Here is a 57248-nt window from a genome sequence, read left to right on the forward strand (position 1 = left end):
AGGGGAGAGATTTCAGGCAGGGAGTCTCTCCCAGCCCTACCTGGAGATGTCGGGGATTGAAGCTAGGACCTTCTGCATGGAAAACAGGTGTTCTACCATTGAGCTGCATCTCCTTTGCTTTAAAAGGGAGAAAACCGGCCCCCCGTTTTGACTCTGATCTCATCCTCCCATTTGCACAGATCCTGCCGCTTCTGTGATGGCCTGGCCCCATCCCTAAAGCCAGGCGGGTGTCTCAGATGCTGCTGGGAAACAAGCCCCGCTTCCAAAGAGCTCTCCGAGGAATAAGCAATTTTTTAAAAAGAATGGGGGGAGGGGGAGACAAACAGCAGAGATAATAATCATGGGAACAATTAAAAAAAAGCAGGAAGAGGCAACGGAAATGTACTGTCCATTTGTTGCAAAGCGCTCTCGGATGAGCTCCTGACAGAAAGATCAAATTGATGCAGGGAGAGGGGGAAGCGCTGATGGGGAGGCAGAGAGGAAATGTATCAATGATCCGTGCTTCCAGATGGGTAAAACACCCCCCCCACACATGCTTCAGTGCCCAGAGTGGGATCTGCTGAAGGATCGTTGAGGCCCCTACATAGGAGGCTGCCTTGCAATGGACCAAACTGATCCGTCCAACCTGATATTGCTCTGCCTGTGGGCAGGGAACCTGAATAGCAGATAGAAGATAGGTGGAGGTGTGCAAGTATATGAGGGACCCAAGGGCAACATTCTTGTTTGTTGCTCTGCCTACTTTTTGCCCCTAGACCTGCCCATCGCCGGCATGCGTGGCCCTCTGAAGGTTGCCCAGAAGGGAATGCGTCCTTCGGGATGAAGATGGTTCCCCACCCCTGACCCAGAGAAGTGGCATCTCCACACCAGAGCTGCCGTTTCCATCCTGCGGCTCCCCCACGGCCACTGTTCCCAAACTGTTTTCTCTTCCATCTTGGAAAGCAGCGTAGGAGCCACGGAAAAAGAGAGAGGCGGAAGAAGACAACGGGGAGGACACAGCACAGACGCAGCAAAGGGGCGTTTATTATTTCACTTGCAACAGAGGCATTAGCAGCCGGGCAATACCAAAGACAAGCAGAATCTTGAACGAGGGGATGCCGAACAGCAGGGAGGCGCATTCCCTACCTCCCAAATTTCATTCTGGAATGTATTGGTGGGTCGGGTTTTGACCCAACCGAATGAACTGTAAAACAAGAGGTGGCTGCCCCACAGCTCACTGCTGCCATCGCACACACCCCTGGGAATCGGAAGAGATCTGGAGGGCTACAGCACCCCCACCCCCGTCACTAGGGCCACATTCACATTGTACATTTATTCCACTAGTATTCCATTTTAAAGATTCATGGTTTCCCCCAAAGAATCCTGGGAAGTGTAGTTTGTGAAGGATACTGTTAGGAAAGCCATAGTCCCCTTCCAGGCTGGCAATTCCCAGAATTCTCTGGGGGAAAAGGGCTGACTGTTAAACTGCTCGGGGAATTGTAGCTGTGTGAGAATAAGGCTCTCCTAGCAACTCTCAGCACCCTTCACAAGCTACACTTCCCGGGATTCTTTGGGGGAAGCCATGACTGTTTAAAGTGGATTAACAGTGGAATAAATGTCCTGTGTGAAGGTGGCCTAGGATAGAGTGAGGGCTGACTGGAAAGAAAGGAAACCTTTGATCCCTTTCAGCAATGGAAACATGGAATTACCTGAAAATGATTTGTGTGAGGGCGTCGCAGTGACACGCTGCCTTTTCTCTCCCTCCCCCCTTTCAGCAGTGAAGAGTCCTCCTCATTGCCGCAAGGCCCCTTTGGAGAGTGCATGTGGTGAGGAATTAGGCTCCAGTGAGGAAGGCCAAAAGGCACACTTCCTCTGAGGCCAATTCCCCTCATTTAGACCCCAGCTCAAATCAGCCTCTCTAATTCCACATCCCTGTTGTCTACGGCCTGCGTTTGTCTCTCTGCTGCCAAAGGTATCTGTTGTGCACATCTGCTGCAGTGACGTTGACAACGGCTATCCTTGGCTAGGGTTTTTGGGGGGGACTGAGGTGGGCAGATGGGATTGTTCTGAATCTGCTGTGTTGGTCTTCAAGGGTCTCTCCTATCGTGCTTTCCCTCTCTCCTCGTCCCCCACCCGAGTATCAGGGTCCTGTTATATCCGCACACCCTCTTTAGAGCTGAAGGGGCATCTGTAATTCCGGCTTCACTTCCTCGGCAGCATCGCCTGGGCAGCTCCCACAGCTGCATCCACATCTTTCCCGTAGACCACAGGAAACGGGTAAGCCTTTTCCACTTCCTGCCGCATCACCTCGTTCTTGCCAAGCGCGCTCCCGCTGGCCAAGATCCGCGTGACCCCTGCCTCCTTCAGGTGTTCCGAAGACAACATAGAGTGAAGGTTCTGGACCACGCCGTGGCACAAGGCCCTGGTCACGTGGCCCAGGGAGAGATCAGAGGCCGCTATCCCTGTCACAGAGGCCAACCTCTCTGGGATGTGTCTCTCTCCAAAGACTGTTGGGCAAATGGTGAGGCCGGTGTCTGTTTGGGCCAAGGCAGCACCGATTATTCGTGGGTAGAGATCTGATTCTGGGACTTCGAGTCCTGCAAAAGGAAAAAAAAGATAAAAGGGGGGCAGGACTAAGTAGGTAGGCACCTTGCAACTGGAAAGGCAACTGATAAAAGATTTTTCAAACACCAACCCCTCTAAAAGTGAACTTGGGTGGCGAGTGCCAATCCCCTCTAGCAGCCAGCCCTCCAATTTGCAGCAGCGCAAAAGAAGCTTTCAAAACATACAGGCAGAGGAGGCAGCAGCATGGAATGTTGATAGTATTGGTTGAAAAAGCAAGCTGGAAACCAGATGTTGTTGGGACTACAACTCTCATCATCGCTCTTGCTGGGGCTGATGGGAGATGGGAGTCCAAGAACCTCTGGAAAGCCACAGTTCCCTACTCCTGTTTCAAATCTTTAAATGGGATAAACATGGTTTTGATAATACTAATTTCTTTCGACAGGCGTTTTCTGTATAACTCTTTCTGCTGTCTTAGATTGACTTTCATCTTTATTCCTTTTAGGGCATTCTGTTTTTCATTGGTATTGACACTGCATTGCTTTCATCTATTTTGCATTTCCCCTTCCCCCCAATGTAAGACACTCTGCACACTAGATGCTCTACGGGGAGAACAGCAGGAATAAATAGGAAATAAAGTAATCCATATGTGTTTTGGTATTTTTAACTCTCAGTTAAATGTCTCGACCACCTAGGAAGACGGACACATAAGCATCCTGCTCTCCATTCCAAGGAGCTGACAGTGACTCGTTTTCCTTTATTCTGTTTAAATTCTCGCAACAACCCTGTGAGGTAGGGCCAGGCAGAGGGACAGAGAGAGAAAGCAACTTCCTGCAGACAGAGCAAAGATTTGAACGCTAGCTCGCCAGCTTGGGTCTAGCGCTCTATCAGTATGGATGACTCACATTCAAGGATTTTACGGGAGGAAATATGATCTGTCCAAAGGACTGCCGGGAAAGGAGGCAGTTGCTTTTTGGGGAATGTGTCCTTTTCGGCATGTGGGTGGGACAGATAACAGTAAATGTGGCGGTGGGGAAGACTGATCAAATGACTCAATTCCACTCAAGCCTTAAAAGCACTTGAAATCCTACGACAGTTGGGAGGAAAAGTAGCAGCTGAGAGCATTGTTAAGGCACTCTTCCGAGGCTCTTTTAAAAGGCAGGCGAAGGGCCTGCTCTGTGGTTTGTGGAGGATGATAGATGCATTTTGCCTTCGAGAAAGGCTTTCAGACAGAGAGGAGTGGAAGACTCCCAACATAATTAGTCCCGATGCCCCCCCTTCTTCACTGCATATAATTAACAGTGGCTTTTGTGGAAAATGCCCACAACCCATATCCCAGGAGTGGGGAACTCTGGCTCAGGGGCCAAATGCACCACTCTTGGCCTTTCCATCTGGCCCTTGGGGTTCTCCCCAGGCCACACCCCCACTCTCCAAGCCACGCCCCTCACCAGCCCTGCTCTGCACCGTCCTTGAGTGTTTTGGCTTGGCGGGAATGCGCCTTTGAACTCTGATGATGCCGCTTGCTTGCATGGATGGGGAGACAATATGTCTAGAAACCTCTTGCCTTTTGCTTGCCTTTGTACAGTGGGAAGGATTGCAGCCACTGCTCTGCCTGCTTTTGCCTCTGGCCCTGCCTACCACCGCTAGCATGTGGCCCCTGAAAAGATGACCAAGAAGGAATGAGGCCCTCAGGCTGAAAAAAAATGCTCTGTCTTATCTATTCCCAGGATAACCATGTCGCCATCTTGAATTCCTTTACCCAGCTCTGCCATCCATTGAACGAGCATGTCCACGAACGTGGCCATCACGTTGCCGCCGTTCAGAGAGGCAGCCACCACCAGATAGCTATTGTCGAAATATGGGTAATAGGCGACGGGCGAGCGAGGGTCCGGAGAATCTCCAGGCTGGAACCCCGGAGGCATCAAGACAGTGAGTTGGGCAGATGTACTGATGTTGAGGACTACGAGGGAGGAAGAAGAAAATTGGAAAACGAGACACACACACTTGGGCACCACACCCTAGCTGAAATTGTCTGCAACACCGGCCTTCAACTGGCAAATTGGGACTCACACGTGATCCTTTTCCATGCCCTTGTGACCCCAGTGGCACCCTTGGTTGGTTAATACCACCACGAGGGGCCATCCCAATAGTGGCACCCAAATTCTAGAACTTCCCACCCAAGGGAAGCCTCCCTCGCTAACGCCTTTAGTGAAAACAGGTGATTGATTTTGTTTTTAAAAAGCCTCCCATGTTTTCAGCCCATCCGCAGGCTATTCCCCAGTAGCATTCTGGGAAGGGGAGGCAAGTTTCAAGAAACGTCAGAAGCATGGGGCTTCACAAAGCGGTGGGAGCTGCAGGGCTGGTTTTTACAACTCTTCTGGCTTTTGCACAAAATGTCCCAGCTGCGTTCATGCGTAACATAACAGTTAGATACAACATAGGCACATAGAAAGCCGTCTTATCCCGAATCAGACCACTGGCCAATCTGACTCAGTGTTGCCTACACTGACTGGCAGTAGCTCTCCAGGGTGCCAGGGAGGAGAGCCCTTCCCCAGCCCTACCCGGAGACTGAACCTTCTGCATGCAAGGCGGATGCTCTGCCACTGATTTAGCTTCGTCCCAGATGGGCTCGGGAGCGGGTGGGTTGTATCGTCTCATGCCCGTACCTGCATCAGTGCAGCCAGTCATACAGGAATACACCGAACACTGGAAGTCTCCCAGCGCAGCCCCGACTTCTGTCCCCTTTGGTATCCGGTGCCACGTGCAGGAGGTTCCCCCTGCCAGCTCTCCGGGCTGGACCACTTCAGGGAGAAAATGAACGGGGAAGTTCGATTCTTTAAGGCTGAAAGGGAGAGATGAAAGTGGAGCGGGCCATCTTGGGGAAAAAGGGCCCTGCTATCTGACATGCTCTGAAGCGGAAGGGAGGCCATCACAGCCATGCGGGTTACGGTTGCATCAAGTCATTGCTCAAACTATGGGGATGGGAGATGGTATTGCTAAATCCTAATCTAGGGAAGTTGGGAAACTCGGCCCCGGGGCCTGAATGCAGCCCTCCAGGCCCCTCTCCCTCTGGCCCTCAGGACTTCCCAAGCCACACCCCTCACTGGCCCTGTTTTTGCGTGGCTGGAAATGTATCCCTGAACTCTGATCGCGCCTCTGGCTTGCCTGGATGGAAGATGGAGAGGAGTGCAGGAGAGCGCCTAGAAATTAGCCTACGGCACAAAGGTAAACATTTACGTCCGTTGCCATGCTTGCTTTTGCCTCTCATTGCTCACCCCTGGCACGTGGCTCTCGAGAGGCTGCCCGGAAGGGAATGTGGCCCTCAGGCTGAGAGAGATTCACCACCCCCGGTCCCCCTCAATTTTCACCAAATCATGCCCTCCTTGCAAGCGGTCTTCCAAATATATTTTAAACATGCTTAATGTGATTTTTATGATTGCGTTTTTGCTTTGGTTGACCATCGCTTTGGAACTTTTTGTCTTGAGATGCAATACATAAATTTAATAAAGCAAACTGAACCTCCTCAGACCCGTCTAAAACTCAACAGGTAAAGGGGATGTCCCAAAAGGCGGCAAGGCTCCATCTGCCCCCACTCGCTGAACTGCATCGAAGTTGATTCCCGGCTGAATGTCCAGCATCCTGGATCTGCCCACCTGCAGAGCAGATGCTCTCTCTGAGCTACGGTCCTTCCCCTTAAAAAGTATGGCGCTGTGTGGACATGACACACTACTCCCCAGGTGTTAGTTCTTTGGAAAAAACCCACAAGCAGTTAATCTGACAAGCACCCCGTAGACAAACACCCCCTCTTCCCAGTAACAACACTCTGCTGTTACCACACAAGGTTAGCAATGAAAACACACACGACAGCCAGACCCCAAGTGTTCTGTCAACCCAGAAATAAGAACATAAGAACATAAGAAGAGCCTGCTGGATCAGGCCAGTGGCCCATCTAGTCCAGCATCCTGTTCTCACAGTGGCCAACCAGGTGCCTGGGGGAAGCCCGCAAGCAGGACCCGAGTGCAAGAACACTCTCCCCTCCTGAGGCTTCCGGCAACTGGTTTTCAGAAGCATGCTGCCTCTGACTAGGGTGGCAGAGCACAGCCATCATGGCTAGTAGCCATTGATAGCCCTGTCCTCCATGAATTTGTCTAATCTTCTTTTAAAGCCATCCAAGCTGGTGGCCATTACTGCATCTTGTGGGAGCAAATTCCATAGTTTAACTATGCGCTGAGTAAAGAAGTACTTCCTTTTGTCTGTCCTGAATCTTCCAACATTCAGCTTCTTTGAATGTCCACGAGTTCTAGTATTATGAGAGAGGGAGAAGAACTTTTTTCTATCCACTTTCTCAATGCCATGCATAATTTTATACACTTCTATCATGTCTCCTCTGACCCGCCTTTTCTCTAAACTAAAAAGCCCCAAATGCTGCAACCTTTCCTCGTAAGGGAGTCGCTCCATCCCCTTGATCATTCTGGTTGCCCTCTTCTGAACCTTTTCCAACTCTATAATATCCTTTTTGAGATGAGGCGACCAGAACTGTACACAGTATTCCAAATGCGGCCGCACCATAGATTTATACAACGGCATTATGATATCGGCTGTTTTATTTTCAATACCTTTCCTAATTATCGCTAGCATGGAATTTGCCTTTTTCACAGCTGCCACACACTGGGTCGACATTTTCATCGTGCTGTCCACTACAACCCCGAGGTCTCTCTCCTGGTCGGTCACCGCCAGTTCAGACCCCATGAGCGTATATGTGAAATTAAGATTTTTTGCTCCAATATGCATAATTTTACACTTGTTTATATTGAATTGCATTTGCCATTTTTCTGCCCATTCACTCAGTTTGGAGAGGTCTTTTTGGAGCTCTTCGCAATCCCTTTTTGTTTTAACAACCCTGAACAATTTAGTGTCATCAGCAAACTTGGCCACTTCACTGCTCACTCCTAATTCTAGGTCATTAATGAACAAGTTGAAAAGTACAGGTCCCAATACCGATCCTTGAGGGACTCCACTTTCTACAGCCCTCCATTGGGAGAACTGTCCGTTTATTCTGACTCTCTGCTTTCTGCTTCTTAACCAATTTCTTATCCACAAGAGGACCTCTCCTCTTATTCCATGACTGCTAAGCTTCCTCAGAAGCCTTTGGTGAGGTACCTTGTCAAACGCTTTTTGAAAGTCTAAGTACACTATGTCCACTGGATCACCTCTATCTATATGCTTGTTGACACTCTCAAAGAATTCTAATAGGTTACTGAGACAGGACTTTCCCTTGCAGAAGCCATGCTGGCTCTGCTTCAGCAAGGCTTGTTCTTCTATGTGCTTAGTTAATCTAGCTTTAATCATACTTTCTACCAGTTTTCCAGGGACAGAAGTTAAGCTAACTGGCCTGTAATTTCCGGGATCCCCTCTGGATCCCTTTTTGAAGATTGGCGTTACATTTGCCACTTTCCAGTCCTCAGGCACGGAGGAGGACCCAAGGGACAAGTTACATATTTTAGTTAGCAGATCAGCAATTTCACATTTGAGTTCTTTGAGAACTCTCGGGTGGATGCCATCCAGGCCCGGTGATTTGTCAGTTTTTATATTGTCCATTAAGCTTAGAACTTCCTCTCTCGTTACTACTATTTGTCTCAGTTCCTCAGAATCCCTTCCTGCAAATGTTAGTTCAGGTTCAGGGATCTGCCCTATATCTTCCACTGTGAAGACAGATGCAAAGAATTCATTGAGCTTCTCTGCAATCTCCTTATCGTTCTTTAGTACACCTTTGACTCCTTTATCATCCAAGGGTCCAATTGTCTCCCTAGATGGTCTCCTGCTTTGAATGTATTTATAGAATTTTTTGTTGTTGGTTTTTATGTTCTTAGCAATGTGCTCCTCAAATTCTTTTTTAGCATCCCTTATTGTCTAAACCCTTAAATGGGTTTAGCAAGCAGTTTGTTATCTTCCCTGCCTGGGTTGTGAGTGTGGGGATCTTCCCTTTGCAGAGTCCTGGCCAAGCCAGAGGCCTGGGACTCCTATTCCTGTAAAGAACAAACCAGCACGGTTCAAAATGACACTTAAGCTGATGGCTTTTGTTTTTTTGTAGGGAATGTAAGGTGTTTTAGTCCATCAAGCAGTTTGGGGAAAAAAGATCAAAATGCTTTTTCGATTTACTAAAACACTTGCTCCAATTTATTATTTTTTTCCAAAGTAGCTTAAAAAGCTTATTAAGTACATAGAAAACCTGCAAATGATGAGGGCTATTTAAGAAGAGGCATCCCCCCCCCGCAGTACATACACACTTCTCTCATACACATATATGCAGAATCTGAAAATAATACTTTTTCTTCTTCCTTCAAAAATGTGGTTTTATTCAGGGGCACATTTGAAACTGATTGACCGCTCTGGCGTCAGAATGTGGCATTCTTGGGCAGGTGACATGGTCCCCGGTGCGCAGCCCTCTGAACCGCGCCAGACAGCTGAGTCTAGGGCCTGTTCAAACTTCCCACCATGCCCCGGTGCGAGGCTACAACATTGTGGGAAATTAAAATGGAAGCTAGAGCCAGCTGGCTGGTGCAGCTTGAACCCCTGCCCATCGTTTGAGGGAGCTGTGAGCCAGCAATATCTGGAGGGTCAGAGGTTCCTCCTCATAGATGGCACTGTCGTCACTAAAATAAATTAAAACTGTCATTCAACGTCAGCATGTTAGAACTTCAGAATCCTCCACTGACGCACAGAACATGGAATGGATTTTGTGTGTGTTGATTTAGATCAAGGGTGAGGAATCTGCCGCCCTTCAGACGTTGCTGGATTACAACTCCCATCATCCCTGCCCAATGGCCCTGCTGTCTGGGACTGCTGGGAGTTGTAGTTCAGCAGAGTCTGGAGGACTGCTAGGTAAGATTCCATTGTGTAAGGCTTCCTCTTAGCCCACAGTCTTGACTTACATGTCTGTGTTCCAGCTTTTACTCGTGGTGTTGAAGTAGCCCCAGCTGGCCGCATTCTGGACAGACATCTGTGGCCTTTCCCGGCCACACAGCATGGCAACCACGTAGTCATGGATAGTGCCAGCTGCATCATAAGGCTTCAGGAAATCTGGGCTACCCAACAAATAATAAAAAAGTTGGATTAACCTGGGCATCCACCGGTTCATATATTTTCCATTTGCGATTGACTTGGTTGAAAAATCAGCTAATACATGACGAAAGAAACTTCTCTCTCTGGGTTTGTGTCCGCTGGTAGTCCGCCCTCTCTCCCTACAAGTGAGCTTTGTTCATCATACATACAACTGCGAATCGGTTACACAAGAGGGATCTGCAACAAAGTGCCGCAGCATTTCCTTGGCTCCCGTTCAGAGCACCAGCCAGCTCTCCCCTTCTCCAGGTTCCCATCAGCTGCGAGGGGCTCAAACACGGCATCCCACCCCACCCTGGCTCTCCTTTCCCAACCGACCTTCCACGGGCCTGTTTGGTACTTCTGCAAACCTCACACATGCTGACCCCTTTCTCTTGCTTTTCAGCGGTCCTGATTTGGCTCCAGTCCTGTCGGCACGACATTCGAGGGATGGGTAGCCGTTTACGGCCTGACCCCCTTGCGAGAATGAGGATCCGGTAGGTGATTGTTGGGCATGTCCCTTTTAGGTTTGGAGCCCCTCTCGGTTCTCCAGTGAGCAAACTGTTCCCATCACCCCCTCATTCGCCTGAGTAAGAAATAGATGCATTTTGCCTCCCCAAGGATGGAAGAACTCTTCATTCGCCTCGGGGGAAAGAGTGATTTCTTTTTAAAACTCGAAATGCATTAAGGCTAATACCACAATTGGGAGGGTTTTTAATGCATTATGAAACACATTTCTCAAAACCTTTTGGCTGCCTGTATGTTTCCGAGCTCGATTCAAAGTGCTGGTTTTAGCCTATAAAGCCTTACATGGCTTGGGACCACAGTACCTGATGGAACGCCTCTCCCGACACGAACCCACCCGTCCACTACACTCAACATCCAAGGCCCTCCTCTGGGTGCCTACTCCAAGGGAAGCTGGGAGGCTGGCAACAAGGGAGAGGGCCTTCTCAGTGGTGGCCCCCAAATTATGGAATGATCTTTCTGACGAGGTGCGCCTGGCGCCAACATTGTTATCTTCTCGGCGCCAGGTTAAGACTTTCCTCTTCTCCCAGGCATTTTAGCATGTGTTTTTAAATTATTTTTTTTTTAAATTGTTTTTAAATTTGTATATTTGTTTTTAATGTTTTAATTGCTGTAAACTGCCCAGACAGCTTTGGCTATGGGGCGGTATACAAATGTAATAAATAACTAAATCAACAGCATGGCTCCCACTTCTTCCTCTGCCTAGAGCAGGGGAACCTGTGGCCCTCCAGACAGTGGCCGCTGGTGGCACCCTTGTCAGTGGGGCAGTGGAATCCACTCCGGGTTCAAGGAGGTGTCCAAGGTGCATTCAGAACTTTGGAGAGCTCCTTGAACGTTTGGACTAAAACCTGGAGCGGATTCCACTGCCCCACTGACAAGGGAGCCACCAGCCGTCACAGCCTCCAGATGTCCTGTCGCTGGACTCCAAGGGAGCTAGAGTCCAGCCACACCTGGAGAGCCACAGAGGTTCCTCGCTCGTGAGCACGCAGCCACAGCCCTGATGAGAGACCGAGGCTGGGAAGCAGAGGAGACCCAGAAGAGGGGCGGCATTTTCCATCCCTCTTGCCACGACCTGTCAAAATGTGAGAGCCCTTTAGCTAGTTTTATTATTTTATTTACTTATTATTTAATTTATATCCTGCCCTTCCTCCCAGCAGGAGCCCAGGGAGGCACACAAAAGCACTAAAAACACTTTAAGTAAGTAAATGTGCTGCCTTCAAGTCGGTTCCGACTTACGGCGACCCTACGAAGAGGATTTTCATGAGGCTGAGAGGCAGTGACCGGCCCAAGGTCACCCAGGGAGCTTCATGGCTGTGTGGGGATTCGAACCCTGGTCTCCCAGGTCATAGTCCAACACCTTAACCACTACACCACACTGGCTCTAAAAACACTTTAAAACATCATAAAAACAGACCTTAAAATACATGAAAACAAAACAACTTTAAAAACATTATTTAAAAAAGCTTTAAAAACATCTTAAATGTTTATTTATTTACAAAAAGGGTTAAAAATATTTAGAAAAAAAATGTTTTTAAAAAAACCTATTAAAAGCAATTCCAACAGACACAGACTAGTTGAATAGGAATGAGGAGGAAGGTATTGGTGCACAACTTGGCAGTCTAGGCCCCCAGCTCGGATCTCAGAAGAGGGGCAGCGTTCAGCAGCAACGGCTTTCCGTTTCCCATGGCTCAGCACCTTGCGAAGCTCCGAGGGGCTTGGCGGGTTTTTCTTGGCTAGGCTGCCTTAAGCCATTTCAATGTTTCCTCCCCAGGCGACGCCCACTTCCTGTTTCCTCCTTAGCTCTCTTTCAATGACTGTGTCACACAAGGCCAAGGGGCGTGACTCCATTGGCTGGTCATGGGGCCAACGGGCTTCCACCGCCTCTCTAATTACTTGTTTTTAACTTTTCTCAAAACTTTTAATGTTTTTTTTTGTAAACAATCAAGGTATATAAATGTTGTTAAATACATAAATTGTTGTTGCTGTTAATATTACGAACATTTTGTTTCTATCCTTCCTGCAGGAAGCTCAAGGCATTTTTTCTCCCTTCTCTCTTTTGGATCCTCACAACAGCCCTGCAAGGTAGGTTAGGCCGAGAGAGGGAGAGGGAGAGACTGATTCAAGGTTACCTCATGAGCTTCATGGCTGAGTGAGGGACTGGCCTTTCCTAGCCCAACCTTACACCATTACTGATCCCACCAGGAAGGCTACCCTGACATTCAGCTCCTGGCCTTCAGCTGCGAAAAAAATAACAGAATCACAGGTGCCAGCACATCTGCCAGAGCATCCCAGGTGAAGCGTGAAGGGAGGGCAGTACCTGTTTTTCAAGTACCAGTAGATTGTGGCACAGCCAAATCCCGTGGCCACGCTGAGGTGCGATTGCGGCTGAGGGAGCGAGGACAGGAAGTGGCTGCTGCAGCGGCCATCTTGCCAGGTGATCAGGTGACTGACCTCTTGGGGCTCAAAGCGCCAACCATGCCCACTCTCGGTCCACTTGCAACCTGGAAGAGGAAAGGGAGTCAAGAAGGGCCTGGTGCCATTCAGTCAAAGAGACCCAAACCGCCCTGTGCCACGTTATCCACCAAAGCCCCATCCAAACGCTCAGTAGGGCTCTCCATGCAGACACAGAACTCCCCCTTCTTTTCAATGGCATGGGGGGGGCAGGGAATCTGAAGCCTCTCAACCGCCCCCAAGTTAGCAGAGTTGTTCCCTATGTTCCTACCCCAGACAACACTGTCCCGATAAACTTTCCCATTCCACCAATTCCCAGCACTGAAGCTGGCAAAGCCGGTTGCTGGAATGCAGCAATCTGTGCCCAACCTCTCAGTCTCTCAAGAGGGGCGAGTGAGAAGCAGGGCCCCCATCAGCTCTGCTGAGACACCAGCTCTGTTGGACTCCTCCAGCTATCACCAGATAGTGTGTATTCTACCATAATGCAGCAGAGAAGGGAAGCAGAGCCACTCCCAACGACTCATCCGAGAGACCAGATCCATCAGGCTCCTCCCTCCATTGGCTGTGGCGCAGCTCTTCCATCAGGCTGCAGCGGAGGTAGATGGGAAGCAGGACCACTCCATCAGCTCTGCTGAGAGACCGGTTTCTTCAGGCTCCTCCCTCTATTGACTAACACACCTCTTCCATGAGGTTACAGCAGACACAGATGGGAAGCAGGACTGCTCTGTCGGCTCAGCAGAGAGTTATTCTTCCCTCAACTGCAACACGCCTGTTCTTTCAGGCTGCAGCAGAGGTAGATGGGAAGCAGGACCACTCCATCGGCTCAGCAGAGAGACCAGCTCCATTTGATTCCTTCTCCCCTTCCCGAGCAGTGTCCATTCCAGCTGAGCACTGGCAGAAGCTTGTAACTTTCAGAACTGGTGCCTGAGTGTGTGCTTGCTTTCCCGTACAACTAGGACACTGGTTCCAGTGAGGATATTCATCAGCAATGGGCAAAGGATTGCCTGTAGGGTGAAAGCTTTCTGGCCCGAGCACACACGGGAGAACATATGCGTGGAAACCATCCCCTGGGTATAATGGTGTTAAGGGCAATCCCCTTTCATGGAACTGCATTGCCTGCAATATTGGAAGAGGCCTGGCTCTTCAAACAGTAAATAAATGAAGATTAAAACCACAGAAAAATAAGCAAAAAAAATCTGCTTCATTTCTTCCTCTTACCTTTATTTATTTAAAAACAAAAACAGCTTTCACCCATGCTGGAAGAGTTTTTCATTCCATTTATCACTCCCTAGCACGAAAATGGCTCTTTGAAAGGACATTAACAGAGAGCCCTTAAAAGACAAAAATCCACTTAACAAAAAAAAGGCTAAGCAAATAAATAAAAAGCATCATGTACAACAAAGAGCCCACAATTTTGGCTAATCTACTCAGGAGGAGGGGGAGAGAGCGAGCATCTGTTTACATGTGGGCAGAGGTCATCACCAAAAACCCTACACACGGCTTTGGAAATGTAAAAATGAGCTCCTTTGCCTCATAAGCGCAGTGTACGTCTATGGAAACGGTGATCTCGAGATTTTATTTTTATTTTATCCTGCGCCTGCCGCCCACAGGCCATCTGGGAAGCAGAGCAAGTGGGTCTATTGCTCTAACAGCCATTTTTGATTCCTTCAGCACTCAAAGAATAAAATCGTACAGGAACCTCACAAGGCCACTGTGGACCACAGTCCTCTCCGATAGGGACCACCAATTCTTTCAGGAAACGAGTCCTTTCAGCTTCCCCTAGGCTACAGGTGGGTATGGGGAATCTTTTCCTGCCCAAGGGCCGCACTTCCTTCTGGGCAACCATGGTGGGTGGGGCCAGAAGAAGTGGTTTGGCCTGGCCTGACCAGACAGAGAGGCCTGAAGGGCCAGAGAGGCCTGATGACTACAATGTAGCCATTGTGACCAGTAGCCCTTGACTAATATAGGTTGCATGGTTATTGTGCATGCTAAAATTATATATATATATATATATATGAAATATATATATGAAAAACGCTTAGGGCCAAAGTAGAATTGAACGCTAAATCCATTTTTGCATTCAAAGTGAAGATTTCTTCAAACTGCAAATTGCATCAGCCCTGGTGCGGTCTTGAAGAAAATCCATCCAAAACGAGAGATTTCTCCTACTCAAAAGCAAATATTGTGGGCTGAGCTACACTTGATATCTGCCTGGTATTTGCTTTGTGGGGAAATCTCCCATTGGGGCCAATGGGGAAATGCTAGGTCCCTAGGACCGCAGCAGGGGAGGAAAGAGTTAAATGTCCCCTTCCATGCATGCTGGGATCCAGTAGCGCTGTCAAGCTAAGACTTCAGGACAAAAGTCCGGGGCCCTACTCAGCAGAAGGGCCCCCAGATGCAAGAGGGCCAGCTTATGACATTTTGAAGTAACACATACTCAGGGCAGTGGGACGTGCAAGACCACTAAAATTACCCAACTGCACCACTGATCATCTCTCTCCTCAGCTAATGAAAAATGCAGTTAAAAAAATAAAAGTTAAATGCAAAGACCAATTTAAATTGGACGCAATTTTGACCCGGAGGAAATTTTTTATAACTTAGCACACAGATTGATAAACTCAAGACGTTGTTTTAATCTTGCAGAACTTGACAGCTTGTAGGCAAGGGGACTTTCTCTTTAGGTAGTCGCTCCCAATCTTTACGGAGATCCTTGCGGGATCAATCCAAGGGAACATCTGCTTTAGCTTCCTAGTCTAGCCAGCCAGGGCATGATGGCAATGGCCCTGATTGGTTGTTTGCCCCAAGCACCTGGCATTGAGAAGTAGAGTGCCTCTAGAACTGGAAGTTCCATTTATGACAGAGATGAGGAATGTTTTTCAGCCTGAGGGCCACATTCCTTTCTGGGCAACCTTCTGGGGGCCACATGCCAGTGGTGGGCGGGGCCAGAGGCAAAAGCGGATGGAGCAACAAAAGGAATTTTTTACCTTTGTACGTGAGTTTCTATACAGTCTCTCTCTTGCTTTCCAGGAAAACAAGAGGCATGAGCAGAGTTCAAGGACACATTTCCAGCCAGGGAAAAACACTCTTATGAAGGGCGCAATATTTGAATTATAAACTGTCTGTATTTTGATTCATTTTTTAAAAAAAATGTTTGCACTTTTAAATAGGTTGCTGCCGCAGAAGGTGTTAAGGAAGAAGGAGAGGTACTAACTTTGGAGCAGAAGCTTCTAAAAAGCAGTTCTCACCTCGACCCATCTTCCAAAACACGACCCCGTGCATTTGTCCAGAAACACCAATACGGCACACCCGTTCGAGAAGTTGCTGGGGGAGGCCGGCAAGGCAGTCGTTCAAGGCAGTGATGATTTTGTGGACATCTTGCTCGTTCTCCTGTGAGAGCAAAACCACAGAGAGGGAGAGAGAGAGAGACAGTCAGTGACCACAGAGGTGGCCTGGAAGTGGTCTTATCTGTTTTTGGCAATTCTGCAATACCTAAGAAGGCCCCATATCAGCATCTGTATGCCAGGAAAAAAACCAACCCTCTGTCAGTTGGATTTCTGCCTGTGAATCGACTACTGTAAAATGCACAGGAGCCCTAGTAAGAAATAAAATGGCAACCTCAATCCACTGCCTCCTCCAAGGCCCAGCAGACTTGGGAAAGGGCCGTGGCTTAGAACTGGCTTTGCATGCAAGAGATCCCGGGTTCAATCCCCCAAGGCATCTCCAGGTAGGGCTGGGAACGTCCCTTGCCTGAAATCCTGGAGAGCCGCTGCCAGTCAGCGCGGACAGTAGTGAACAAAGATGGTGCCAATGATCTGGCTCAGTAATAAAGCAGCCTTCTCCATTCCTAAGAAAGAGCCTTGCTGGACCAGATGAAAGGTCAATTTAGCCTCCCCTCCTGTGTTCCACCATGGCCAACCAGATGCCTCAGGGAAGCCAATAAGCAAAGCACAAATTCAGCAGCCTTGCCTGTTGCTACTCAACGGGCAGCTGGTATTCAAAGATAGACTGCCCCTGCACCTGCAGGTTCCATCTATCCCTCGTGACAACTAACCACTGATGGCTCTTCATGAGTTTACCCTGTCCTCTTTCGCCTGTGGTCCAGCAGCGTGGCTCTCCACCCGGGCCTGCGTGTCCCTGCTGCAGCTTGCAATCACAGTTGGCCCCTGGGCCGTCTCTTCCAGCAAGATCGCTTTCACCGACGAGGTGCCCAAGTCAACCCCCAGGACGCAGGCAGATGGTCTTGGTGGCATGGCAGCATTTGAACCCTTGTCCTGAACTTTGGGTGGCATTTGCCTTACCAGCAAACTAGGTCACTGCAGGGAAGGAAGAGGAGTGCGTTGATCCTGGGAAGCAGATCTGATGTACAAATTTGATAATCTCAGAGAGAGATTGACTGGTTCCAAGGGTGGAATCCTAACTCAAATAGGAAAGCAACTCCCCACAGATGACATCAAAAGTGAATTTCTAACATTTTCTATCGTTTTCTGTGAGCTCCGTGGTGGCGAACTCTTTTCAGCACAGGGGCCACATTCCCTCGTGTTCAACTTTCCAGGGGCCGCTTACTACAGGTGGGTGAAGCATTATCACAGTTCAGTGACACCTTTTCAAGGTAAGATCTCTAGGGCAGAGCAGAGCTGCTAAGGAGTGTGGGTTACAGGGGTGTGGCCTGGGCAGAGCCCAGAGAAGAGGAGCAAAGGGCCACATTTGGCCCTGGGGCCAGAGGGTTCCCCACCCTTTTGTTAGCCTAAAACAGGTAAAAGTAAAATAACTAGTCATGCTACCCTCTTCCTAAATGTCATCCCAAGGAAGCCCCACTGAACTCAGTGGGACTTACTCCTTAGTAGATATAGATAGGAGCACGCTACAAGACTGCAGCATAAACCCAATTACCTGAAAGTAAGCCCCATTGAAGTCAATGCAGTTTTCTTCTGAGTAGACCTGTACAGGATGGTGCTGCAAGACTGAAAATATGTATCTGCTTAACCTGGGAGTAAGCCCCATGGAAGCCAGTGCAGCTTACATCTGAGGAGGCCTTCACAAGATGGTGCTGCAAGACTGCAAATCTATATCCGTTTACCTGGGAATAAGCCCCACTGAAGTCAATGCAGCTTGCTCCAGAGCAGACCTTTACAGGATGGTGCCTTCAGTTATTCAAAAGGGCACCCATTAGCGCAGAGAGGTAAGCGGTGGTAACGCAGCCGAAGGTCTGCTCACGGCCAGAGTTCGATTCCAACGGAAGGAGGAAGTCGAATCTCCAGTAAAAGGGGTCGACATCCACTCAGCCTTCCATCCAGTAGCCCATATGCTGGGGGGTAAAGAAAGGCCGGGGAAGGAACTGGCAATCCCACCCCATATGAGTCGGAAACAACTCGCACTACAAGTGCGGGGACACCTTTACCTTTTAAGTAACTGATATCCCACCTTTCTCAGCAGAGGCAGCTTGCAACGAAGGCAATAAAAGAACAGAACAACAATGAAATAAATTAAAACCCAATTTAAAGGGAGGGGAGAAGAGGAGCCACGTAGGCCAAGCCAGACAAAAGAGGGCTAGGGCTAAGGTCTTGGCGCTGCTAACAACCCTTTTGGCCCCAGATGGGCAGAGTTAAGGTGGCGGGGCTAAGATCTGGAGTGAGAAAAGCAGATCGAGGAGGAGAATCGGTTTGAAGAAACGAACTTTGGACCGGTGTCTCTTTGAGGGGCGCACGCCACACCCAAGATGGCGGCTTCGGGCTGCGGCCGCCATGTTGGGTGGGTCGGGCCCTTTTCTTTGGAGCGCCGTCCGGTTACGGCTTCCTGAAAGGAGCGCGACGCGCCCAAGATGGAGGGCAGAAGCCCCCGTCCGCCATGTTGGGCGTGTCATCTTCCCTCAAACTCGCCGCCTGGCTGCCTCGGCGACCTTTCCCGACCTTACCTCACTTACAGGCGTCGTTAAGCGACGCTCTCACCTGGGGGAGCAACCCAGCGAGGTGGTCTCCAGCCGGGAGGGGAGGGCTACACCCAAGATGGCCGAGCGAGGGGAGGCCGGGCGTTATATAGGGCCGGTCTCCTTGGTGACGACGTGGGAGGCCTAAGCGGGAGCACAGGGGGAAGCGGCATTCATGCAAGGAGCGGCTGGAGAGGAGACTCCGGCAGCCCCGCTCGTCGGGTGAGTGATAAAGGCCCCTCATAAGCCTATACAGCGTAGCCAAGTTTGTGTTAGAAGAACTTACAGAGGAGGTGGGAACTTCAGTTCCCAGTGTGCACCGCGGCGCCCGCCCGTAGCCTTTGGGACCCTCGGGTGCAGTGATGCATGACGGGGCTTGTAGTCTTGAAAGATCGTCCTTTTTCCCCGTTCTAGATTCTATCTTTAAAATGTGGGGAGGAGGTCCCCCTTTCTTCCCTCATTCCCCCAGCCCCCCATTTCCCCCGCAGCATCCTATGCCCAGAGGGGATGTTGCTCCCCACCCAAGGGTGCCCCCCTCACAGTGCCCTAGAGACCCCAAACTTCACTCCCAAACTTAAAACTCTTATCCCCTCACACACAGATTGCCTCTGCTCTGTTTTGAACCAGTGAAGAAAGATGCCAAGGGGGTCTCTGAACATGTGCAGAGTTTCCCCCCTCCAGAGTCAACAGCGGGCCTCTGCCTTCAACTTTTCTAATCCTGCCTGCCATCGCTGGATTGTAAATCCTCGCTGGTATTTTTAAAATGCTGAAAGAAATCTGTACTGATTGGGCTTCTAGTACAGCCTCTGGACACCGAGGCGGCTGGGCTCCTTTTAATAACAAAAATGCCAGTAACCAAATAAAAATTATTGTCTCTCTCCTGCTTTCTGCACGCTGAGTGGCTTGCAATGCAAATAAGGAAGCAAAATCAAGCAAAGTAATTGATGCAATTCCAAATGTTGCTAGATCAGTCAAATGTTGTACTGGTTTTAAGATAAGGACTCTGACCACAAGTCAGTCTGTTCTTTTTCTTTCCTTTTAACTTTGAGGGGTTATATATAGGAAATATTGCATGGTTGCAAGCAAGCTGCCCATCCTGGAATATTTTCAGTGTCTTTAACAGTGCAGTCCCATACATGTCTCCTCATAAGTAAGCCCCGTTGAGTTCAGTGGGTATTATTTCAAGGTAAGTAGTAGAAGATTGCAGCCTCAATTTGATGCTGTGCATAAGCTTGGTGTTGTACAAATGTGCCGTCCTGGCTGTATTTGATGATTGATAGGCAATGCAAGGGTTGGCTTTCAGTGTGTGTATTGCCCAATTTTATTTTCCTGAACTTCCGATTTTGTAAAATTGGTATGTTCCTTGACAAAATGATTTTTCTTGCTTCCACCCTACCATTCCACACACATGCACACAAGGCGCTTCCAGACTGTTGCTAGTTTGGGTGGAATTCAGTTGCATACTAGCAACTTCAGGTTGCACAGTTAAAAGTTGATTTGGCACTCTTGATCTACAAGCCCACGTCCCATCATCCCCTAAAAAAAACCCTGACTTTTAGCGATAAGCAAAATTACTGGGAAGTGTGAGATGATGCTTGCACGAGCCAGTGTCTTGTAACCACCCTGTAAACAAATTACGATGAACGCTCAACCAAAGGCTCGTTTGGAAGTGACCGTAATTTTTATCCTCCTGAGAACCATACACGGTAGACCACTGAGAGACATATGGCGGTTGGCTAAAGCTTATCGAGTAAGCTTTGTAGCTGAGTGTCGATTTTAACCAAAGACTCCCTGCTTTTTAAGATTGACACTGTCTCTTGACTTGGATAAGAAATCCATAGGTTTTTTTCTACAAAAAGAAATGCATCGTTTTATCTTGATACATTAGTCTTGCACCTCTCCCCTCGCTACTTCCCTCCCATCCAAGACTTCCTCTTTGCTTTGCAGCCATCAGCTGTTTGGTACAATGGTGAAAAGAATCGCCCTCTTCCATCTGCTGTGGTTGTCCCTCGTGCCACTGGGAGCCTGCGGTGAGTTATTGCCCATCCTTCAAAGCATGGCCTCCAGATAATGCTCCTTGCTACATCAGTGAGTGCTGTCTTGTCATGAGGCTCAAGAGCCAACAATGCCCTTTCTTTTCTTTTCTTTTTTAAAAAATCATTTCCTGGGTCAAAGTTGGAATTGCTGCTTTAAAACCAGAGTGGCGAATCCCCCCGTTCAGAGTCCTAATTGCCCCCTCCCAGCAAGTATTTCTGCACACATATACCCAAGATCCCCACCAATTTTGGTGGCAGCAAAAAAAAGGGGGGGATCAAAAGTACTGATGCTGGTGTGTGATGATCCTGACCCTGTTTTAACACTTACCTGGCCCCAAGCTGTGAATATAGTACAATACTGGTCTCTATTTAAAATCTTCAAATAATACCCTCTCAGTACAAAGCTGGGGGTGGGGAGCCTTTTTCAGCTTGAGAGCCACATTCTTTTCTAGGCAACCTTTCGGGGGCCCCAAGCAAAGGGGTGGGCAGGACCTGAAGCGGAAGGGGACGGAACAGCAAATGTAAATATTTACAGCAGGCTAGTTTCTACACATACTCAGACAACCCATGTTTTACAACACCTGCTTTGGTTGCCATTCATTGCCAGGCTCAATTCAAGGTGTGCACGTTAGCGTTTAGCCCTAAACAACCTGGGTCCCAGATATCTGAAAGACTGCCTCGTTCCCTACAGACCCTCTTGGGTAATGAGATCAGCAGAGGGGGTGCTTTTGGTAGTTCCGCCACCTTCAGAAGCTTGTGGCGTGGTAGCCTGGGAGAAAGCATTCTCTGTGGCAACCCCTAAGTTGTGGAACGCCCTCCCCACCGAGGTGCGCCTGGCAACTTCAGTGTACAGCTTTCAGTGAATGCTGAAGACGCACCTCTTTACCCTAACCCTTTGACACCGGAGATGTATATTTTTAGGACACAGCCTGTTTTCCGTGACGTTGTTCTTCACTGTTTTAATTATGTGTTTTGAAATTGTTGGAACCTGCCCTGGGACCTCTGGTGAAGGGTGGGTAATCATCATCATCATCATCCTCTTTATCCTCCATCCAGGCAAAAGAGGCATGAGCAGAGTTCAGGCACACATTTCCAGCTGGGCAAAAACTTTCCAAGAGGGTGTGAAGCAGGGCCAGTAAGGAGCGTGGCCTGGGAGAGTCCCAAGGGCCAAACAGGGAGATATCGAAGCCACATTCGGCCCCTGGACCTGGTGTAAAGACACTTAAAATAGAGACAAAATCTGGTATCAGATACACCAGTTGGACAATCAGATCTATTTGCTAAAAATAGCTGCAGCACAAGGGGACTGAAGAAGACCTGCCTTGGGAGTGAGTATCTGAGCATCTGGACGCTTGCTGCTTGCTCCTTTGGGTTGCTGTCCCTTGAGACAGTTGAAGTCCCTCATAAGTGCTGTAAGGGCTGGGACCCCCTGCCTGGCTCTGGCTCCAGAGAGAGGCTGCAGTTAATTTTGCAGCCTCTTGCATCAGCTGCTGGCTGGGGAAGGAGGCATCAAAGCCCAGCTGTCCTTGGGTGGCAGGTCTGCCACTGACAGGGTCGCCACCAAAGGGGCAACACCAAATGGCATTGTCGCTGTTGGGGAGCCCCTTAGGGAGTCCCAAGGGCAAGGGCGCTACCCCCTTCTGTTACCTTTTTTTTTTCTTTTTAATTTGTTTTCTGTTAAACCAAACTAGAGGAGATTGGTGGTGGGGAGGGCATGTGGTGCATGTGTAGTTCTGCACAGGGTGAGAGCCTGTGCAGTGAACTGAATGATAGGAGAAAGTCGCCAGATGCCTTCAGAGTGAGAGTCTGTAACTGGCAGAAGGCTGGCCCTCCCTGGGTGTGAGACAGAGGGGGAGTAGATGTGCTCTGTGTGAAAAATATTGAGTGGGTCTTACTGTTCCTAATTCTCGAAAAGGCCTACTGGGATAATTGTCTCAGGTAGGTCTTGTTGGTGGGCTCTTGTTGGGTCCATATCAGGTGTTTAGGAGGAGTCTTAGTATGGAGGAACATGGGTGATGCCACCCCAATTTCGGTGATCATAGGTAGAGGGAAGTATAGCCATAGGGAGGTGGTGAATTACTATAGAAGACGAGGGCAAGGCTATCTATGTCTTGTTCCTTGCTGCCACTCCTCTCATGGAGGGGTTCCTCGTTGCTCATCTGCTGTGCCACTGGCCTGTGTGTGTTTTTGTTTAACGCCAGATCGGTACACAATAAGACCACTCTCATCCATGATTTGATCGTGGATGAAGGTGCTGATTTGTTGTGCATTACCGAGACCTGGGTGGGTGAGCTGGGAGGAGTTGATCTGACCCAGCTTTGCCCACCTGGATACTTGGTGCAAAACCAGCACAGGCTGCAGTGATTGGGGGGGGAGTTGCTGTGGTCTACTGAACTTCCATCTCTGTCACCAGGAAACCACTCTGTCTTGGAGCTGGCTCTGAGGGCCTGCACCTGGTGTCAGGCCGAGAAGACAGTAAACTAGGGTTGCTGCTGGTGTACTGTCCACCCTGCTGCCCGGCAATTTCTGTGACTGAGCTGGCAGAGGCCATCTCGGCTGTGGTGTTGGAGGAGCCCAGAACGATAGTGCTGGGTGATTTCAATGTCCGTGCGGAAGCTGCCTCTAGTGTTCCGGCTCGGGACTTCATGGCCTCCATGACAACCATGGGGCTGTCTCAAGTTGTCACTGGCCCGACACATAGGGCAGGGCACACCCTCAACTTGGTTTTTGCTCCAGGAGGAGGAAGGGGTGGTCTGGAGATGGGGGGGTGGATGTCACCCCATTGTCATGGTCAGATCACTTCCTGGTGACATTTAGACTTATGGCTCTAATCCTTCCCTGCAGGGGTGTGGTGGACAGATTAAGATGGTCCATTCCAGGAGCCTAATGGAATCCACAGTATTCCTGAATGCCCTGGAGGAGTTTCCAGTAGATAGAGCAGGTGACCCTGTTGCAGCCCTTGTCACGCTGTGGAATGTGTCGCGAGGCATGTTGGGATCTTGACATGGTTGCCCCCGAGCGACCTCTCCGGCATTTTGGAGCCCGGTTTGCACCTTGGTACACCAGTAAGCTACGGACAATGAAACAGGCTGGACGATGGCTAGAGCGCAAGTGGCGAAAGACATGCTGTGAGGCTGATCGGGCACAAGTAAAACATCATAACCATGTCCACTGTGTGGCGGTGCGGGCAGTGAAGAAGGCCCACTTCTCTGCCTCCATTGCATCCTCAAGCAGCCGTCTGGTGGAGCTTTTCCGTATTGTCAGGGGTCTGTTGACTTCAACGCCAGGAAATGGAGTCTTAGACCCTTCGGAGGCCCACTGTGAATTGTTTGCAAGGCACGTGAGGGTAAAGTTGCTCGCCTCCGTAGCAGTCTTGATGCCCCATCCACATCTACTGTAGTCCCCAACGAGGTGTCCAGTGCAACGTCTGCTGCAACTTCTTGGGAACGGTTTCAGTTGATGCGGCCTGATGACATAGACAAGGTGCTTGCTATGATGGCGGCCAGCAACATGTCCTCTCGACCCTAGCCCTTCTTGGCTTATTAAAATCTATATACAAATCTATGGTGCGGCCGCATTTGGAATACTGTGTACAGTTCTGGTCACCTCATCTCAAAAAGGATATTATAGAGTTGGAAAAGGTTCAGAAGAGGGCAACCAGAATGATCAAGGGGATGGAGCGACTCCCTTACGAGGAAAGGTTGCAGCATTTGGGGCTTTTTAGTTTAGAGAAAAGGCGGGTCAGAGGAGACATGATAGAAGTGTATAAAATTATGCATGGCATTGAGAAAGTGGATACAGAAAAGTTCTTCTCCCTCTCTCATAATACTAGAACTCGTGGACATTCAAAGAAGCTGAATGTTGGAAGATTCAGGACAGACAAAAGGAAGTACTTCTTTACTCAGCGCATAGTTAAACTATGGAATTTGCTCCCACAAGATGCAGTAATGGCCACCAGCTTGGATGGCTTTAAAAGAAGATTAAACAAATTCATGGAGGACAGGGCTATCAATGGCTACTAGCCATGATGGCTGTGCTCTGCCACCCTAGTCAGAGGCAGCATGCTTCTGAAAACCAGTTGCCGGAAGCCTCAGGAGGGGAGAGTGTTCTTGCACTCGGGTCCTGCTTGCGGGCTTCCCCCAGGCACCTGGTTGGCCACTGTGAGAACAGGATGCTGGACTGGATGGGCCGCTGGCCTGGTCCAGCAGGCTCTTCTTATGTTCTTAAAGCTGGCTGAGGGGGTCTGACCGAGTGGATCCAGGGTGTGGTCAACACAGCATAGTGGGAGGGAGTGGTTCCAGCCACCTTGAAAGAGGCGGTGATCTGACCACTCCTGAAAAAGCCCACCCTGGACCCATTGGTTTGTGACAACTACTGACCAGTTGCAAATAACCCCTTCTTAGGGAAGGTAATTGAGAGGGTTGTGGTGCAGCAACTGCAAGTACTCTTGGATGAAACAGATTATCTTGACCCATCCCAGTCTGGGTTCAGGCCTGGTTATGGGAATGAATCAGCCTTGGTCGCCCTGATGGATGACCTTTATTGGGAGAAGGACAGGGGGAGTGCAACCCGGTTATTCTTACTTGGTCTCTCAGCGGCTTTTGATACCATTGACCACGGTATCCTTCTGGGCCGACTTGGTGAGCTGGGTATTGGAGGCACTGTTTCACAGTGGTTCCGAGCCTATCTCCAGGGTGGCTGTCAGAGAATAGCATTGGGTGACTGTCTTTCGGCCCCCTGGCAGTTGTGCTGTGGGATGCCGCAGGGTGCCATCTTGTCCCCCATGCTGTTTAACATCTATATGAAGCCCTTGGGAGCAGTCATCAGGAGCTTTGGGGTGAGGTGTGAGCAGTATGCTGATGATACCCAGCTCTATTTCTCCATAACATCTGAATCGGGAGAGGCAGTGCAAGCCCTGGACCGCTGCCTGCACTTGGTGGTGGGCTGGATGAGTCTGTGTCTGAATCCTAGCAAGACGGAGGCACTGTGGTTTGGTGGTTCCCGAGTTTGGATAATTGGTCAGTTGCCTGCTTTGGATGGGGTCATACTCCCTCTGAAAGAGCAGGTCCATAGTCTGGGGGTGCTCCTGGATCCATTTTGTTGCTAGAGGCCCAGGTGACCTCCGTGGCTTAGGAGTGCCGTTTACCAGCTTCGGCTGATAAGACAGCTGCAGCCATTTCTGCACCAGGATAGCCTGACTACTGTTGTCCACGCACTGGTAACCTGCAGGCTGGATTACTGTAATGGGCTGTATGTGGGGCTGCCCTTGAGGTTGGTCCGGAAGCTGCAGCTGGTGCAAAATGCGGTGGCGAGACTCCTCACTGGGGCAGAGTATCGCTAACATGTCACCTGGCTGCTGAAAGAATTGCACTGGCTGCCCATTTGCTACCAAGTTCAAGGTTCTAGTTTTGGTGTACGAAGCCATATGCAGCTTGGGACCAGGATACCTGAAGGACTGACTTACCCCTCATATATTCAGTTGATCATTGAGCTCTGCAGGTGAGGGCCTCCTGCAGATACCATCTTATCAGGAGTTTCGTTCTGCACAATATAGGAAACAGACCCTTCGTGTGGCGGCACCTACCCTGTGGAATTCCCTCCCCTTGAATATTAGGCAGGCACCATCTCTGCTATCTTTACGGCGCCTTTTGAAGACTTTTAAGTTGAGACCTATCCCAGTCTGCGTATATATATATATATATAAAATATGTTTTTAACCTTGTTTAAAGATGTTTTTAAAGCTTTTTTTTTTAAAAAAATGTTTTTAAGGTTGTTTTGTTTTAAGGTTTGTTTTTATGGTGTTTTAAAGTGTTTTTAGCGCTTTTGTTTGCCACCCTGGGCTCCTGCTGGGAGGAAGGGTGGGATATAAATCAAATAATAAATAAATAAAAAAGAACTGGCCATTGCAAAAGTGGGTTGAGAGACCATCTCCGTGTCCGTGATCCCCAGCTCATTGTATGCAGTACGGTCTACTCAGAGTAGATCCACTGGAATTAATGAGTGGAAGTTTACTCTGAGTAGGGCTAGCATTGGCTCCAACCCTCTGTTTTCGCCTGATATGTTAGGCTGCTAGACTAAAAACAGAAACCTAACATATGGTCTGTTTAATTCCTGTCGGCCAATAAGTTACGGATTTTCTCCATAACTCTTCCGGGGGGGGGGGGGGGGGGGAGAAACTTGTCTCAAGAACCTCTTTCAAGAAATAGACAAGGAACTATGTCACGCATGTAAACAGTATCTTCCTCCTTAATCTAGCCACAAAGGCACAGATGACGCAGGCACTCCCGCAAATCTCCCTTCTGAATAGGCTAGACCGCATCAAAGGGGGATGGGGAGGATATCTGTGTTAATAAGTTGCTGTCTTTTGGCCCACCTTCAAGGGTTGGTAGAAAAGGAGCAGTTGACATTCCTTTTGGGATTTAGGGGAGATGTCTTGCCCAGAACAGAGCTAGTTTGCCTCGAGATGGAAACGCAGTAGAGAAAACCACCTTCTACCTCTCCCTCTCCTTCTTTTTGTAAAGATGGACCCCCCGTGCTCTCTGTTCCTGAAGAGGTTTTGCTGGAAAATGGTGGCGTGGCTGATGTCGCTGTGACTTTAAGGTGAGTTCTTAGAAGCCCCCATTCCTGGGGGAGGAGGGTGTTGATCTCTGCTCTTGAAGTAAAGACGAGAGGAGGGGGGAAACCTGGTAAGAAATAACACTGTTTCTTTGCTCGCTAATTGCTCGGTTCACATCACTTCTCTCTTTAACGAAACAGCAAAAATAGAGTGTCTCCTCTCTGCCCCGTGGACAGCGCTCACATCCACACCATGCATTAAAAGCACATAGCTTCCCCCAAAGAATTCTGGGAGCTGTAGTGTACAGCACATGACAGTTCCCGGGATTCTTTGGGGTGTAAAGTGGTAGGGTGATGCCTTGAATGGATGGTGCAGATGCAGAGGAGGCCTTAGCTTTGCTCTGCGGTTCTGTGGCCTTCACATCTCTTCCTGTTAATGTGTCTTTTCCAGCGCACCACTCAACAAGACACTGGCAATCACGTTTCACGTGACGTATTCCTCCAAGGCAAACAGCACCATTGTCAAGCTGCCCGATCAAGTAAGTCCCAGCACACGCATCAAGCTTTCGGGAAGGGCTGTAACTCAGTGGTAGGCCACCTGCTTTGCGCCCTGGGACAGCTCAGGAGAGCCGCTGCCAGTCGGTGTGAACCTGAACTAGGGGTGAGGGAACCTTTGTCAGCCTGAGTAACCTTCTGGGGGCCATGTGCCAATGGTGGGCAGGGCCGAAGTCCAAAAATAGGCAAACCCAACTGGTGCGACCCTTACCTTTGTGCAGCAGGTTACGAATGGTTGGTGAGGGGTGTGTGGTCTAGAGAGTCCTGAGGGCCAGAGAGAGAGACCAAGACAGCTGTCTTTGGCCCCCGGGCCTGAGGTTACCCATCCCTTAACAGTGCTGAGGTCGGTGGGCCCGTAGTCTGACTCTGTATCAGGCCGTGGTGGAGAATCTTTTTCAGCCCAACGGCTGCATTCTCTCCTGAGGAACCTTCCAGGGGCCACGTGCCAGTTGTGGGTGGGGCCAAAGATACAAATGGGTGGAATAATGCTACATTTCCAGTCACGCGAAAGACCTAAAGTCCACACACTCCTCTCCCCCTTGGCCATTAAGAGGCATCATTGCAGTTCAAGGACACATCCAGCCAGGCCAAATCTCTTGGAGGATGCAGCGTCACCAGTTAGGGGAAGGGGGTGCTGCAGAGGGAGTCTCGGGCCAAATAGAGAGCCACGGAGGGCCGCATTTATTGATTGATTTGTTTGTTACATTCATATACTGCCCCATAGCTGAAGCTCTCTGGGCGGTTTACAGCAATTAAAAACATTTGGGCCCCTGGGCCTGTTGTTCCCAGCCCCTGTCATCAAGGTAACTTCCGATGTCTGTTAGGGACTTCATACCAGTTAAGTCTCCGTGTCTATCAGGTAATCCTAGCAGCAGGTCTAAAGGAGGTGACCTTCCTAGCGCAAGCGAAAGAAGTTGGGCAGATTACTGTGTATCTTCAAGCAAACGCATCCAACCAAGCTGGGTAAGCTGCGGAATAAGCCTTTGCTGATTTGCTGTTTCCGTTAACAGATCCATAATACTCCTTGGAACGCCCGGGATTCTTACAAACAACAGGCCTGTTTTATCCTAATTTAAACTCTGCCCTGCTTCCCACTGGTGTCAAACAATAGATCAGGAATTTTCTGTTCCTGTCTCGTCGTCCTAGGTCCCAGGCTGCATGTCTGGGGAGGGGGGAATCCCAGCCTGGAGGCTTAATGAGGCTCACCAGGCTTGCGCATTTGGTGCCGTTCTCAGTTGGCGAAGTCTGTGAGGCCTGCTCTTTGTCGGCTTTGAAATGGGCACTAAAGGCTGCAACCCCTCTCAGACCACTTGCCTGAGGGTGTGAGCCCCATTGAACTTGTTGGGATTTAAACATTTTACATCCGGCGGTATAAAGGATTTTACTGTTAAAGACCCCTTTGGTGACCCCTCACCTTTCCCCTTTGAACAGGCAGAGAATCCGGTTCCTCGTGATCCACAGTAACGCAGTGAGGATTGTGGACCAGGTGATTGGGTGGATCTATTTCCTGGCCTGGTCGGTCTCCTTCTACCCTCAGGTGTTCGAGAACTGGAGGCGGAAAAGGTAAAAGGTGCCACCCGAGTGGCCAGCCTCATTGCAGGCTCTGGCTTCTGTTGTTTGGTCAAGGAAGAAGAGAACAGCCACCTCCGTAGAGCCTGATCAGGCCAAAGGGGGCCTGTTGAGGCCAGCATTCACTTCTCCCGGTGGCCAACCAGGTGCCCCCAATGGGAAGCCTGCAGTGGTTGGTAGTTCTTTGGCTAGTTTCTGTGAGACAATGGAACAGCGAGGGGGGGGCGGAGGGAGAGAGGCCTGTGAAATGTCTGAAAAGGGCTTGAAGGAGACAATTTAGCAGTGGCAGCCAGGTAGGTGATCCTCAGGAGGCTCTATTTGAAGCCAAGTTGAAATTTGGCCACCTCTGCTTCCTTTCCAGGGAAAGGAATACAAAATAACAATAAGAGTAGTTTTATTATAATTACTGTTACTTTTACACTACTGTTCCTATATTTTCTTCCTTTCTTCCAAGGAGCTCAAGTAGTCTACGCGGTGCTCCCCCTTTCCATTTTACCCTCACAACGGCCCTGTGAAGTGGGTTAGGCTGGGAGATGGTGGCTGGCCCAAGGTCACCCAGCAGGCTTCGTGGCTGAGTGGGGATTTGAGCCTGCTCTCCCAGGCCTTAGGCTGACACTCTCACCACTGCACCACGCTGGCGTTTGGCTGCCCTCCCTTTCACTCCCACGCCTGGGGTCCACAACAGGCTGCATCAGACACACACCCCTTCTGTGGCACCTGCCAAGGCTCCTGCCCCTTCAACCTCTTGGTCTTGGTAAAAAGCCTGTGTTTTGGGGCTTTTTCTGATCATGGAGGGGTTGCTTTTTTGTGTTTGTGGGGGGTGTATAAGTATTTTGCTGGTATGGGTGGTGGTTCTGAGCCTCACCTGTTTCTTCTTCTGTGAAATGAGTAATGTTGTCATGCCCATGATGCATTTTTTATATTTCCAAAGGGGTACCCTGGGCCCAAAAAGGTTGCGGACCTCCTGCCTAAGGGGGAAAAAACAATTTTGTGTTTGCTTCCTAGCTACCACTAGGGGGAGATCACAGATAGAAGAACTTACAGGCTTGTAAGCCCCTTTCTTTTCATCTGTGTCTCCCTGGAAACAGCAACTTTTGTCTCCTTTGAAGGATGAGCCTCCCAGCTGCTGAGCCTGAGATCTTTTGTTAACCCTCCCGACTCCTCCCCAAGTCCTGTTCTCAGCTTCCCCTCTGGCTTCTGTGATCTCACCAGACCATGTCATACACGTTTCTTAAAACGTCCACAGTCATAAGGTCTAGGAACTTGGCATTCTGGTTTAGTTTAGCGGAGAGCCATGATACCTCAGGCTCCTGTGTTCTGGAGCTGGATGCAGCCGTGAGGCATGCCGGCATTTCCCCAGTTATGCCAAAAGGCTGCTTTCCCAGATGCACAATTTATGACATTTTTATTTCTCTGCATTTCCCCCCCTCCCGCCAGTGTGGTCGGCCTCAGTTTTGACTTTATAGCTCTGAACCTCACTGGCTTCATCGCCTACTCGGTGTTCAACGTTGGCCTCTTCTGGATCGGCTCCGTGAAGGTAGGCAGGGGACCCCTCTTCCTTCCGTCTGGTCTTGCGTGTGGCCTCATACCTCCAGCTCTGACCCCACCCCTGGGCATTTTTCCTACACAGGAGCAGTTCCTGCGTGTCTATCCCAATGGCGTGAACCCGGTAGACAGCAATGATGTCTTCTTCAGCCTGCACGCCGTTGCCGTCACCCTCTTCATCATCTTCCAGTGCCTCATCTATGAGGTGGGTTGCCCCCCCCCACACACACACACTATTGCCCTTTAGGGTTGCTATGTGTAACTTTTTCATAGAATGCCTAGTACACTGATGGGTGCAATTGAAGCAGTTTACCATGTTCTGTTGTAATCAAGTACCATCGTTGTACACAGCATGGTGTAGAATCGTAGAATTTTAGAGCTGGAAGGGACCTTGAAGGTCATCCAGTCCAACCCATTGCAGTGTCTCCTGATGTCCTGTGCCATTGCAGCATCCACTTAAATACCCCCAGCAAAGGAGTGCCTGCCACTGCCCAATTCTATCAGACACCTTTTTGCTCTCCTGCCATTTCCACCTCTTTGTTTCGAGCCCTGCCCTCCAACTGCAGGCTTGCTCCATCTCCTGACATGAGGCAGTCCTTTGAATTAACTGAAAACAGCAGCCACATCTTCCCTTTCAGCCTTCTTTTATTCAGACTTAAATGTACGCTTAGTTCTTCCCACTTTATCTTGTCCAGTCGCTTTGAGCCTTCTTATTGTATAGAGACTGATAAATGCTCATCATCATCTAAACTCTCCGTGCAGTGCAGTGACTCCTGATTCTGTATATCCCAACTGTTTGTGTCTGCTGCTGCTTTGGTCTTTCAGAAAGGGAGTCAGAAGGTCTCGTGGATCGCCATCACCTTGCTGGTGATTGCCTGGCTCTTTGTCTTCACCACCTTGTCCTTGGCCGCTGCCGGAGAAATCACGTGGCTGGCGTTCTTGTTTTATTTTTCCTACATCAAGCTAGGCATCACACTCGTCAAGTACTTCCCGCAGGTGAGTGTGGAGGGCGGTGGCGAGATCGGAGTCACGTGGTGGCAGGACTTTTAAGGAGTTTTTAAATTCTTCCATCCTCATGCGGTAATCTCTTAGGAGGGCTCAACATGTCTGCCCTCGCAAACTTCACACACAAACTTTTCCATTTCTCTATCAAAAGCAAGAAGCAGTTCTGTTCTTGCAAAAAGTACCTGGGTTGGATTCTCCTCTTTCAGTCCCTTCCAAAAACCCTCCACGGCACATCGGCTCCATACCGATTCTGTGCCAGAGATCACTGATGGGTGTTTACCTTTCCAAATCTCGCAAAGTGATAATATGAGAGTCTCCTGGACCAGTTAGATGAGCCTCATTTTCACTCTCAAGACCACCACCATTAAAATCTTGTTGCTTAGGGATCCTGCACTTCATTGGGCAGGCTCCGGTGAGGGGTGGGGAGCACCCTGGAATGTTGCAAGGGCGGCGGCAGCAGCTGCCACAGAGCCTGAGAAACCAAGGGTGGGGGAAGCTCAGGGCCAAATGTGGTCCTCCAAAGCTCTCTGTCTGGCACTTGGGACTCCTCCCTCCAGGCCACCCCCCTCACTGGTCCTCCTTCACAGCCTCCACAAGTGCTTTTTCCTGGTGGCCATGCGTCCTTGAACTGCAGTAACCCCTCGGGCTTGCCTGGCTGGACAGATGTACGTGTAGAAACCTCTGACTTGGAGGGCGCTGCACTGTAGCCTGCAGTAGAAAGGCAGAGTTGTCATGTTGACCCCCCCCCGGCATGCAGCCCCTGGAAGGTTGTCCACTAAGGAATGCAGCCCCCCCCCCGAGATTAAACACAACATCGCAGGGGTTGTTTTGCAATGGGTTGCTGTGATGATGGAACGGAAGCCGCCTTGCCAACAAGCTGCCACCGCTTCTCGTTTAGGCGTACATGAATTTCCGTCGGAAGAGCACCGTCGGCTGGAGCATCGGCAACGTCTTGCTGGACTTCGTGGGGGGCGCCTTCAGCCTCCTCCAGATGTTCCTGCAGTCCTACAACAACGGTAAGCATGCCTTGCTTGTTGATCAGGCCCAAAGCCCCATCTGGCCACGATTCTGGGGGTTCTTGTTTTAAACCCAACCCAGGGCAAAGAGGTGGAAGAGAATATTTGCAATTGGGCTGGCCTTCCAGACTCCCATCGTCCCTGACCATTGGCCACGTTGGCTGAGGCTGAGGGGAGCCGAGAGTCCCAATAACCCTGTCCAAGTAAGATCTACTCAGAGTAAACCGTTGATGTGAACTTAAATTAGTCTTGTCTATTAATGTCAATGAGTTCAGACTGGAACTGGAGACAAGCCTTTGTTTGTTTAGCTGCATTGAAATTGTTTTGACGATTGACTGGCTGCATTTGTTTGCTATTAAGATGCTGTTCACTGCTTTGCGGGGTTCAGTCTTTGGGCCAAAAAGCAGTACATAAACAAACCCTTAAAACAGTTCAGCATATTCCTACATCCAACGGGAAGCAAGCTCATTCCCTTGCCTGCGCAGGCTGGGCCTGGCTTCGCCTGCCACCCCATGTTCTCTTGGTGAATTCATGGCGTAGTAATACAGAAAGTGATGCACACCTTCATTGTGTCCTTGTTTTTTTTAAAAAAGGATTAACTTTCTAAGCAGTTTGGGGCAGAACTCCTTTTTCTCCCAGCTGTGCTCCTTAAAAGCGGCTGCTGCTTTTAAAACGGGCGGTGAATCTTTTTTTCCCCAGTCCTGGGGCGCATTGCTGCACGGGCAACCTTCAAGGGCCACCAGTGGTGGGTGGGGCCAGAGGCACATGTGAGCAGGTTGAGGGATGTCAGCTTTATCTTTCTGTGAGTGTGCTGCACTCCAGCCACACAGGTCAGGATTCTAGAAACGCATGCATGCTTCTCTCCAGGGAGGCAAGAGGCTTCAGCATCATGGTTGGACTCGTTTCCCCTAGGCAAAAGCACTCAAGGAGCTTGGCCGCTGAGGGCCGTGTGCTGGGGCGACTCCCTTGGGCCAGCGAGAGAGGCCTGGAGGGCCACATTTGGTCCTTGGTTCCCAGCGGCATTTTGTAAAGCAGCCACAAAATAATTTATTTTTGTAGTGTGTATGTGAATCTGTGAAACTGTCTCCTAAGCTGCCCAAAGACTAGTAACGTGCTGTCAAACACTCAGGATATACCTGTTCCCTGCATAACCCCAAGTGTTCATAGTGGGAGGGAGGGGGTTACCTACTTTCCTTCTCCTAACCGTTCACAATTTTGATAACCTGCTTATCGTGTCTGTTTTGGTGTTCTTAAAAGATGACAGGGGCCTTCAAACTTTTCCGCAAATTATTCTGCCCTTTACACACCATCCATTGTCTCTTGTTCCCTCCCCCTTTCAGATGCATGGAAGCTGCTTTTCGGGGATCCCACCAAGTTTGGCCTTGGCATCTTTTCCATCTTTTTTGACATTGTCTTCATCGTTCAGCATTACTGCTTGTATCGGTCTCGAGAATACGAGCCGTTTGAGTAACCACCTATTGCAATGGATGTGCATCTGCCCCTTGTCTGAATTCCCCAGCCGTACTTCCCTCGAAGTGGATATGCGACACAAATGTAAGACTGACTCGTCTGAGAAGTGTTGACAACACACCTCATTTTGCCTCTCCTAAATCCCCTGGTGCCTTATATTCTGAGACTGCAGCAAAACCCTGGCAAAGGCGCAGCCTCTTGTGGGCTTTTCAAGTAAGTGTCGTTCTCAGAAAAGGAGCAGAGAAAATACACTCTTTGCTTTCCAGCTGTTGACAGCTATGAGCAAGGAAAGCTTTTTGTGAGCCGGCCAGCTACGAGGAAGGAGAAAAGGGTGACCCCTTGGAAGGGGTGCAAGCCAGATTGTCTGCTTGAAGCCACTTGTGCCACAGATGAAGTCTCCCTCTTGGAGGGGAAGGAAAGGGGTTTGGGGAAATGTTTGGACTCCTGCTGTAAACCCTCCTTTTCTAGTTTTGCTGTTGTGCTGAGGAAATGGCGAACTGGCCTTCAAAAGAAAAGAAAAGCTGGTGTAGGAGGGTGGCTGGATTAAAAGCTCTTTTAACAAACCCTGAAGCGGTGTTGCTTTGGCTGGTCAAAGGAGCCTTGGGGGGGGGGGTTGCTGTTCTTACTGTCTTTCAGCAGTTGGCAATGGGGGGTATAGCCATAGCTCAGTAAGAGGGCATGAAGAAAATGCTAGCTGCAGTTACCTCGGTAGAAGGCGGAAAGTAGCCCTTGAACGCTAGAGATGAGTGCCATAGGGGTCCCCAACCCCCATACCCTAAATGAAGCCTTGAAATGCCTTGCCCTTCTCCTAGAGAGAGAAGGCAGCAACTCTTGTGGCGCTGCTGCTTCTCTTCCCGCTCCACATGTTTCACAAAGCAGTGAAGTAAATACAGTCCAGAGAGAAAAGCCAGCTTACTTTTATTGGGTAAAATGAGATATGGCAGCTGTGCGGATGCCTGCCCCTCCTACAAGAAAGAAACAGTTGTATATGGACACCCACCCCACACCCACCCAAAGCTTGTAACTGAAGTTTGCCCAAAGAGAGAGTCTGTCCCAAAGCAATCTTGGCATCAAAGTGATTAAGAGGCATCTAGTGGTATTCGACGAGCCTGGCAACTCCTTTTAGTCCTGCTAGGCTGCAGCGTAACGGCACTGAAGAAAAATCAGCACAGAAGTGGAACCGCAGTAATATACTGAAATAAGTTAGTGGTAGAAACTTCTGGCTGGGGGTGAGGGAAAGGGATTATTTACAGTGGATTTTTTTTTTTTAAAGTAATATGGACAATTGAATTTAATACAAAAAACCGTGATTAGAAGCAAATTCTGGAACAGCAGAATGCAAAGTCAATCAAATTTGGCATACCAGGACATCCTGCTGAAACAATATAGCAGAGATCATCTGCCCTCCTAGAGTTGCCTTTCAACAGGAGTCACAAATACAGCTGTGCCCTCAAGCAAATGATGGGAAGAGAAAACATTCTGGGAGGTATTGCCCTCCAAAATCAGGAGTTGCAGCTTCTGCAGCAAAAGACAACCCCTTATGGAGGTACCTGTACAAAAACACGCATGTCCCCATTTGCTGGACTCCCAACTCCTATGAACACCGCCTGTTGGCTGGGGCTGGTAGGCGCTGATGCCCAGCCACACCACCAGGGCCACAGGGTCCCCATCCCTCCTTCCAAAGGCCTGTGGCCCTTCACATGTTGCTGGACTCCAGTTCCCATCATCCTCGGCCACAGGCTGCGCTGGCTGAGGCTGATGGGAGACCCAACAGTCTCCATCTCAGTGATTTGGTCAGCATCTTAAAAACGGAGCACTATTAAGACAGGGCCACCTGTACTGGTGCAGGTTTAAAGGAAACTCACAGGGGTTTGGCACAACTGAATATTTTGGATGAATCTGTGCATCAGAAGTTACAAGCGCAGTGCTGGACTGTCTCTCTGGCCTTTGAACTGCCCTCCCTTAGACTGTTTTTGATATCTTAAACCAGAACAGGGAGGCAAGAGAGAGAGAATGTTATTTACAGTAATGCCTTTGCTATAAAAACTGAAATGCCTTTTTGAGAGAGGGAAAAAACAGGTTTAAGAGCTTTTGGTGTTTAAGCCACAGAGTTTCCTCATACGTTGGGGAGATTCTAAAGCAGCCGGTCTATTAGAGCCTGGGAAACTGACTTACCCCAACGCTTCCCGCTGGCTCTAGAATTAAGGCTCTCTCCTCTTGGAGGTAGGCCAGAATGAGGGGGACGGATCCACCAGGAACATCTCCAGCACAAAAAACCTGGGCGCCATCCACTGTGAAAGGCTCTTGCACATGTGGAGGCTGTGCCAGATTGCACGCAAGAGGCTCCTTCTTAAGCAAAACATTTCCCTGCATGGTGCCAGTCAACTTCACCACCCAAGGGAGCGCCTCAGTTTGATACCTGCTGTAGTTCTAGATCAGGGGTGGGGAACCGGTGGCCCTCCAGAGGTCCAGCCACAGAGCCCCACAGGTCAAACGGCCACTGCACTGGTGTCATCTTCGTACAACAGACAAGTCCCTAAACAAAGATGGCACCAGCACATCCTTTGCAGAAGGATTTTTCTGTGTGCTCCATGATCAACATCCTCCCCCCCCCCGTTCAAGATGATCCCCCACCCCAAAAAACTCAACCACATGGTTAGGACATCATGGACTGTTGCACAGCTTTCTGTAGGGAGTGTCTCGTCACCAGGAGCCGCACCACTTCCTCGGTCCGCTTGGTCAGCCTCTTCCGGGCTTGGTCGTGGGTCACCATCGTCATATCCCACCCGTTCACCTGCAACACATTTTGGCGAGGCTTTCAGGAGAGGGCTGCCAGGTTTACACACAGCTGGTTCCAAACATACAAAGAATTGCCTTGCTGGATCTGACCAGTATTGTCTGGGCTGGCATCTTAGCCCCAGCAGAGTCAGCAACCAGGCGGCTGGACATCAGAAGCGAGGAGGGAGGGAGGGAGGGAGGGTGGCGTCCCACATCCAGTGGTAGGCTCTGCCTGTACATGGAAGTTCTATTTTGCTATCAGAGGTTATAGCCCCCAAAGCTCAGCAAAGCTTTCTAAAAATGCTTTCTAAAAATAAAAGCGATAAAAGTAGCAGTCACCGCTGTTTTGTGGTAGTGAACACAGTAATGTTAATTTTACGCTGCCTCGATCCATAAACTTACTGCTAGCTAGCTTCTTCACTGAACATGGAAGTTAGCGTCTCCACATGCACCCGCTTTCCATGTCATTAATAGGTGAGATTTAGATCCCCACCAAGGTCACAAGATTCTCTCCCCCTTCGTGTTATCCCAACAACCCTGTGAGGTAGATTAGCCCAAGACACAGCAAGCGGCTCAGAGTCAATCAGTGACCTTCATGCCTGAGTGGGGATTTGAACTCGGTACTCCAAGTTCTAGTTTGACACTCTGACCACTCTGCCACCACTGGTGCGTCTCCGTCTTTTATTCTAACTGAACCACCCTGCGTTCAGGGCCATAGCTCGGTGACAGTGCCTCGGCGTTGCACGCAGAAGGTCCCGTGTTCAATCCCCAATGGCATCTCTGGGTAGGGCTGGGCGAGATCCCTGCCTGAAGCCCTGGAGAGCGGCTGCCAGTCAGTGTTGACAGTTCTGAGCTGGATCGCCCCATGGCCTCGCTAAGCATACGGCGGCTTCATACATTCCTGCATGCTTTTGCCTTGCCTCACAGGAAGGTCCTTCAGCTCCTGAATTACTGGGCTGGAGTGATTTAAAGCTCTAACTGGAGCTGGCAAAAGCTGGGCGGCTCAGGAGAGTCACAGCCCTTTGATGCTACAAATCCCCACAAATGAGCTCAGGGCTCTGTTAAAGTACACGCAACATTGCTGCTGTGACACACCCTTCCCCGTAGGTTTTGGGATTCCCAACTCCCCTCACCTCGGTCAGCATGGCCAATGGTCAGGGAAGATGGGAAGTCCAAGGTGAGCCAGCCATAAGGCAAGGTGCACATTTAAACAGGGAAATTAGTAGCTGGAAAGCAAGAAGTAACAGGAATTCAGACAATCTGCCCGTCTGCTCCTCAAACGCAGCTTCCAGGGGGTTTACCTGCATTATCTTGTCTCCAATCTGGAGGCCGGCCACTTCGGCGGGGCCGCCTTCTGTCACTCTGGTGACATAAATGCCCTAGGGAGAGAAAGGTTGTCTCAGTTATCCTCCTCGAACAACAGAACAGAAGAGATGCGTTTCCATACAGTCTCACAAGTCTCCACACATGCCCAGAGCAGGGAGTTGGCCTGCCCCATCAGACATGCAGATAAAGGGGGAACTGGGGGAGGGGGAGGAAAGCATTTTGCTCGAGGCTCATCTGATCACCCTCCAAAATGACCTCTGTGACAAGGCCCTGCTCCATTTGCGTGACTGGCTCTGGATGGAGCAGTTTAGGGGTGGGCAGCCTTGGCTCCAAGGGGCAAGTACGGCCTCTCTAGGCCTTTCTATCTGAACTCTGGACTCTCCCTTGGTCACAGATCCTCTCCAGCCACGCACCCCACTTAATCGCCTCCTTAGATGTTTTGGTATAAAAGAAAAAGGACCAATTGCTCTGGGACAAGAAGGGAATTGGCCATTTTCTTCTTTGACAGCAGTTCCTTCGTGGGGAAGAAGTGTCCCCAGGCAGCCAGGCCTTTCCTGCTCAGTTGCCTGGGGACACCTTCCCCACAAACAGCCAGACGAGGGGATCCGGACAAGCCTGATCCTAAGAAAGCCAGAGTCAGACAGGCAAGAGACTCCCCAGTAGGACAACCGGAGTTTTCCAGGGCAAGGGTCTCCAAACAGTGGTCCGTGAGCCACCAGCATCATTTAGGTGGTTCGTGACATGTCTGTAAAAATACAATTTAAAATCACAGAGCATCTAGCAGTGCTCGTTACAATGGCTTCAACAAGCAGAAAAATCAAGAAGTGCTCCATGAAGACCCTCAGCAATTTCTACATGGTCTTTGGGGGGGGGGGGAGAGATTCGGAAGCACTGAGCTAGGGCACATGATGGGATGGCAATTTCTCCCTGGAAACAGCAAAGGACTTCAGAGGTCCCCATTGTCCCCCCCCCCTCCCGCTTGAATACCCTCCCCAGGATCAGCCTGGCTCTGGACCACGGCGGATCCGCCAAAGGGAAATTAGCCGCAACCGAGGATTTTTTTGGACCAGAATGGCCTAAAGGCTGCCAACGTCATGCACACACAACCTGCCGCCGCAGGCCTCCGGGGGTTGAAGATGCTGACCTTATCGGTCTTGTCCTCCGAGAAGGGATTCTGGGTCGGGTCCTGGTCGATGCCGCCTCCAATGCTGAAGCCCAGGATCAGGTTGTCCCCTTGGCGGAGCTTGTGGATTTCAACTCTTTGCTGGAAGCGGGCGGGGAAGGGAGAGAAGAGGCAGGCGCAGTCAAAAGTGAGTCCGCATTTCAGGCCCATTTACGCCCGGCCCCGGCCCTTTGATAATGGAACAAGAGGTGCTCTTGTCTAGCAATCTGGCATCCAGAAGGCTTTTTATTATTAAAGAGACATATGGCAAGGGCTGCAAATTACACCCTGGGTCACATCCTGCTCGGTTCAAAGAAGCAAAGCTTCCAAAGCCGGAAGAGGCTGGGGGAGGGGGTGTCTCAACAGAAGGCGGTGTGTCACAGCATAAAGGCTTTCGCTGCTGTACCGCCAGACACAACTACGCCTCGCACGCAACCACCACCTCGGGGAGAATCCGCTCTCCGCAAACCGCTGCTGCCCATCTGCCGAAGAAACAAAAATGAAATCCCCAGAGAAATTCTCACTCCCCCCTGACGCTTGAGGGGATGGGGAAGCTGATCTGGCCGTGTACTTGGCAGACCACCACCGTCATCCTCGGCAGCGACTGGTCGGCCTGCCCTCGTGTCACGGAGCGAGCAGAAAGGGCCCCGATAGCGTGGCTGCTCTGACCTTAGGCGAGGAGGAGACGCTCTGGACCAGGCTTGTCCACCACTTGGGTGCCCCAACATTGCTGGACTACAGTTCCCATAATTCCTGACCGTTGGCCATGCTGGCTGGGGCTGATGGGAGTGGTAGTACGGCAACATCCGGCGATCCAAAGAAGCCAGCCAGATCGGACCAAGCGGTGTGCTGCGGCCAGCGTCCCCCTTCTCGCAGGGACAGAACAATGCCTTTGGGAAGCCCACCAGAAAGGCCTGACAAGGACAACTCTCTCCAGCAGGGAGGAGGGGCACAGCTCACAGGCAGAGCAGAAGGGGCCAGGTTCAAACCCCAATGGCATCTCCATGGAGAGCCACTGCCAGTCAGTGTGGGCAATACTGAGCTAGATGGACTACGGGCCTGGCTCAGGGGAAGGCAGCTGCCCAAGAGACAGGACAGTCAATTTGCAATCACCCACCAAGGCTCAGCCCGCCGGATTTTTGAAATAAAAAACCTCTTCTTCCCAAAGGTTCTGTTCTGTGTACAAGATGCCTCGCTTGCAGGTCAAGAAAGGCCAGTTCTGCAATGAAGGGAAGCGTCAGATTTAGCTCGGGTCAACAAACCCTCTTTTATTGGAGTTGGTTATGAGCTCATTGGGGAGGGGGGCAGAGAAAGAGAGAGGGCCGCCATAAAGAGGTGAGACCGGAGGGAGGGCAGCCGAACAAGGAAGAGGGCAGCCGCCACCCCCACAGCGCAAAGTAGCTCATCAAGGGGAGGGAAAGTTTAGAGGGGGAAGCCACGGCACAGCCACGTGACACACAGGAAGCTGCCTTCACGCTGGGTCCATCTAGCCGAGTACTGTCGACACTGACTGGCAGCAGGTCTTGGAGATCGCAGGCAGGGAGTCTTATCCCATCCCTACCTGCAGATGGCCAGGATCAAAGCTGGGCCTTTCTGCACGCAAGACAGAGGCTCTACCATTCGGCTAAGCGCTGGCCAGGAGCAGGCCAGGGCTAAAGTCAAAAGCTCAAACTGTCCTGCCTTCGGGGAATATTCACTTTCATGTATTTATTGTATTTATATATTGCTTGTTTTTTATCTTTTTGTACACCGCCCAGAGAGCCTTCGGGCTTAGGGCGGTATATAAATTAAATTAAATAAATAAATAATTTTTTTTGTTTTTAATAAAAACTGAAAACTGAAAGCGTTTCGCTCTCATGATGCCGGGTTAGGGAAGAGGCGGCTCAACTCGCAACCCTCCTGACGATGTTAGGCTGCAATTCCCATCACCCCGACTGCCGGTCTGTTGTAATCATTCATGTTTATTTCAATTCAGTTGCACGTAAACACACTGGAAGCACTGATACGCTCCTGCTGAATTTCACATGCCTGTGCGCAGATCTGCACCACGATATTTTTAAAACGCTTTGGAAATAAAGAATCCCTGCTCACTGAGAAGAGGAAAATCAGATGTGTTAGGCTGGGGACGGGCTAAGCATTGTGGGGATTCCCAGCTCCCAGCCGCCTTCGCCAGAGGTGAGGGATGATGGGAGTTCTGGTCCAGCAACACCTGGAGGGCCACAGGTTTGAAGCGATGTCTGCTCTGCACACTCACTTGGAGGGGTGAAGCCTCACTGAGCTGACCGAGACTGACTTCCAAGTAAATCTGGGTAGGACAGCACTCCGTAACTGGGAAAAAGCCAACCCTTGCCTCCGGGGATTGTAGCTCTGGCTTGCTTCATACCAGGAGATAAGATAATGCTGTTCTTTCTATCTTGGGCATTTTCAGAGAACAATCCTCATGTATCTGGTGATTAGGAAGGTCATACCCAGCGGCAAGAGACATTTCTACCACATATATCCGCCTCACCCACGCAGCCCCAATTCCCCAAATTTTTACAGTGCTGCATCTATCCAGGAACTCACTGTGGTGTAGCAGTTAAGAATGCCAGACCAGCAAGGCTCGGGTTCAAAGCTCCCTTCCCTGAGCGCCCTTGGAGAAGTCACCCTCTCTCAGCTTAACCAGCCTCATAGGGCTGTTGTGAGGTTAAAAGAAAGGGAGAATATACACTCCCCTTCACATACACCGCCTGAGGAAATGTAGGATATAAATGGAACAGAGAGTGTATTTTCAGTCCTGTAACATTTGATCGGATTATTCCAAGCCCTTTCCTTCCGCTGTGTCTGCTGATCATGAGTTAACATTGCATGATAAGCCACGATTTCTAGCTCACAGCAGCTTATTTCACCCCGGTGACCTTCAGACGCTATTGGACTACATCTCCTAACAGCCACCGCCAGCCTGACTGGATCACGCCCGTGCTGATAGGAGTACTCCAACAACATTCAGAGGGCCCGAGGTTGGGAAAGCGTGACCGACAAAGTTGGTCTTCTCCCTTAGTTATCTTCAAACAAGCATCCTGTGCTGCAAATCTCTGGCTGCGTCCACACCATACATTTAAAGCACATTTCCCCCACCCCAAGGAATCCTGGGAACTGTCGTTTGTTAAGGGTGCTGAGAACTGTGGCTCTGTGCAGGGTAAACTACCGTTCTCAGAATTCTGGGGTGGTGGTGCTATAAATATATGAATTTTACAGCTGCCTCATTCTTTGGAAACCCAGCTTCCCATCTGCAAACTCTCTCCTGCTGTGCCCCATCCTCTACCAATCTGCACCCAAATCTTATTTTTTTTAAAAAATCACTGCCAAACTTGAAACATATCAGGTTCGACGAGTCATTATTTGCCCCTCAGTGTCTTTTTTCAGCATACCTGGAAAGATGAACACATCAAACACACACCAGACCTCCTACTCTTGCGATGGAACGCAGAGCAGAGTTCACTCCTTTGCAAAACACTCACACGCAAAACTGTGGCATGCTTTTGCACAAAAAGGCAAAGGAGGTTATGGGCTGGGCTGCCCGGAGGGCACTCTCTCTGCCTGCGCCAGACGTTAACAAATCCCACACATCACACTTACTCATTGCCATGACCACAGAAAAACATTTTTCACTCCTCCCAGCTATTTGCTGATACAGCCCTGAATCACCAACCACTCCCAAAGGAGACTAAGGTTACGTGCACCCCATACCTTTGAAGCACATTCCTACCCCCCAAGAATCCTGGGAAATGCAGTTTGCCCCTCACAGAGCTACAATTCCCAGCACCCCTAGCAAACAACAGCTCCCCGGATGGAACACAAAGCCACTGCCTGGAGGGTGGGGCAGGCAGAACCAGGAAAGAACCAAGTATAAAACTGGCAAGGGGGAAGAGCGGGGGAAATATTGGAAGTGGAACAGTCATGGAGGCAAGGGACAGAGATGGAGACCCTGGTCGAGGGGAGGCAAGAATGGAATTTTCTCAGGAGACAAGCCAAAGAACGCAAAAGCAGGAAGGGCAAAGGGTGGTCCCACTACCCAGGGAGCGAGGACATATGACTCTGGAGGAACTTCTTGTCAGAACACTTCCTAGACGGAGAGTGAGATGAACTGCCAGGGTTGGAGAACGGAGGCACCAAGAGGACCCCCAGGTGCCGATTTGGCTGAACGAGGGAAGACCCCAAATGCAGAAAGCTCAATACATCTGGAAAAGAATGAGGTAATCGGCATTACTGTCCAAAGCAGCCTTCCCAAACTGGGTGCCATCCAGATGTTGCCGAACTGCAAGTCCCAGCAGCAGCATCTGGAGGGCACCGGGTTGGGGAAAGGAGGAGATATAAGGCCGTCTGAAGTGGGGTGAGGTCATACAGATTACCATCTAAAGTGGGGCGGGGGGACAGTAAGTTTTAGTACAAGTCCACAAATTAACTAAAAGGCACCACCGGGGAGTTGGAGATGCTCAAGCCTCCCTAAAGATGGGGACCAAAAATGCTTTTGGAGAGTTAATTCCCCCCCTTTCTTTCCAGATCAGTGGTTCTTAACCTTTTTGGGGGTCTCTTTGAGAACCTGATGAAAGCAGTAGATCCCCATAACTAAATTATTTTTAGCGAAATTTATATCCCAACCTTCCTCCCAGATTAATTTTATTACATTGGAATTTACTTATTTTTTGCACTCAGTTCATGCCCCCCCCAAGCCTGTCCACGCCCCCCCCTCGGGTCCACGGACCACAGGTTGAGAACCCTTGCTCCAAACAGAAGGGGGGGTGGAAATCCTTCAAGAGTCTGCAAAACTGAGGAGCACTTCATAAAACAACAGCAAGGAACAAATCCTATTCAGTTGTTTGCCACCCCCTCCTCACCAGAAAGGTCTCCCATGGGACTTCAATCCACCAAGTCCTTACTGTGATTAACCTTAGACCAGAATCAGAGCCTCAATTTGCTCACCTCTCGTCTCCCCCACCCACCTACTCCCCCTATTATAAGCACCTCTATAAGCCTGCAAGCAGGGAGGGCTTTGGGGAAATTCTCACCCAGAGCCTAGAAAGCTTTTATCCAAAAGGTTCAGTTTTAGGAAAAGGTCAAGGTGCTTTTTGAATGACAAAAAAATTGATTATCATTTGTACCTATACTTAGAATTCAATGTGAAACACGCACACAGCGACCCATATAATTACACAGAAATGTTGACTGGATTTTAAACACATGTTCACAAGTAAATATTTTACACACAAAGATATTATGTGCATATAAAGCTATATGCAAGACTGTAACAGTATTTTTGGTAAGTGATGCGTAAACTACTCTGGGAGCCTTTTTTTTCCTGAACACTATATTAGAAGCTCAACTGGAGTGCATACCGCAGATCAGAAAAGGTACCGCCAGGGCCAAGAAGATGCCAGCATGGTTAACGAGCAAAGTCAAGGAAGCTCTTAGAGGCAAAAAGTCTTCCTTCAGAAAATGGAAGTCTTGTCCAAATGAAGAAAATAAAAAAGAACACAAACTCTGGCAAAAGAAATGCAAGAAGACAATAAGGGATGCTAAAAAAGAATTTGAGGAGCACATTGCTAAGAACATAAAAACCAACAACAAAAAATTCTATAAATACATTCAAAGCAGGAGACCATCTAGGGAGACAATTGGACCCTTGGATGATAAGGGAGTCAAAGGTGTACTAAAGAACGATAAGGAGATTGCAGAGAAGCTCAATGAATTCTTTGCATCTGTCTTCACAGTGGAAGATATAGGGCAGATCCCTGAACCTGAACTAACATTTGCAGGAAGGGATTCTGAGGAACTGAGACAAATAGTGGTAACGAGAGAGGAAGTTCTAAGCTTAATGGACAATATAAAAACTGACAAATCACCGGGCCCGGATGGCATCCACCCGAGAGTTCTCAAAGAACTCAAAGGTGAAATTGCTGATCTGCTAACTAAAATATGTAACTTGTCCCTTGGGTCCTCCTCCGTGCCTGAGGACTGGAAAGTGGCAAATGTAATGCCAATCTTCAAAAAGGGATCCAGAGGGGATCCCGGAAATTACAGGCCAGTTAGCTTAACTTCTGTCCCTGGAAAACTGGTAGAAATTATGATTAAAGCTAGATTAACTAAGCACATAGAAGAACAAGCCTTGCTGAAACAGAGCCAGCATGGCTTCTGCAAGGGAAAGTCCTGTCTCAGTAACCTATTAGAATTCTTTGAGAGTGTCAACAAGCATATAGATAGAGGTGATCCAGTGGACATAGTGTACTTAGACTTTCAAAAAGCGTTTGACAAGGTACCTCACCAAAGGCTTCTGAGGAAGCTTAGCAGTCATGGAATAAGAGGAGAGGTCCTCGTGTGGATAAGGAATTGGTTAAGAAGCAGAAAGCAGAGAGTAGGAATAAATGGACAGTTCTCCCAATGGAGGGCTGTAGAAAGTGGAGTCCCTCAAGGATCGGTATTGGGACCTGTACTTTTCAACTTGTTCATTAATGACCTAGAATTAGGAGTGAGCAGTGAAGTGGCCAAGTTTGCTGATGACACTAAATTGTTCAGGGTTGTTAAAACAAAAAGGGATTGCGAAGAGCTCCAAAAAGACCTCTCCAAACTGAGTGAATGGGCGGAAAAATGGCAAATGCAATTCAATATAAACAAGTGTAAAATTATGCATATTGGAGCAAAAAATCTTAATTTCACATATACGCTCATGGGGTCTGAACTGCCGGTGACCGACCAAGAGAGAGACCTCGGGGTTGTAGTGGACAGCACGATGAAAATGTCGACCCAGTGTGCGGCAACTGTGAAAAAGGCAAATTCCATGCTAGCGATAATTAGGAAAGGTATTGAAAATAAAACAGCCGATATCATAATGCCGTTGTATAAATCTATGGTGCGGCCGCATTTGGAATACTGTGTACAGTTCTGGTCGCCTCATCTCAAAAAGGATATTGTAGAGTTGGAAAAGGTTCAGAAGAGGGCAACCAGAATGATCAAGGGGATGGAGCGACTCCCTTACGAGGAAAGGTTGCAGCATTTGGGGCTTTTTAGTTTAGAGAAAAGGCGGGTCAGAGGAGACATGATAGAAGTGTATAAAATTATGCATGGCATTGAGAAAGTGGATACAGAAAAGTTCTTCTCCCTCTCTCATAATACTAGAACTCGTGGACATTCAAAGAAGCTGAATGTTGGAAGATTCAGGACAGACAAAAGGAAGTACTTCTTTACTCAGCGCATAGTTAAACTATGGAATTTGCTCCCACAAGATGCAGTAATGGCCACCAGCTTGGATGGCTTTAAAAGAAGATTAGACAAATTCATGGAGGACAGGGCTATCAATGGCTACTAGCCATGATGGCTGTGCTCTGCCACCCTAGTCAGAGGCAGCATGCTTCTGAAAACCAGTTGCCGGAAGCCTCAGGAGGGGAGAGTGTTCTTGCACTCGGGTCCTGCTTGCGGGCTTCCCCCAGGCACCTGGTTGGCCACTGTGAGAACAGGATGCTGGACTAGATGGGCCACTGGCCTGATCCAGCAGGCTCTTCTTATGTTCTTAACAGCACATTAAAATGTGTGTGTGTGTGTGTGTGTGTGTGACTTCTTGATACCACACACCCTCCATAGGGGAAAAGGACCTATTAGAATGGTCCACCCAAGACGCCTAATGGATCCAGAAGGATTCCTGACTGCGCTTGGGGAATTGGAACCTGCTGAAGGCCGCACGGTCGATACCCTGGTGATGGGAGTGGAATGAGGGGATCACCAGGGCTCTGGACCGCGTGGCGCCGAAACGTCCTCTCCCCCTGAACAGAACTCAGTTAGCACCTTGGTATACTCCACGGTTGCGAAATCTGAGACAGGAGGTGAGACGACTAGAGCGCCGGTGGCGGAAATCCCGTTCCGAAGATGTCCGGACACAGGTTAGAGCAGCAGTAACTGCCTACCAAGTGGCAATAAAGGCAGAAAAGAAGAGGTTCTTTGCTGCCTCTATTGCGTCTGCGGAGTGCTGTCCCAGGAGGTTGTTCCAAGTGGTCCGAAGCCTGGTCAGTCCAGTTGCTCAGGAACCCTTGGAACAATCTAAGGCCTCCTGTGGCAAATTAGCAAAGCACTTTGCCGACAAAATCGAACATTTACGGAGCTCAATTCCGTACGCCGTGGACACAGTAAATGAAACAGAGTTGGCCAGTTGCAATCCGGTCAAATGGGATCGGTTTCGACCTCTTCCTTCTGAGGATGTGGACAAGGTGCTCTCGACTGTGAAGCCTACCACCTGTCTAACTGATCATTGCCCATCGTGGCTCCTTGTGAGCTGCAAAGAGAAATTGGGCGAGGGGATTAAGGCGGTGGTCAATGCATCCTTGGAGGAGGGTGTAATGCCATTAGCACTCAAGGAGGCAATTGTAAAGCCCATCTTAAAGAAGTCCTCCTTGGATCCCCAAGTTTTGAATAACTTTCGCCCAATTTCGAACCTACCATTCCTGGGCAAGATCATTGAGCGAGTGGTGGCTAATCAGTTGCAGACACACTTGGATGAAACGGATTATTTGGATCCATACCAATCGGGTTTCAGGACTGGACATGGAACTGAAACAGCCTTGGTCGCTCTGGTTGATGATATGAGGAGGGCATTAGATAGGGGAGAATTCACCTTTCTTGTCCTCCTTGATCTCTCAGCGGCTTTTGATACTGTCGACCACGGTATCCTTTTACATCGCCTGGAGGAATCGGGAATAGGAGGCACTGTATTACGGTGGTTCCATTCCTTTCTCTCCGATAGGCATCAACAGGTAGCATTGGGGGAGGAGGTTTCAGACCCTTGGCCTCTCAATTGTGGTGTGCCACAGGGCTCTATCCTCTCTCCCATGCTATTTAATATCTATATGAAGCCGCTGGGGACAATCATCAGGAGATTTGGGCTGCAGTGTCACCAATATGCGGATGACACTCAGCTCTATCTCTCGTTTAAATCTTCACCAGAGTCTGCTGTGGAGACCATGTCCAAGTGCCTGGAATCCGTGAGTGGATGGATGGGAAGGAACAGGCTGAAGTTGAATCCTGATAAGACTGAGGTGCTACTCGTGGGAGACAAGGGAAGGCTGGGAGATGTTGACCTGGTGTTCGACGGGGTGAAATTGCCCCTGAAGGACCAGGTCCGCAGCCTTGGGGTTGTTCTTGATTCCAAGCTGTCTATGGAGGCTCAGATTTCGGCAGTGAGCCGGGCAGCTTGGTATTAATTACACCTCATTCGTAGACTGCAGCCCTACCTTCCTGCTCATCAGCTCCCACTGGTGGTACATGCCCTGGTCACCTCTCGGTTGGATTACTGTAATGCGCTCTACGTGGGGTTACCCTTGAAAACGGTCCGGAAATTACAACTTATACAAAATGCTGCGGCTCGACTACTTACAAACTGTCGCCGCCGGGAACACATCACCCCAGTGTTGTTCGACCTACACTGGCTCCCAGTTATTTTCCGGGCCCAATTCAAGGTGTTGGTATTAACCTTTAAATCCCTATACGGTCTCGGCCCAGTTTATCTGATGGAGCGCCTCCAGCGCCACCAACCATGCTGCCCAACAAGATCAGCCACACAGGACCTTCTCTCAATCCCGCCAACTAAAACAGCTAGGTTGGCGGGGACAAGAGAGAGGGCATTTTCAGTGGCGGCCCCCACTCTCTGGAACTCCCTCCCGTATGACCTTCAACATGCCCCTTCCCTGAATGTATTCCACCAAGCTTTGAAGACCTGGCTCTTCAGACAGGCCTTTGGGACTTACGAGGAGGGTTAAATTTTTACGACCAATAGCCTACTACTCTGTACTGGAACTGTTTTATTGTTTTATTGTTATATTGTATTTTATGATGTATTTTATTATGATGTAATGTATTGTTGTTAAATTGTACGTCGCCTAGAGTGGCCATTGGCCAGATAGGCGACCCACAAATTATTATATATATATATAATATATATATTAAAATATCATGGAATTGGAATGGGACTCCAACCCATGCTCAATGCAGAATCCAAATCAAAGCATCCCCGACCAGTGGCTGTCCAGCTGCCTCTTAAAGGGCTCCAGTGTTAGAGAGCCCACCACCTCCCAAGGTCATGGGTTCCATTGTCGTACCGCTCTTAACTGTCAGGATGTTTTTCCTGATGTTCACCCAAAATCTGGCTTCCTGTCACATGAGCCCATCATTCTGTGTCCTGTACTTTGGGACGATGGAGAAGAGATCCTGCCCCTCCTCTCTGTGGCAACCTTTCAAGTACTTGAAAAGTGCAATCAGTATCTCCCCAGAGTCTTCTCTTCTCCAGGCTAAACATGCCTAGTTCTTTCAGTCTCTTCTCATAGGGCTTTGTTTCCAGTCCCCTGATCATCCTCGTTGCCCTCCTCTGAACCAGTTTCAGTTTGTCTGCATCCTTCTTAAAGTGTGATGTCCAGAATTGGACACAGTACTCAAGATCAGTGTGGAATAGAGGGGAGCCAGTACTTAATGTGATTTGGATACTATACTTCTGTTAACTCAGCCTAAAATAGCATTTGCCTTTTTTGCAGACACATCACACTGTTGGCTCATATTCAGCTTGTGATCAACAACAGTCTCAACATCCTTCTCGCATGTAGTATTGCTGAGCTAAATGTCCCCCATCTTATAATTGTGCATTTGGTTTCTTTTTCTTAGGTGTAGAAGTTTGCACTTATCCCTGTTGAATTTCATTCTGCTGTTTTCAGCCCAATGCTAGCCTATCAAAATGCCTCTGTATTTTGTTTCTGTCTTCCAAGATATTAGCTAAGCCTCCCAATTTTGTATCATCTGCAAATCTGATGAACATTCCCTGCACCTCCTCATCCAAGTCATTAATAAAAGTGTTGAGGAGCACTGGGCCCAGGACCGAACCCTGCGGTACCCCGCTCATTATCTCTCCCCAGTTTAAGAAGGAACCACTAATAAGCACTCTTTGAGTATGATTCTGTAACCAACTGTGGATCCACCTGATAGTCATTCCATCCAGCCCACATTTAGCTAGCTTGCTAATCAGAATATCATGGAGTACTTTGTCAAAAGCTTTGCTGAAGTCAAGATATATCATGTCCACAGCATTCCCACAGTCTACCAGGGAGGTTACCCAATCAAAAGATGAGACAGCAGAATTTGTCCACACACACACACTCTTACAGTATCTAGCTATCTATGTGTATACATACACAAATTTAGGAAGACAAGAAAAACAGCTGAGGTTGGGAAGGCAATACAAAATACCACACAATTTGCATACCCCTGTCCTAAAAAGGGGGGGAAAGGTTTGGGAGGGGCTAAAATATCCCCCCAAAAATCCCTTCCATGGAGGGGGGAGGTAGCCTCGACACACAAACACCCCAAATGAAAGAGCAAGCACCTTCCCACTATACATTCCAGGGAAGACATTTGATCAATATCCTCATGATCACTGACACTTTCCCTTGAAATCCACATTATCATCATTTATCACCATCTCCACCATTAATATGCTGCCACACTCACCACTAGAATTATTAACATGTTGCTGCTGCTGCTGCTGTTATTAATATTATTAATAATAATAATTCTTAACTTCCCCCCTTCCCCCCCCCCACATCCCAAACAGAACAAACAGGTTTTTGTTTCAATCCCTATTAAAATTAACATTATCACCACCACCACCGCCGCCCTCCTCCTCCTCCTCCTCCCTTACCCCCACCCCACCCCTCAAACAGGGCAGAGGGGCTTTCCCTCAAATCCCTATAATAAACATCGCCCCGACTATTATTATGTTATTAACATGCTGCTGTATATGACAAAGGCTTCACTTAACCCCTTCCTCGCCCACCCAAACCAGGACAGACTCTACCACGCAATAACAATGAAATTGGGGGAGAGGGGAGGAATGCGAAGGGGGGCATTTGGGCGGGACCCCCATGAGGTGGCGGAGGGGCAGAAACTCTGAGGGGGGCACAAGGGGGGGCTGCCCTTCCACTCACCACCACGGCCGTGACCGGCTGGCCCGGGATGTACGACATGGCCCCGGCTGGGCTGGGCTTCTCCGGCGTCTCTTCTCGCCTCCCGCGGAACAAAAGGCGAGGAGCGGCCCTGCCCGCCTCAGCCGCCCTCTCGGCCACGCCCACTCTCGCCTTGGCCACGCCCACGGGCCCTGCCCTCAGCCCTGCTCGACCTCGGCCACGCCTCCTACGTCCCCCCTCCTCCTCCCCCCCCCCCGCTTCAGCCTTATCACCATGCAGGACGCTCCCCCTCCTCCCTTGGCCTCTTCCCTCCAACCGTCACTCCCCATTTCCGACTTGGGCACGCCCCTTCCCACGTGCCCCTGGCTGCCGCTCGAGGACAAGTTGCCCATGACACGCCCCTCCCAACCGCCGCGCTGGTTTAAGCACGCCCCTCCCACGCGCCTCTCTCTCTCTCTCTCTCTCTCCTCGCGCCACTACCAGGAGGCCACGCCCCCTTTCCTCACCAACGCCCCTCCCGCGTTTACACCCCCCCTCGGCTTCTTTCACTCACTGCTTTGGCCACGCCCCCTTCCCGGAGCTTGTTACCGGTTCGCTTTAATATTGTGGAGGGGGGAAAAAAGGCTCCCACCACCTTCCTTCACAACAACCTTGTGAGGTAGGCTATTAATAAGCGCCAGGGCTGAATCTTACGTGTCAAACTTCAAACCGGACATCCGGTCTGCGGGGAAAAGAGGAAACCGTCGCTCTAGGCCATTGTACACTCTAGCTCTAGGCATATCTATGGTAAAAAAAGCTTTGCGGGAGGGGGGTAAGGGACAAAAACTACTTCAATGAGGAAACCGGAACTGCCAAACAAACCCGGAAAGTCCAAATTAGGAATTCGAGGGTATCACTCCAGCTAAGGGGCGGGACTCTATAAGATTTCCCGTCCCACCTCTCTGAAAAAGGAGGAGTTGCCGCGCTGCGTCCTGACGCCGGGATGACACCACCCCTTTTCCCAGCATCCTTTCTGTTGCAAGATGGCGGCGGCGACCTGCTTCCAGTAAAGCCGATCGAGGAGAAAGTGTAATCGAGGTGAGGAGACTGCATGGCGTGAGGCGGAGGGGGGAAAGCAACCCCTTTCCCTTGGAACCGATTGGGCCGGGACGCTTAGAAATAAAGGGAGCGGGAAGTAAGGCTGCCGTTGACGTCATCATAGGGGGTCGTGGCGCCACAACACGGGGCTCTGACGTCACATTTGTGGATGGAAAACGTATCTTTGCAGAGGAGGTCGCGTGCCTCCCACGCTACTGAAGGCTCTCTGCCTGGCGACCTGGAACGGTCTTAGAAGCCCAAGAGGCTGCTTGATGCTGAGCCAGGCCGTTGGTCCATTTAGCCTAGTGTTGTCTACACCGGCTGGCAGCAACCGCTCTCCCGCGTGTCAGGCTGGGGGACGGTCCCAGCCCTGCCCAGAGATGCCGCCATTGGGGATTGACCCTGAGCCACTGAACTGGGGCCCCTTCCCCCAGGAAACCGCTGTGTACGACGTTCGATGATTCGTCTGACTGGGCCAGAGATAGGGAACCTGCGGCCTTCCAAATATTACTGGACTCCCAACTACCAGCAGGCAGAATGGTCAGTGGTCAGGGATGATGGGAGTTGGAGTTCAGCAACATCTGGCAGAGCCACAGGTTAACCGCCCCTAATCTAGGCCAGTGCTGCCCATTCTGGCTTGCAGAAGTTCTGCAGAGTCAAAGAAGAGCAGAGTTGGACGGGGCCTCTAAGGCTGATCCTTTTAACTAGAGATGCTGGGGATTGAACCTGGGGCCTTCTCTCTTATGGCTGGCGTGGACTTTTTTTAGAGAACAGAAAGTCCAACAAAACAAAAGTGTGTGTCACTGTTGAAAAAGACTGAGGAACATACCCAGTCAATTAGACTGAATCAGTGGCGTGTAAATTGCAGCCAGAACCTCACGACTGAAAATACGGATAATGCTAAGTGATGGCAGAATGGTTTCATAATATACTTATTTATGCTTAGGGACCATGATGTTGTTATTTATTGTTTATAGGAAGTTTTGACGGGAGGGTTGGTTGGTTGGAATTTCATTTTTTAAATGCAACAATTACTTTCCTTGTGCCTTCTATGTCCCAAGAGCAAGTAATTGTTACTGAGTGTTCTTTTTAAAGTACAACGGGTATATGCATTTGCTTTTAAAAAGTACAAGAAGTAAACAGACTTGTCTCATTGGCAAATAGTCTTAAGCTGCAATCCAGTACCCACTTATCTGGGAGTAAGCCCCACTGAATTCAGTGGAGCTTACATCTGCGTAGACATGCAGCCAGAATGTGATATTTTGTTACTAAATAGTGGGCTGCATTTAATTCTACACAAGCCATTGGCTTTTGTGTAGTTCCATTTAATGATGGGCGTCCCCAAGCAACAGACCTTTGAAGGAAGGGCCATAGCTCGGTGGTAGAGTCGCTGCTTTGCACACAGAATCACTTGTGTTCAATCCGCAGCGTGTCTAAGTAGAGCTGGGATTGTCTCCCCGTTTGAAGAATCACTGCCAGCCAGTCTGCACTAGGGGTGAGGAAGCAGATAAAGCCAGAGGTCCACAGGCCACTTTGATGAGGGTGAGACTGCCATCTGTCAATCACCGGACATTCTATGAGGTCAAGCGATTCCAAATTCAGGCCATGGCTGCAAAGGAAAAAAATCATCCTTTGCAGCCACAGCTTGAACTTCAATATGATGTGAAGCCTGGAAAAGGTGGAGATGGTTAGCCCCAAATGGCCTGGTGACCTAACCTCCAAGACCTGTGGGCCACAAGTTCCCGTCCCATGCCATAGACAGCACAGAACAAAATGGACCAGAGGGCTGACTCAACAGAGGGCGCCTTCTGATATGTCCCAGTTGATTAATGTTTTCCCTTTTCTCTTTTAACAGCAGCACTGGAAGAGAACGGCCCCCCGGGATCAGAATCGGAGCTATGGCTGCTGTAGTGGCCAAACGGGAAGGCCCTCAGTTCATCAGCGAGGCAGCCGTCCGAGGGAATGCCGCCATTCTGGATTATTGCCGGACGTCGGTCTCCGCCCTTTCGGGAGCGACTGCCGGGATTCTCGGCTTGACCGGCCTGCACGGATTCATCTTCTATTTCCTAGCCTCCATCCTCCTCTCCGTCCTGCTGGTGTTAAAAGCCGGGCGGCGGTGGAGTAAGTACTTTAAGTCCCGGCGGCCCCTTTTCACTGGAGGGCTGATTGGGGGTCTCTTCACATACATCCTCTTCTGGACTTTCCTCTACGGCATGGTGCACGTTTACTAGGGCCTGGGGAGTCTGAGTCGGAACAGTTCTAACGGAGCAGCAAGACTCTTGGCCAAACAATTGTGTCGTCTCTGAGGCTGTGTATCTGGGGCCGTTGATGTGTTGCTTGCACCGTTTAACCCAGTCTGTAACTTATGTTGGGAAATGGGCCTGTAAAATCCTGGTAATTAAACGCAATGTGAAGTCCCTTGACTTGTAAAAATGTGCATGATAAGTAAATAGTACATGCACACTTCCATCAGTCCCCTCCCCTTGAGCTCTTCCGTCCCTCACACAATCCTGCCTGGGTTCTGCTGTGTTGTCCTTGGCAAGCCTCAGGCCCAGAGGCCAAATGCGGCCCTTCAAGCCTCTTTATCTGGCCCCCAGGCCACATCCCCTTCCCTGTTACCCCTTGTACTGGCCCTAGTTCGCACCCTCCTCGAGTGTATATGCCTGGCTTGAAATCTGTCCTTGAACTCTGATTAGGCCTCTTGCTTGCTTGGAAGAAGGATAGAGAAGGGTGCGCGACCGCATACAAAAACCAGCATACTGTACAAAGGGGAAATTTACATGTGTTGCTCTGTACCCATCCGCCACTGGCATGTGGCCCTCAGAAAGTTGTCCAGAAGAGAATGCAGCCCCCAGGGTTGAAGGTCCGTTATCCCATTCTTTTAAAAGCTCCAGCTTTTTATGGCCTGTCGGATTGTGTCTTAACAATGCTGTCTTAACCCCAGGCCAGAGGTGGAGTTGCAACTGCTTGCCTCTGCGAGGAGAGCAACCCCCCCCCCCCAGCACCCTGGCATGCTTCAAGGGATTCATTACGGGACAAGGTGGTGGTTTTCTGCACTGCTTGCAAGCCTCCAAAAGGCTGCCCTCTGTTGGAAACAGGGCACTGGGCTCCCGAGATCCACCCTGGACAATTCAGCAGGGCTGATCATGGAAGTGTGGAGACTGAGCCAGAACGAACCTGGTCGTAGTCTCCAGAGTTTTGGGGGGGGGGGTTGTCTCCAAACTTGGGGCCCACGTTTTAATTGGTTTCTTCACTTTGGCAATGCATGCCCATCCTTCGCCATTTTGCTCGCCTTCCCTCTGCCAGTCTTTTCTCCTGATATTAAAGCAGGAATTGGGAGGGGCTATGTGGCCCTCCAAATGTTGCTGGACTTTGACTTCCAACAGCCCCAGAAGTGGCCAATAGGGGTAACAGGAGTTGGAGTCCAGCCACATCTAGAGGGCCCCTGGTTAGCCTCACCCTTGTGTTAAAGCGCTGGATTGATTTTCTTCCATTTTAGAGTCAGTCAGGTTGTGCCCTGCTTTGTGACAAAGCCCCTCCGATCGTGGCCCACAATTGGATCCCACCAGTGACATTTCCACCGTTTTCTTTTTGTTCTTATTTGAGCTCCGGTGCATGGTGGTTTTTGCCCTCTCTAAAGGCAGTGCTTTGTAAATTTACGGTTGGGCACCACAGTACAGGTGGATCCTTAACACTCAGGCGTGTCTATGCTGCCTGTTCCTGAGGCGGAGAGGTTTTCTGGACTACGGCACTAGTCCATCGCTCTCACACACGCGTCATTAGAACAAAGCAGGAATAGCAACTCTGCTGTCCAGATGTTGTTGATGTCCAGCTCCCATCAGCCTCAGCCGCATTCCCATTGATGGGAATTGTAGTCCGTAGAGGGCAACCACTTTGGCTACCCCGGAACAAAGCAAGAGCGCTTCCTGAGTTCCCAAATCAGACTGGGAATGAGTGTGGATGTGTGCATAGTCAGTCAGCCACTATTACAATAAAAACAGCAAGCTGCTGTATACTGAGACAATTGATTTGTCTGGCTTAATATTGTCTACACTGACTGGCAGCAGCTCTCCAGGATTTTGGACAGGAGTCTTTCCCCAGCCCTACTTGGAGATGCCATAGGGGACAGGAGCTGGGACCTTCTGCATGCAAATGCTCTGTCACTGAGCTACGTCCCTTCTCCTAAAAAGAGCAAGACTGACTACCAGGGCAAGTAACAAAGGGAGGTCATTGCAAGTTCTCCTTGAAAGGGGGGGGTCTCCAGTGCACAGTTAAGCCATGGAATCCACTACCAGAGGATGTAACAATGGCCACCAACTTGGGCGGCTTTAAAAAGAGGTAAGAAATTCACGGAAGATAAGGCTATCAATGGCTAGCTAGCTAGCATGTTCTTCTTCCGCTGTCAGAGGCAGGGTGCTTCTGAATCCCAGTTGCTGGAAACTGCAGGAGGGGAGAGTGCTCAGGCTCAGGTCCTGCTTGCAAGCTTCCCAGAGGAGAAATCTGGCTGGCCAGTGTGGGAACAGGTTGCTGAACTAGATGGGCCCCTTTGGCCTGATCCAGCTGACCAAGCTCTTCTGATGTTAAGAAGATGCACTCTAGCGAGCATTAACATCCATTAAACAAAGTGAAACAAACACCACAGAGGCTTGC

The 57248-nt window shown here is 49.7% G+C and overlaps 4 protein-coding genes across 10 annotated transcripts; 2 read left to right on the forward strand and 2 right to left on the reverse strand.

Moving 5' to 3' along the window:
- Positions 1-1000: 1000 nt before the first annotated feature.
- Positions 1001-18329, reverse strand: SHPK (sedoheptulokinase). Of its 6 annotated transcripts, XM_061604775.1 has the most exons (9): positions 17690-18328; positions 17503-17573; positions 16689-16925; positions 15858-15999; positions 12479-12662; positions 9471-9623; positions 5205-5380; positions 4298-4498; positions 1001-2573 (listed from the first exon to the last, which is right to left on the reverse strand). In XM_061604775.1, the coding sequence occupies exons 3-9, from the start codon at positions 16899-16901 to the stop codon at positions 2179-2181; spliced, it is 1464 nt and encodes a 487-aa protein (XP_061460759.1). In that variant the 5' UTR covers positions 16902-16925; positions 17503-17573; positions 17690-18328; the 3' UTR covers positions 1001-2178. The 6 variants fall into 6 exon arrangements, with proteins under 6 accessions (XP_061460759.1, XP_061460760.1, XP_061460758.1 ...); XM_061604776.1 differs by lacking the exon at positions 17503-17573 and having other exon boundaries at positions 18034-18329; XM_061604774.1 differs by lacking the exon at positions 17503-17573 and having other exon boundaries at positions 18011-18328.
- Positions 18330-18403: 74 nt separating this feature from the next.
- On the forward strand, positions 18404-34849 carry CTNS (cystinosin, lysosomal cystine transporter). The gene is made up of 11 exons (XM_061604779.1): positions 18404-18757; positions 20483-20565; positions 27093-27171; positions 27578-27665; positions 28541-28644; positions 29113-29244; positions 30688-30787; positions 30881-31000; positions 31621-31791; positions 32699-32816; positions 34157-34849. The coding sequence occupies exons 1-11, from the start codon at positions 18711-18713 to the stop codon at positions 34285-34287; spliced, it is 1173 nt and encodes a 390-aa protein (XP_061460763.1). The 5' UTR covers positions 18404-18710; the 3' UTR covers positions 34288-34849.
- Positions 34850-35187: 338 nt separating this feature from the next.
- TAX1BP3 (Tax1 binding protein 3) lies at positions 35188-51751 on the reverse strand. The gene is made up of 4 exons (XM_061604780.1): positions 51543-51751; positions 39535-39654; positions 38366-38443; positions 35188-37080 (listed from the first exon to the last, which is right to left on the reverse strand). The coding sequence occupies exons 1-4, from the start codon at positions 51579-51581 to the stop codon at positions 36943-36945; spliced, it is 375 nt and encodes a 124-aa protein (XP_061460764.1). The 5' UTR covers positions 51582-51751; the 3' UTR covers positions 35188-36942.
- A 679-nt stretch (positions 51752-52430) lies between these two features.
- EMC6 (ER membrane protein complex subunit 6) lies at positions 52431-55016 on the forward strand. 2 transcript variants are annotated; one of them, XM_061604782.1, is made up of 2 exons: positions 52431-52598; positions 54457-55016. In XM_061604782.1, exon 2 carries the CDS (start codon positions 54497-54499, stop codon positions 54827-54829), a length of 333 nt encoding a protein of 110 aa, XP_061460766.1. In that variant the 5' UTR covers positions 52431-52598; positions 54457-54496; the 3' UTR covers positions 54830-55016. The 2 variants fall into 2 exon arrangements, with proteins under 2 accessions (XP_061460766.1, XP_061460765.1); XM_061604781.1 differs by having other exon boundaries at positions 52438-52598; positions 54454-55016.
- Positions 55017-57248: the final 2232 nt, after the last annotated feature.

Source organism: Rhineura floridana, chromosome 21 (assembly GCF_030035675.1).
Source record: "Rhineura floridana isolate rRhiFlo1 chromosome 21, rRhiFlo1.hap2, whole genome shotgun sequence".
NCBI classification, from domain to species: Eukaryota; Metazoa; Chordata; class Lepidosauria; order Squamata; family Rhineuridae; genus Rhineura; species Rhineura floridana.

Bases quoted from the DNA above. Each gene is read 5' to 3' on its own strand.
- TAX1BP3 (XM_061604780.1), bottom strand. From the start codon at position 51,581: ATGTCGTACATCCCGGGCCAGCCGGTCACGGCCGTGGTG. The intron at 39,655-51,542 runs GTGAGTGGAAGG...GCCCGCTTCCAG, and splicing joins AGCCGGTCACGGCCGTGGTG to CAAAGAGTTGAAATCCACAA. The intron at 38,444-39,534 runs GTCAGCATCTTC...TTCTCTCCCTAG, and splicing joins CGGAGGACAAGACCGATAAG to GGCATTTATGTCACCAGAGT.
- EMC6 (XM_061604782.1), top strand. From the start codon at position 54,497: ATGGCTGCTGTAGTGGCCAAACGGGAAGGCCCTCAGTTCATCAGCGAG.
- CTNS (XM_061604779.1), top strand. From the start codon at position 18,711: ATGCAAGGAGCGGCTGGAGAGGAGACTCCGGCAGCCCCGCTCGTCGG. The intron at 20,566-27,092 runs GTGAGTTATTGC...CTTTTTGTAAAG, and splicing joins CGTGCCACTGGGAGCCTGCG to ATGGACCCCCCGTGCTCTCT. The intron at 29,245-30,687 runs GTAAAAGGTGCC...CCCTCCCGCCAG, and splicing joins GAGAACTGGAGGCGGAAAAG to TGTGGTCGGCCTCAGTTTTG.
- SHPK (XM_061604776.1), bottom strand. From the start codon at position 16,901: ATGCCACCCAAAGTTCAGGACAAGGGTTCAAATGCTGCCATGCCACCA. The intron at 12,663-15,857 runs GTGAGAACTGCT...TTCCTCTTCCAG, and splicing joins GTTTTGGAAGATGGGTCGAG to GTTGCAAGTGGACCGAGAGT. The intron at 5,381-9,470 runs GTAAGTCAAGAC...TCTCCCTTTCAG, and splicing joins AAAAGCTGGAACACAGACAT to CCTTAAAGAATCGAACTTCC.